The sequence below is a fragment of the Oryza glaberrima genome, chromosome 6, assembly GCF_000147395.1.
Source record: "Oryza glaberrima chromosome 6, OglaRS2, whole genome shotgun sequence".
Taxonomy (NCBI): Eukaryota; Viridiplantae; Streptophyta; class Magnoliopsida; order Poales; family Poaceae; genus Oryza; species Oryza glaberrima.
In genome coordinates, this window is record NC_068331.1 from 8,602,888 (window position 1) to 8,664,896 (window position 62,009).

The 62,009-nt window shown below is 43.2% G+C and overlaps 2 protein-coding genes and 1 long non-coding RNA gene across 3 annotated transcripts; 2 read left to right on the forward strand and 1 right to left on the reverse strand.

Moving 5' to 3' along the window:
* Positions 1-4,151: 4,151 nt before the first annotated feature.
* On the reverse strand, positions 4,152-5,999 carry LOC127777400 (3-ketoacyl-CoA synthase 5-like). Its single transcript, XM_052303984.1, has one exon. It carries the CDS (start codon positions 5,922-5,924, stop codon positions 4,407-4,409), a length of 1,518 nt encoding a protein of 505 aa, XP_052159944.1. The 5' UTR covers positions 5,925-5,999; the 3' UTR covers positions 4,152-4,406.
* A 39,656-nt stretch (positions 6,000-45,655) lies between these two features.
* LOC127776866 (uncharacterized) lies at positions 45,656-54,594 on the forward strand. Its single transcript, XR_008018236.1, has 3 exons — positions 45,656-45,792; positions 49,416-49,455; positions 51,689-54,594. It is a non-coding gene; the product is annotated as an uncharacterized LOC127776866 (long non-coding RNA).
* A 166-nt stretch (positions 54,595-54,760) lies between these two features.
* Positions 54,761-57,284, forward strand: LOC127776865 (zinc finger protein CONSTANS-LIKE 16). The gene is made up of 2 exons (XM_052303436.1): positions 54,761-56,487; positions 56,587-57,284. The coding sequence occupies exons 1-2, from the start codon at positions 55,393-55,395 to the stop codon at positions 56,845-56,847; spliced, it is 1,356 nt and encodes a 451-aa protein (XP_052159396.1). The 5' UTR covers positions 54,761-55,392; the 3' UTR covers positions 56,848-57,284.
* The last annotated feature ends 4,725 nt before the right edge of the window (positions 57,285-62,009 follow it).

The window sequence follows — 62,009 nt, forward strand, 5'->3', positions numbered from 1 at the left end:
TGTGTGAATGACTAATGGGTCTCACGCATATTTTTTTAATTCGAAATGCCACCTAAACGCCACGTGTAAAGGAGATCCGGTCAATACCGCTACGTAGGCACCACGTCAGCAAAACCGCCCTCCAAAACCGCCAAGAGGGTCAAATTGTACCGGTTTTAAGAGTTTGGGGGTCGAGATATCCAATTTTGTGGTTTAGGGTCACGGATTAGATTTCGATCACTTTTGAGGGTCACATAGTAAACTTATTCCCTGCTTTGCCCGACCTGTTGTTAGCTAGATAAGGCCCATAGACCAAGGCAGCCGAAGCAACATCAGACGGGAGCAATGAAGGGGCCCTTATGCCTGCTGTTTCTGGCCGATCAACCGGCCCATCTTCTCCGCCACGCGCCCACGCACGCACCAAGGGCGAGCGCTCCATCGGCCGCACACACGACACGAGCCGTACCTCGCAGAGGCCGCGTCGCCACGCGACGGGAGTCGCGCAGCTGCGTGCAAGATGCGCCGCACATCCGCCGCCTCCGACATCAGCGCGTCGCCACTGCTGCAACTGGAACTCGCGGAAAATCGCGCATGCCCACAACTGCCGCGGCGGAAAATCGCGGAAAATAGCTGGACGACATCTTCTTCCATAGAAGGGCTAGGGAGAAAAATATTATGGGAAGGGAGAGGTTAGACTAATTGATTTTCATTACCTAATCGATACCTCTGCCTCAGTTAATGTCTCTTCTCTTCCCATAAAAGCCTCCATCAAGATTAATTCATGGAGTAAGAGCAGACACATTTTCCTCTTCCTACCTAATCATATTAATCTCCTCCAGAACTCGGATGTCCAAGGGTTGCTGGTCATCGTGGAGGCCTTGTGTGCCTGTTGGCGGTTGCCGCTCTCTCGCCTGGATGACTAGACCAACGCTCTCACGATCGTGAGGTTTTCCTCTTGCTGCTACCACCGGCCGGTTGGGATCACCTCAACTTTGTTGTCCTGATCTCAGCGCTTATTATTTCCCCAATCTTCGAAGATGGTCAGATCACAAAAGTAATTTGCATATAAAAATAATTTACAAACATAAATATTTTTTTATCATAATATAATCATGTCAAATTTTATTTTAAAGATTTAATTGTAACAAACACAATAATATAATCGGATTGTAAATCGGGTACGTAATTTAAGAGAAAATTTTATAAGAAAAAAAGAAGGCATGCATGACCTAAAAGAAAAAAGACATGCATGTTTGTAGATGTGTAGTAGTACTTCTCTCACGTATGGCTGGTGTCAGACATTAAGCCAAAATCGAGAGACTTTTCGAAGTAGATTTTGTGTAATTTATAATATAAATATAACTTTTACTCGCTTGCCATTGTCAGATGTTGATTCCAAAACTATTCTGATAATTTTGTATCCAATATTTTGCAATATTTTAGTAGTACCGACATTGTTGTTATTGTATCCGGCTTTACAATCAATTTCAATTATATTTCCGAGAAAACAAATATGGTGATAAACCCAAAATTATTTGAACATTTTTTGGCCGTTTGCATCCTTAGTGGAAGCTGTCAAGGTTATGGATACCCTATATCTAATAGTAATCGATTAAGCTTGGTATGACCCACCATATGCCAAGTCTTATATGGAACCATAACTTGTATATAGGAGTTCCAGATAAGGAACGACGAGTAGAGTTCCATATGGAAACTATAAGGATTACTTGGGATTGTGTCTATATTGGTATCCATCGTTCTACTGGACAAGGAACATTTATGGGTATAAATACAAGACCCCCTAGGAGAAGAGGGAACACAACAGACTAACACACAAGCCTAGACAACCGAGACATTGATATCGGAGATGAGCTTAGATAGAACCAATCTGGTGCCTAGCGCCATATCTGATCTCGACGAGCTCATATTCGAGGAGGAAGACCACGTTGTCGACAACTACGTGTTGATTATCCATGCCGCCAAGTCGACGACAGCTAGATATGTTAAATTATTGTACTTATGTGATTCAGATAAATATAGAGCAACACCGGCTTCAGTCAACAGGAGTAGTGTTATTGCCTATCAAATAAGGGGCTCAAAACTATATAAAATCCTTGTCTCCATCTCTTTTACTTCAATCTCGCATATACCCTAGTACCGACGATCCCCATACCATGCAAATACCGAAGTCGTGACCTCAAACATCAATAGTGGAGTGCCAGGTAGGGGGATTTTGGTGCTTCAAGGTTTCGACGAGATGGGTTCAAGAGATGTATTTTGCAAAAACCTCTATAAGTGTTTGTATATGCAATATTTGTCCGTTGATCATCTTTTTTAAAATCGCCCTGTCTTAAAGTCGGTCCCATCGTTCCTTTACGCTATTCTAAATGTGTATTAACCAAGCTATGTAATCGGGAATTGGTGTTCCCAACTTCACGGCTGGGGGCTAGGATTTCATTAACTTCAGCTTGGTTTGTTATAAGATTTAATCTATCTTTGTGGAAAAACAATTTTTCCATAAAGACAGCTGGGGGCTAGGAAGAGTGCCAGACTCCGATTGCTGAGGGCAGTTTTAGCGAGAGTAATCTTTTATTGTCACATGCAAATTCAATTTATTTTCAATTTTTAAATTCATATTACATTGTGTTACCCTTGAGCGTTTGCTTGGGGGCTATTTGTATCTAACAATTTGTTCTGAGTATTGATTTCAGGAAAGTCATATTTTAAGGCTTTGTCGCAGATTCTACAACTACTCGATTACTCGAGAACAGTTGGACGACTACTCAATTACTCGAGAACGGTTGATGGAGTTCGACAAAGATTACGGAATGAAGCGATGGTATACCCGCCGAGATGAAATTTCTTGACTTCAATTCAAATACACTTGTGGACCGTTGATGTTCTTTGAATGATGTTGAGTACTCCATGTCCTGTCGATTGTTATCGAGAACGACCAAGTGTGCATGACAATGTAGACAAAGAAAACGCGGATGACAGCGTGAATTCATTTGAGTTGAAGTCGGTGGCTACTGTCATGGTTATGGATACCACATACCTAATAGTAATCGATTACCACCATATACCAAGTCTTATACGGATACCTCGTATATAGAAGGAGTTCCAAATAAGGAACGACAATTAGAGTTCTATATGGAAACTATAAAGACTACTCGAAATGTATCCATATTGGTCTACCTAGTCCTACTTGGACAAGGGACATCTATGGGTATAAATATAAGACCCCATAGAAGAAGTGGGAACACAACAGATAGACACACAAGCCAAGACAAGCCAGACATCGACATCGGAGATAGGGATGAAAACGGTCGGAAATGGTACATTATTTTATTTTTTTTTTGAAAACGAACGGAAACGGTCGGGAAATTTCCATATTTATGAATTCATCTATTTAGTGCCAACTTCAATGCCACACTAACAGAAATTAAAAAAACTAAAATTTGAAAACGGTAACATCGGTAAAAATATTATTATTATATTAGCGGAAACGGTATCAGTACGATCGAGAAATTTCCATACCGTTTTCACCCCTAATCGGTGATGAGCTTAGACAGACCCAATCTGGTGCCTATAGAGGCCGACAAGAGGGATCTAGCGCCATCTCTGATCTCGACGAGTTCATATTTGAGGAGGAAGACTACCCTGTCAACGACTACATGTTGGTTATCTATGCCGCCAAGTCGACGACAACTAGATAGGTTATCCCAATTATTGTACTTGTGTGATTCAGATAAATATAGAGCAACACCGGCTTCAGCCAACAGAAATATGGTTATTACCTGTCATACAAGGGGCCCGAACCTGTATAAAATCCTTGTCTCTATCTCTTTTACTTTAATTTCGCATATACCCTTATACCGACGATCCCCATACCATGCAAATACTATAGTCGTGACCTCAAACGTCGACAGAAGCCAATAACAAATTAAACCACAATTACAACGGGAGAGTGTTTTCATCCTTGAAGAGATATCCTCTCTTTTTTTCCAATTGTCACCTAAATAGTCATAAAAAATATTTGAAAAAAATCGACAAGATATATTAATATAAAATATATCACTCCGCAAACATACCAGTTCAAATTCCACTTCTACAAGTTGTAACAAATATAACTGTAAATATACGATAATTATTTTCAGTTTAGCCTTGCATGTTTACATAATGATATACTTTATATTAATATATGTTATTAATTTTTTAAACCTTTTAATAACTATTTAGATGACATGTAAGAAACAAGTGGTGCCCAGGAGGGATGAGAATCCATCTCATGCTCCAATTACAACAACTGTTTCATCTGGGCACCCGCTATAACGATCATCATATCCAAGTAATCGGCACGTACTGCAAGGTTCTTTGATGGAGTACACACGAATTCATTGACGTATCTCAACCCATTCCCATTTGCATCAGCACATTTTGGTGGTGGTGGTGGTGATGGCCACGGGATACTGATGGATGGAATCAGCCCACGGCCCGTCGGCGTCGCGCGCCGGCGGCGAGATGCACTCCCACGCCGCGCTGTTGCACTTGAACCCCGACCCGAAGCAGATCATCCACACGCGGTCGCCGCGGCGCATGCGTCCCTTGGCCTCGACGTACGCCAGCTCGTACCACACCGAGCTGCTCGACGTGTTGCCGAACCGGTGGAGCGCCATCCGCGACGCCTCCACGTCCTCGTCAGCGAGGCCGAGGCCGCTCTGCACGGCGTCGATCACCGACCGGCCGCCGGCGTGGATGCAGAAGTGCTCGAACGCCGTGCGGAAGTCGGGCACGTGGAGTTTGATCGCCTTCCGTCGTCGGCTGCCGGCCACTTTGCGCGCGAGGAGTGACAGCGCGTAGAGCAGCTTCTCCGACAACGGGAGCACGCGGGAGCCTACCGTCGCGATGTTGGCCTTGAGCGTCTCGCCGGCGACGGGGACGATGTCCTTGGACAGGTTCACCCCCAGGTTGCCGTCGCCGTCCTCCTCGTGGTACGCGCACCGGTACGCCCTGTCTTCCGCCGCGTTGAGCGTCCGGACGATGTGCGCCAGCCGGAACCGGGAGGTGGTGGTGGTGGCCGACGACCTCGACGTGGAGAGTAGCATGGCGACGCCGCCCATGCGGAACAGCGCGGTGGGCAGCAGCATCGATCGGCTCGTCCCGGCGTAGTGGGAGAACGACGTGGTCTCCGTCGACACCACCAGCGCGTGCGCGCCGCGGGGCGCCGCCGCCTGCAGGAGGTTGCGCGCGACCTCCACGGCGATCAGCCCCGCGCTGCACCCCATCCCGGAGAGGTGCACGGCGCGGACGTCCCCACGGAGCTTGAACCTGTTCACCACCATGTCCGCGAACGACGGCGTCGGGCTGAAGACGCTGCAGTTGGTGACGAGGACGTCGATCTCCTCGGGGCGGATGCGCGTCCTGGCGAGCAGGTCGCCGACCGCCGCGAAGACCACCATCTCCGCCTCGTCGCGGGCTTCTTCCATCCCCGTGCGCGGCGGAAGGTAGAGGTTGCCACGGGGCACGTACGTCCGTTCGCCGAGGCCCGACCGCTCCATCATGCGCGTCACGAAGCGGAAGCTGCCGTCGTCGATGTGCGGGCTGAGGCGGAAGTGCTCGGCGAAGGTGGCGAACGGGAGGCGGTTGCTCGGCTGAGGCCGGAAGCAGGCGTAGTCGACGAGGTAGACGCTACGTGGGCGGCGGACGAGGCGAAGAAGGGTGGCCACGGCGGACGGGACGACAACGAGCGCGGCAAGGAAGAGGTGGACGTGCCGCGCGGCGCCAAGCCGGCCAGCGAGGAGCTCGCCGGGGCCGAGCTGCGCCGCTCTGAGGAGGACGACGATGACGACGACGGCGGCTGCCACAACCGGCACGGCGATGGCGGCGAGCCGGTACGCCGACTTGAGGTGCTTGCTGGCGCGGGGCGGTGGCGAGCTCATGGTCATCGTGTCGAGGGGCGTGTAGAGGAGCACTGGACTTTGGGTGTACTACGGACGCGTCGGTGTGGGGGTGGGACTATGGGAAGGTGACGACAATTGGGGTTGGGGGACGAGGGAAACAGAGGCATTTTAAAGCTCGCAGCCGTCCACCTTGTCAAAGGAGTTTCTACTGGAGCCCTAGTTCAACTCCACGTCATGGAATTTCTCAAATGAAAATTTTAGATTCGTTAGAATCAGACAATGTCGTCATTCTGTCGGCGCGTCCTTCTTTGAAACTTCATTTTATGAGATTTTCTCTTGTTGGACGGTTGTACTTACTTCTTAGGTTCAGTCTGTCAATATCGGGTTTTTCGTCAATTTTCCATAAATTAACCGTGTCGTTGTAAGATTTTTGGATCCAGTTTTCCTTATAAATTGAATCAACTCTCTTCTTCTACAGAGAATTGCAGGAGCTCCCTGTCCATTCCCTCGAAATAAAAGCTCACAGCGGGGAAAATGTTTGGATTCCTCGAGGGCTCCTCTCGTTTATTTAAAAATCATCTAACATATAGATAGTTTTTTTTTCTCGACGTGTAGATCGAATTAAACTTCACTGATTTTTAAGTGATATTATTATACTCTAAATTATTGCTTTGTTTGTTTTTTTACATTTATTTGCATTGAATTTTTGAAAAAAGAAAGGTACAAAGGGACGCCCGAGGGATTAGAATCTGTTTTCTCTCGTAGTTGGCCATGCACATTATGTGCAATGGCGCTGTGTCCTTCTCACTGTGCACTTCAGCCATAGGATTGTGCAACGCAATTACAATACAACATCCTGATGAAAATGTGTCTGTACTTCCTCTGTCCTATAAGAACTTGATTTCAAATTCCCACTAAAACTATCCCCACCCAAATAAAATAGAAACAAAGCACCAGAGTGTCTTCTCTCTATGACTCTATGAGAGATGATACAACAAGGAGATATCCTCTAGAATGATGAAAAACCTTCCCTCACTCCTTTCCCATGTAAGGGCAGTGGCACTATTCGGACTGCAGTATGCAGCCGCTGCGTCACACAGTACTCACACAGCTGCTTCTTGACACGGCTATGGCGCAGCCGCAACCATCATCAGCTTCCTAGTTTCTAGTGCCGCCAAACAGCCCTAGCATTCTCACTGTCGTCGGCAGCACCAAGAACACTCCTCCATCCATGAGGGTAAATGCAAAATAAAGTGTATATAGACGCTTCTATAATTTAATTGCTTGTGCTACATTTATCTAACTTATGTGAATTGAAAATCCGTTTGAACAATTGGTTTGAAATTTCCGGTATAATTCCAAAAAATTGGTGACCCCAAAATATTGTTGCTCTTCAGTAATTTGAAGGTCCATTGGACAGTTTCCTTTTGTCCTATAAATACACCGATCTCGCTATCAGGGTATTCTAGCTTTTAATAATGTTATTTATGGATTGATGTTGAAAAGCACAATGGTTGTGTTGTATCAATCCTTTCACTTTGTGTGTATCAAGGATCAACACCAGCACCAATCATGTGGAGAAAACATGTGTTCGATGTCTAACTTGCATGCACGTGCAATGACATGCGTGCTCACATGTCACATGTCTCCATCGTGATTAGTGAATAAAAAATTGTACTTTTATCACTTAACTACAGAGATAAAAATATGAGACTTAGAGTGGTATGAGAGAAACGCAAGGATTTTTAATTTCATCATGTCGCCACAACGCCCACCACTATCATCACTATGTTAAAGGAGTGAAAGCAGGAGCGTCAAAGGTAAAGGAGTCTTCTGTTTCAGGGAACGTCACTTACTGCCGTTTGTTTTGCTGTATCAACAGGGCTTTGTAAATATTCCCCTTTTTTTTTTTCTAATGCTCTATTAATACAGGAGTACTACGCAAGCTTTTGTCCTTCTTTAGAAAAAGGTAAATTATAAAAACCATCCCATAAGTTATTTAAAATTTGACACTACATCTCATAACTCATGTTGTTACAAATATACACCCCTCTACTCAGTTTTGCATAAAAAGAAACACCCCGGTATGTACGTGCTTAACGCTAACGTAGAGTCACCACAGACTGTACCCAAATCAATCTTATACAAGTGTTTGCATTAGACTTATTATTTATGTTTCATTAGTACTTTTATATAGCAAAACTCAATGTGACAATGTTTAACCTCTCATCAGCAATTATATTTGTGGAATCTCTAAGAAATGTATCAAGACTATACTCCAAGAAGTATTTAATTATGGTAAAGACCATATTGACGGCTCATAATTTATGAAAACATGTTGATTTGATTAAGCACTTCTGTGTTAAGGTGGTTTTTAAATAAAACTAAGTAGGGGAAATATTTACAATAGAATAACTTATGGATGGAATGTTAAGTTTCAAGTGATTTATTGGGTGATTTTTACAAATTTCCCTCAAAAGAAATGAGACCATTAGTTGCTGGATTTTTCACAATTTGATCCTTTTGAAAAACTTATTTCGCAAATAGACCCTAAAAAACTTATCCTAGAAATGTTCCTTTTTGGAGTGCTAGAGTCGCTGGCGCGCCGTCCAATGGGACAGCGCCAGCCTCCTGCCACCGTGGCGAGGCGGCGCTGAGGTGGCAGGGGGAGCGCGCCAATGTGGCTCCCTCCCCCATATTTTAATTTTTTTTGATATTTTTTTCACGCTTAGGAGCACACAAGAACCAACTATAGAAAAAATAAATTCAAATGGACAAAATATGTGACCTGTAGAATTTTTCAAAGCTCTACTGAAAAGCTTCTGGCCTCAAAAACACAATCTTGCAAGCGGAATTTGGAGGTTCTAATTTCGCCGAACCCGACAAAGTGGGGAGAATCGCATGTAACTTTTTCTGTAGATGTCCGTGGATGTCGCGCCCAGGGATTCGACAGCCCGAATCACCAGCTATTTGTGCATTTAACCTCTAGACAGGTATCAACCAGAGTACACAGATGACAATTTGATACAGTTCCACGTCTTACAAAAATATAAAATAAATTCAGAAAAGCAGAGGAAAAACTAAAGACCATCTAAACTTTATCTTCTTAGCAAAGAGAAGCTTCCTCCATACTCCATAGGCAAAATCTTGACGGCTGGCGCAAGCCTAATCTTCATAGAACTCACCATCTGACGAATTCTCGGCTTCTGGGGGATTGGGAAAAATAAAGCAAGACTGAGTACAACCACCGTACTCAACAAGTCATACCAAGGGGAAGGTATGATGTAAGGGTAATTAAAGGATTGGCTCATAGGATATTTTGCAGTAAAAGTAGCATTTATAAATCATAAGTTGAAAGCAGTAAAACAGTAGATAATTAAGTAGTATTAACATCATCATTGTCCGACGCTAAACCACGTTGCGACAGGCCCAACCCAAAACCACCTGAACTACACCAGTTCATTAAGTCAAATTATTAAGGTGAGACTAATCACGGTGAGCTGGTTGACTGCCCAATAACCGTGGGCACGGCTATTCGAATAGTTTTACTCTGATCAGAGGTGTACAACATTACCCACAAGACACGATTCTGCACATGAAACCATGCCCCGAAGTACCGCCACGATACTACAAAGGGGGAAATCGTGAGAAAAACCTACATATAACCACCCCTAACCAGCACACACACCTCCGGTTTCACCCCCATCCATATAAGGCGATGGGAAGTCCCCGCTCGTGCCTAGGTAAATCCGGAAGCAGCATAGACCGCCTCCCGGTCCATCCATACTCCATCATGCCTACCCTTGCCAATGGTGTGTTAGCTAGAAAAGATTATACTTAAGATCTAGCCTGGAGCCCATCTGGCTTGTAGTTAGTACGAGTATATCTTTCAGGGATTCCCGAGAACCGGTCCTTATTATCATGGGCACGACCACCAAATAAATCATGCATATACCCACGATCCACCAAATAAGCATATTTTAATTAATTAACCATATGCCAAGATGGCACAGCATCATCATGAAAATTAAGGACTAAAATATAGTGAATCCCATTTTGAGCTAGTTGATCTAAGCATGGCTAAGCATACCTAAACCAATCATCTAGTCAAATTATTATCCCAGGCTATCAATGAATCAGGGTAAACAAAGGCTGAGTATGGGTAAATTCCATCCCACATGACATTATAAAATAATGCAATTTTAAGAGAAAAGCATGGTTTTTGCAAATAGGCTCAATACGATCAATGATATCTGTATGACTTGCCTTTCTCTTGAGCTGATGGGACCTCGACGACCACTTCAAAATAAACTAGAGCGTCGGAACTGCCGGAGTCTAAACGACAAACATGGCACACAATAAATACAAGCTAAAAAGCTAGTGAAGAAGCAAAAGAAACCAATTTTAATGGATTCTAGACATTTTAACGAATTTACTGCGATTTGAATGGGTTAAAACAGAGCTCGGATTATTTAGTTATGAACTTTACCAGATGCTTTACGTTATTACTAATAACAGAAAAACCTTAATCATTTGGCAGAGATTAATGCCCAAAAGGAAAAATAAGATCAAAGGATAGATTGACTAGCAAGCGAGCCTCACGAGATACCGACTCAACGAGTCAATTCTACGTGACAGGGGATCACCCAAATGATCAACCGAAACCGGCGAATGGAACCGGCGGCTTTGAATGGCTCAAAACTAAAGAACGACTCAGGACGGACAAACGAATGAACCACAGGGGAACACCTCGTTCGAACGAACGAGCGAACGACTCAACAACGGCTGCGGCAAAACCGGTGGGCTATTGTCAACAAAATGCCAATTGATAGATCTCCAGGGCCTGATGGATTCAATGGTTGCTTCATTAAAGCCTATTGGCCTATAATTAAACATGACTTTTATAATCTTTATGCTCAATTTTGTGAGGGTTCTCTTGCTTGAGAGTATTAATAGATCCTTTATAACTCTAGTCCCTAAGAAGTCTTCTCCTGAAAAGGTAAATGACTTCAGGCCAATTTCTTTACAGAGTGTGGCTCTAAAACTTCTTACTAAGGTGCTGGCTGATAGGCTACAATCTGTCATCATTGAATTGATCCACCAAAACCAATATGGTTTCATTAAGGCTAGAAATATTCAGGACTGTTTGGCTTGGTCTTTTGAATATCTGCATCAGTGCCAGCATTCTAAGAGGGAAATAGTTCTTTTAAAATTGGATTTTGAGAAAGCTTTGATACTATTGAACATTCAGTTATATTGGACATCATGAGGCAGAAAGGCTTTGATCCTAAATGGATAAGTTGGATTTCTCAGATTTTTTCTTCAGCCTCTTCTTCAATTATCCTAAATGGTGTTCCTGGCAAATCCTTCTATTGCAAAAGGGGTGTAAGACAGGGTGATCCACTTTCACCCTTATTATTTGTTCTTGGAGCTGACTTGTTACAATCTATAGTCAATAAAGCTTGTTCTCAAGGAGTTCTTACAATGCCAATCCCAACACCTGGTAATGAATTTCTGATTGTCCAGTATGCAGATGATACTCTACTTTTTTTGACTGCTTCCCAAAAAGAGCTTTTTTGTCTCAAGGCAATTTTGAACACTTTTGCCTCTTCAACTGGCCTTAGGATTAACTATAGTAAGTCATGCATGATTCCTCTGAATGTAGATTTGGAAAAGGTTGATCATCTCTCAAAATTGTTAGGTTGCTCTATTGGTAAGTTACCTTTTACTTATTTGGGTCTTCCTCTTGGAACCACAAGACCAAGAGTTATAGATTTTGCTCCTCTAGTTGGTAGAGTAGAGAGAAGACTCTCAGCAACCACTGCTTTTTTATCTTATGGGGACAGATTGACCATTGTGAATGCAGTTCTTTCCTCCCTTCCCACTTACTACATATGCTCTCTTTCACTTCCAAAGACAGTTATAGAAAGTATTGATAGAGCTAGGAGACATTGCCTGTGGAGGGGATCTGATATTAATTCTAGTAAGAAGTCTTTGGTTCTCTGGGAAAGAGTTTGTCAGCCGAAAGATAGAGGTGGTTTGGGTGTAATAGACCTTAGATTGCAAAATAATGCCCTTCTCTTGAAGAATCTGCATAAGTTCTATAATAGATATCCTGTTCCCTGGGTCAGATTGATTTGGAATACTTACCACACTGCAGAACCTTCTCATGCTGTTACTCCTAAAGGACCTTTTTGGTGGAGGGATGTTTTACAATTTGTGGATATTTTTAGAGGCATCTCAGCCTGTACTGTGCAAGATGGAAAATCTTGTTTGTTTTGGGAAGATTTGTGGAACAATAAAGTCAGGGCCTTGGTTTATCCCAGAATATATTCTTTTGCTAGGAATTCAAATCTCTCAGTTATGATGTTCTCTACTTCTGATCTACCTTAGCTCTTTGCCTTGCCACTTTCAGAGCAAGCTTTTCAGGAATATTTGGCAATGTCAGCTGCAGATACCTTGGAGCATCTTAATGATGAGAGTGATCGCTGGACATATGTTTGGGGCAACGGTATCTTTTCCTCACAGAAAATTTATGCCATGAATTTTTCTCATGTCCATGTGCCAGTTTATATTAAATGGATTTAGAAGAGCAGTTGTACTATGAAAGTCAAGGTGTTTGGTTGGCTACTCTTGATTGATCGGTTAAATACTTATGACATGTTAGACAGAAGGCATTGCTCCCCTCAAAATGCTTCCTTGCTCTGTGTACTTTGTTCAACAGGATCAAGGGAAACAACTCTCCACTTATTTTTCCAGTGTCCTTTTAGCACTCAATGTTGGGCGCAATTTGATGTGGTTTGGAATCTTTCTTTAAGCTTTGGTGAAATGTTGGTCACAGCCAGAAATTCATATAACTCTACCCATTTTGTTGAGAAGGTGCTTTATGCTGCTTGGAACATTTGGAAGCAGAGGAATAGTTTAATTTTTGAAAATATTGTTCCCTCTGTTCCCTCTTGGAGAGTTCTCTTTAGGAATGATCTCTCCCTTGTAGTTCATAGAGTCAAAAATTCTAAGAGAGATACATTGTTACAGTGGTTAAATTTGTTGTAATTTTTACTCCTTTATTAATATAAAATCTTAACGGTGGGGGCTTCCCCTACCGTGGTTCTTTCAAAAAAAAAAAACCGGCGGGCTAGACATGATTCACGGTAAAGCCCCGGTACGGCAAACGATAGGCCGGTAGGAAACTAGGGTTGCACCTACGGCTAGAAAACTCAATTACCAAGCAACAAGACAAAATAAAGGTTAGGATTAAGTAGCACACGGCTGCGACACGGCGGTGCTAAGGTGGCTCGGCTCAGGTAAGCAGCGGCGGCTCAGTGGCTACGACACACAGAGGCAGCGGCGCGTCGGCTAGGCGCGTGGCGGCTTGGCAGGCACGGCAGCGGCGGCAGCTAGGCGCGGCAACGGTGCGGCGGCTCGGCAGCAGCGGCACGATGGCAGTGTGTCACGCCCGGAATTTCTATCCAAAATTCCAAACGCTTACATGTGTGTTAAACCCTCGTCCAGGAATCAACCGAGGCACACAATAACAAATTGATAATAGAGTACAAATAAATAACTATTTAATATTCGCAAATAATAAATTATTACAGAGGTAGATAGTTCCTCTCAAAGAATAACCTTCTACGCAGCGGAAAAAATAAAACTATGACAAACTACGGGACAGCTATGGCGACTCCACTCCACAGGCATCTTAACCAGAACAAGCTCAATCCTTCGGATCATCACCTTCGCTGAAATACTCCTCTTCTGATGATTTAATATTGCAAGAATGAGCATATGACATACTCAACAAGCCACACAGCAAATATGCAAGTGCACAGGATAACAAAGGATGGCATAATATAGCTCATTTGCATAACAGCATTTAACAAATATTTAAGAGAATAGTAAAACAGTTGTATAATTAATCAATATTAAATAAACACCATACAACACACCCGTGTTGCATAGGCCCAACCTCATTTGAACAACCAACCCCAGTTGAACAAATTAAACCTCCAAACTAGGAATATACCATTCCAAACCAGGAGTTACATTAACTAACACCGTTACCATTTAATGTGTAATATGAGACTAATCACGAAAAACATCGCTCAACTCACCCATAACCGCGGGTACGGCTATTCGAATAGATTAAACTCTGATCAGAGGTGTACCACTGTACCCACAAGACACAATCCCACAACATGTTACCATGCGCCTTAGTACCACCACGGTACCTCGGAAAAGAACTGTGACAATACCCCTCGCACAACACAACTCACCACAGTGCACCGTTCCTGGATCATAATCTCCCCCTCAAAACCAGAGGCAATGGACTCCCCAGCGACCCCCACGGACTTCTCGCCGCTTCACAGTCTGGCACACTATAATGAATCATGCTACACAAAAGATAAAGCCGTTGCCCACGCTGGCTTGTGGTTGGCACGATAAATGTTTCACAACAGTAGCTCGGAACCGGTCCTTAATTGTCATGAGCACAACCATCAAAACCATATGCTCACAACCCACCTTAACCGGTTTTAATTAGCAATTATTTACCATCACACGATTAACCATCGTGAGCTACCATTGAATTTAACCATAATTAACAATAACAGTATAGTATAATTTATATTTAACCCCTTTAGTTAGCTAATGTTTCTAGGCATGGCTAAGCAAACATACATATAGCATTTAGCTGAACCAATCCAATATATAAGGTTCACGCTAATCAAATTATAACCCATAGGAAAATAAAGTCATCTTCGGCCAATAACTAACTGGGAAAGGTTCACCACCCGATGACATTCGAAAATAATGCATAGTTGAAATAAAATAATAGCTTTAAACGGGTTCAACATGCTCAAAGGGTTGTTTGGGATCTGTGTGACTTGCCTTGGGCTTCCGCAAACGCTTCGGAACCTTCCTCAACAGAAACGCTCTCCTCCGGAACGTCGGAAACTAAAGCAATTAAACAAAAATCAACAAAACAGTACAAAAACAAGCATTAACAGTACATGTGGATATTTTTAGCATGTGGATCTCAATTTTAGAAAAATTTAGCAACTTGAACCACCTGAAACGGATCTACGATTATTTAGTTATGATTTTCCGAAGATTTAATCTATTAGAAAAAGGGAAAAGGAAAAGATGATGATGTCATGATGACATCATCAATGGTGGCCGGCTCGGTTTGCACCCTTGCCGGAGCTAGGGTGGTCGGCTGCGAATTTGGAGGACATGTACACGTAGAGGACGACGAGACGAACGCAACGGTGCTCACCAACACGTCTAACGACGACCGATGACGGCCGGCGGCGAGCTTGTGCGGCGGCGGCGGTTCGGTCGACGGCGGCGACGGGTCTCCGGCGACCGGCGACAGCGGGGAGAGGGCGGCCGAGGTTCCTCACCTCCTTGCACACCTAACGGCGGCGAGGGGAAGCGGCGGCGACGACGGAAACGAAGGCGCGGCGCGGCTGAGCGTCGGCCGGCGACGGCGGCGGCTTTCTCGGCGTGGCGACGGCGCTACGGAGCACGAGAGAACTCGGGAGATGGGGCAAACAAAAGAGGAGGACTATGGGGTCCTATTTATAGCCTTGGATTGAAGAGATCGGACTCCTCCCGCAAGAAATCGATCCGGGAAATCAAAAACTCGGTTTTGGAGATAAACTCGAAACGAGTTCGATTCGGGCAAGATACTCAACCATTTGCTCCGATTCTTGAGGGGAAAGATAGAGGAGGATGTGGGGATAAAAACCCCCCTAACAATCGGACTCGGGATGGCCGGATTAGACGCGGATTTGAGGGAGAAAAGGGGCGGCTCGGGCGACTTGCTTGGCTCGGCCGGCCGGCTGCTAGAGGAGGAAGAAGGGCCTGACATGTGGGCCCCACATGTCAGTGCCTAGAGAGGAGGGGGCGGCGGCGACGGGCTGGGCCGGCTTTGCCGCGCGGGAGAGAGGGAGTGTTGGGCCAAAAACGGCCCAACAACTTAAGGAAGGGTTTTTGAACTTTTTAATTAAAATATTTTGTGAAATATTGTTCCAATTATTAAAAATACTTCCCTTGCTCAAATAATTCCCAGAAAATTCTAGAAAATAGAGGAACAAGCAAAGTATTTAATAAAATTTTATCTAGCTCCTTTTTATGTTGAAAATTTTCCTAGATTATTAGAGTTTAGCTTGTAGGCTTTTAATTTAATTTCTAAAGAATGATTTAAACAACGTATTTTTAAATTAGGCGATTTTTAGGGCGTGACACAGTGGCACGGTAGTGGCGGCACGGCGACATAGCACGGTGGCGGCAACACGACTAAGCTACTACACACGGGAACAAAACCCTAAAAACAGGAGGGGGTTCTCACCGGGGAGGAAAGCCGGTGAGGGAACACAACGACGGCGGCGGCGGTCCGGCGGCAAGCACGAGATCGACGACAACGGCGGCGCTAGAGAGGACACAACGGGCTAGGTTAGACGGGGAGACAATTGACATTGGGTTCATCCAATTCAATTAAGAGGGAAAACGGATTACTGGCGACGCGAAGGTGACGGCGGCGGCGCAGCTAGGGTGGCGGCACGATGCTAGGGCGGCAGCAGTGGCAAGCTAACAGGAAAAAGAAAAAAAACAAGGGAAGGATCACTTAAATAGGGGAGGACTAGATTAGGAAAGGAGGAGTCCAAGAGGGAGTAGGACTAGGACGAGGAGAGGGAGACCGACTCGGCTAGGGAAGGGGAGGGCGCGCGCATGGGAGGAGAGGGGGAGGGCGCGGCCAGCTGGGGGAGGGGGAGGAAAATGGAAACAAGGGAGACTAGGACTTTCCCAGAAAGGAAAAACCGATGCGGTGCTGTTTTATGAAAAAACGGAAACAGTCCTGCAAACTGAAATTGAAATGGTTCGTCATGCAAAACAAAACCGCGGGATAAGAGGGGAGTGAATTGGGCACAAATCACGACCAAAGGCAAAGGAAGAAATTATTATCTTGACACTTTTAACTTAGCAACACTACCTTCGGTGATCTGATATTTATTCTTTAAGTGCTGTTAGTGATTTACAGAGCAAAGAGAATTTGAAAAAAATTCTCCCTGACAATTCCGATTAGTAAATGTTTTGTTAACTGTAGCAAATTCTTAAAGCCATTTATTTATGATTTGGAACCTAAGGGAAGGAAAAACTCCGGGTGTGACAGTGGATATATTATTTGCCTAATTCCAAGTTCGTATGAGAAAGTTACGCCTGCTTCAAGAAATGGCACACGAATGTAACAAAGAAAAAAAGCACAAACCCTAACTTTTTTATAGGATGTAAAAGATGTAAAAAAAGGCTAGGAGTGTTCAAAATCTAATCTACTTTTTTCGGGGACTACAGAAAAATTGTCAGGGTTATGGATACCACATACCTAATAATAGTTGACTAAATCTCGGCACGACCCATCACATACCATGTCCTATATGGAAACAACCTGCGGATATAGGAGGAGTTCCGGACAAGGAAAGACAACCAGAGTTCTACATGAAAACGATAAGGACTACTCGGATTGTATCCATATTGGTTTCCCTAGTTCTACTTGGACAAGGGGACACCTATGGGTATAAATACAAGCCTCCTAGGAGGAGAGGGGGACGAGGAACACCCAACACAATCAACATAGAAGCCACAACATAAAAGCCTACATACGCCAAGACACGCCGCCGGATATCGACTTCAGGGATAAGCACGGCTAGTACCCTACGGTGTCTCCTGATACTGTCAGGAGAGACGAAAGCACTATTTCTGATCTCGCCGGGCACGGATTCGAGGAGAAAGGCTACCCTGTTGTCGACTACGAGTCATATTGTTAGACCGCCATGTCGACAATAGTTAAATAGGCTACCCCAAATATTGTACTGGTGTGATTATCATGAATAAGAGCAACACCGGCTTCGGCCAACAGGATGTAGGGTTATTACCTGACAATTGAAGGGCCCAAACCTGTATAAAAATCCCTGCCTCCATCTCTTTTACCTCAGTCTCGCGTATACCCTAGTACCAACGATCCCCATACCATGCAAATACCATAATTGCGACATCAAACGTCGACAAAAACCAAAACAACGAAGAGCAGGGAGAGCCGGGGGGTGCTTTTCGTTATAGCTTTGAAAAATTCTACAAGTCACATATTTCGTCTATTTAAGTTTAATTTTTTCTACGGTTGGTTCTTGTGTGCTTCTAAGTGTGAATAATAATAATAATAATAATAATAATAATATCTCTCTCCTCTACACTAGAGAGGGAAAAATGGGGGTGGGGGGCTGCGCCAGCTATATTGGCGTGCTCCCCCCCCCCCCCAACCTAGCGGCGCCGTCATATTGGACGACGATGCCAGCGGCTCTGGTGTCCAAAAAGAGCTATTTTCGGGATGAGTTTCTTTAAGATTCTATTTACGAAATAAGTTTTTCAAAAGGACCAAATTGTGAAAAAATCCCGCCATTAGTTGCTGTAGCTCCAACACTTTGGCTGACAGGTGATGGGCTGGTGGCAAATCAAGCTTGGCGAGGAGTTGTTCGTTGTTAGTGGGTGGAAATGTAGTTGGGACCGATGCATGGACTTTCACTGTCACAACATTTTTTTTTTTTTTTGGCGAGGAGCTAGCACACTAGTATAGGACATAATCCCGTTGCTCGGTCATGAAATGAACAGAGTCCTTTTCAAAATATTAGTAATACATCATGGGAAGAAGTACCGTACATCTGCTGGTGTCAGGAACGGTTCCTCACACAACCATACACTAGTAATTCGTCCGTACTAACGCTAGGTAAAGTTTAGGAGTAAAAATCAAACAACCGAAAGAATATATGTTTTGTAAGCATAGAATGGAATAAACAATAAAAAAAATTATAGTAACCATACAAGTGCAATGCACGTTATTTTTAATATGTATTAGAAAAATAATTACATCCAAGAATTCAGGAGGTAAAAAATAAGATGGCTAAGTTCTTAGTACAAAGGGAATAAAACTTGAATTATATTTCTGAGTTAATTTTCAAAAAATTGACCAATCTTAGAAACAATTCCTATTTATTCAACTCGAGGAAAACAAACTTCACAAAAAGGTTTACCATAATACATCTTTATTTGTCATGTAAATCATCAGTTTTTGCTACATCCACGCACATGTGACAAATTGCATGAAACTGATGTTTTCCTTGTCATGAAGCTTAGTGAAGCGCATAAGCACAATTAGATCACAGGGGCTACTTTACATAGCGGTTCAACATACAATAATAATATAACCAATCAAAGATAGCTTTGCCAGTGCTTCATCTCTTTGCTGTCCCATCTACCGTAGGAAGAAATGGGTAGATCTCATAGCCTCCTAGAAGTTCCACTTGAAGAAGCCTTGCTGCAGATAGGAGTCAATGTTCAAAACTTCAGTTTATACTTCACTACTTTCCACCTTTTATTTTTCCATCTAATCATGGTTAGCCAGAACCCACACAGGGGAATATGAAATTAATTTTCTTGAACAAGCACTTTCCCGTGTACTTGGTGCCTATACACAGTACACAATTCTTGAACCAGCAGTTTCTTGAAACGTCAATTCAAAATTTTCTCAATCTTCTCAACATGTACAAAACAAGGCCAAGATGGCTAACAAATACAGAGTCGGTAACCTTGCACAATAGAGGTTCCCTTTGTCTGTCCCAGCCTACAACAATATGATACAAGCTTAATTTTGTAGTACTACACATAACAAATGACAAGCCTGAACCAATATTTGAGCTCAAACTTTGATGACGTGTTTCCACCTCTCTATTATCTGAACCTAAAACTAAACTAATCTATCTAGTAACATACTCGTGCTAATGCTACGGTGGCATTTGGTAATACAAATGTTGTATATCCACGTCACTGAAAAAATGCTTTTCATTGTTTGCGTAATATAAAATGTTGTACATAAAAAACTCGGAGTCCATTTACAAATAGAATGAATCACTGAAAACAGGAGCACTTTTACCAAACATTAGCTAAGCATCACAATATAAAAACCAAGGTAATGCTGATTTTCATCTAACTTTATTCTTTTTGTTTGAATATACAACTCAATAATAGATCAGTCTCTTTTTACTATGAGGTGGTTTGGTCCTCCATGCACCAAGAAATAAGTACATATGGTTCAAAAGTTAAACATGGACAATTTCTTCTTGTGATGTTATGAAGCAATCTGATATATACAGTGCCCTTCCTCCAACCATAGCACATGCTCATGTTTTGTTCTTGTTTCAAGATCAGAGTAGAAATTACCTCTAGTTATTAGGTCCCCCCTAATTTCACCTTTATTTGGCTTCCACTTATTGGAAGATATACCCTGAAGATCACTCAGCAATTTCTGAATCGGAAAGGGTGTGAAAAATAAACCTTTTAATCATTGAAAAGGCAAAAGAGTATGGAGCAAAATACACTATCTGTATTAAATTTGGGCATAGTAAATAATTAAGGGCTTTCTCAATTTAAAACTCCCTCATAGTAAAAAGAGGCTAATCTGAATTGTGGGCATAGTAAAGAATTAAGGGCTATCTGAATTAAGGGCATAGTAAAGAAGCAACGATATGCAATTTCGTAAAGAAAACATACTTAGCTTAGCATCTTTATGGAGATCTTTTAACGTATCAAAGCTTGAAAGAGAAAAAAAAGCATTACTGGGAATGTTTAGTTCCAAAAATACCCTGCATTAAAAAAAGTTCCATAAGCATCTGACTGCAGATTCTTAACGTGATTTAAACTGTGTGCAAAGGAGAATCGTATTAAAATTGGCAGCAACACAAATTAATACACTTCGCTAAAAACAGTAGGAACTTTTTTTGTTGTTATGGGAATATTATTTGTGGTCATGGGAATAATATTTGTGATCCCTCTGAACAATTAATATACATATTGGGAGTAATCATCACCTAGATGGCTGCACCAAATTGTTTTAAACATATGCATAAGAATATATAATTTACAAATATGATAAACTCAATATATAGATCTCCAAACTTTGGACATAACTCTTCCTGAAACTAAACCACAATTCATGGATCAAACATACCTAATAAATATATCATTTCGGTATGCCACCCTACTCCATTTATAGTTAACAGATATTATGTCATAATTCACTATGTATAGATATAACATGTGCCAAATACTGAAAATAGGGTGAGAAACACATATATGTCAAATATGAATTGATTTAAAATAATAATGGGGACTTCACCTCGCGGGGACATCTCTAAATATCGCACAAATTGATTTCAATTTTTTTTTCAGGCAAGCATGCTCAGAAATCAGGGCGATGATTAAGCTACAAGGAGCCCATGGCAATACCGAACTCAATCAACAAAACGAACATGCTACCTTGAAAAAGAAATAAGGAAGCTTACAGAACCAGTAACCATGAAGCGTGGAGACCCTAATTACCCTCGATCACCATGAAAAAAATATTCTAACACAAAGTTAGTTTCGACACAGAAGTACCAATCCACTGAGATTAATCCAAGGTGATCGTAGGTGTGGCAAGAGGCTATGGATGCATGCCTTTGTAGCCTCAAGTGAATTTTTGCATCAAAAATACTAAATACTCACACACATCTTAGGATGCACCAATCAACTACATTTTAGCCGATTCCACTTCTGTGGAAAATAGGTACTCATCATTTATACTGTACTATTGAATTTCTTCCAACAATTAAAAGAAATAGAAATAAATACCTTTTGAGTTGCATAGGCTATACTCTAATCGACTCTTTCTTTACCTCAGAACTGACAATAATCGAATCCAGTATCCACTAAGCAGCATAGGGTGGGTGAAGCCGTGAAGGAAAATAATTCCTTCCACCTACATCAATTCAACACTCACGTAAAGTTTGAAAGTGCAGTGTGACAGTGAAATTCTTCTGTTTGACCTTTTTGCATGGCATAGTTTCAACATATTTGGTTATTTTTAAGGGAACAACATTTGTCAGGATACTCTCTTTTCCAATTAGCATTATGCCATATACTCATGCATCTGAAATTTTAGTATGAACTGTTAAATATGTGATCCGAATTTTAGGCCGACAGTATATTCGGATTAGTTATCTAATAGGACTCTACTTTATAGGATTAGTTTCCTATTAGGACTCCTAGATTTCTCCTATATATATCCCTTGTAAGCCGCACTGGGAGGGTGCGACAGCCCAATGTATCCCCTGCGTTTGTATCCAATACCTGCAACCTCGCATGGTGTATCATCACCCATCATGGTGTATCATCACCCATCAAAACAGTACCACCTTGGACAGCTTCATAGGTGGCAAGCAATTCTGCATCAGACTTCTCATCAGTAACAACTGCGGCTTTATCTTCCTCTTCTTTCTTACCTTTTGGTATATACTTTCCGGTTCTCTTGTCTTTGTCCTGTAGCTTCCAACACTCAGAGATATCATGTCCATCTCTCTTGCAGTATTTGCATGACTTATACCTGCCTCTGGACTTTGATCTCACACGGTAGCTACTTGAGCTTTTATCTCTTGATTGGTTCTTTGTGTTCTTCTCCTGTTGCCTGCCCCGAACAACCAAGCCTTCTGCTTGTGAATTTGAACCTTCAGAGGGTACCATCTTCTTCATCTTTTCTTTGGCATGCAAAGCATCATAAACTTCTTTCAAAGTTAGAGTATCACGGCTATAAAGAACAGTATCCCTGAAGTTTGCATATGAGCTAGGCAATGAACACAATAGAATAAGGCCTAAATCCTCTTCATCCTACTTTACCTCCATAGACTCAAGGTCAGCAACAATTTCCTTGAAAGTGGAGAGATGGTCCATCACAGACGCATCATCTTGCAACTTGTGCAAAAATAACTTTTGCTTCAGGTGCTTCTTACTGGTCAGATCCTTGGTCATGCATATCTGTTCCAGCTTCAACCACAGCCCAGCGACTGTCTCCTCCTTAAGCACCTTCTCCAAAATATTGTTAGATAGATGAAAATGAATATATGACATAGCCTTAAGATCCCTTTTCTTCTCATCACCGGACCAATCCTGTGTCCTCTTGTCAAATCCAGAAAGCGCATCATCGAGGTCTTGCTGTGCAAGAACGGCTCGCAAGGGTTTTCCACATAAAATTGGTGTCTCCGTTGTACATCTATTTTCATAACATGAACAGTTCAACCAAATACACTATCCATCAATTTTTCTACCCTACTGCATCAACGAAGACCTGGCAGAAGAGGAGGAACTGAAAGAGCCACTCACGGTTCAGATCATCAGATGGCGATTGTCTGGTGGTACAGAGCCGTGTGTGGTTGGGGATCAGCGGCGACGTAGTCGTGGATGACGAGCGGTGACTCGTAGAGGCGGCGATGGAGGATCGGCAGGCAGAGTGGTCATGGTCGATGGGGATCGGCGGTGGCGTGGCCATGGAAGACGGGCAGTGACTCTTGGAGGCGCCATGGGCAACGGTCGACGGGGAGAACCGGCGACGTCCAACGTTGAACCGGCGACGGAGATCGGCGGCTGTGCGGCGGATGGCATGGGGTGCGGTGGAGGACGGGGGACTAGAAGGAGCTAGGATTTGCAATAGTAAAAGAGAGAGGAGGGGAGAGGGATCGGAGCCAGGATGGGGCGGTAGGATGACGGATTGGGGTGGCGGAGGGAGGGAGCCGGCGGTGGGAGGGCAGTCTAGGGCGGCGACGGGAGGGGGAGGGAGGCGATAACGGCGAGAGAGGGGAGGTGCGGGAGAAGCGGATCTCGGAGACTCGGAGAGAGGTGCGGGAGAGAGGGAGGCGCGAGAGAAGCGGATGCGGTGCGAGGCGCGGGAGGGAGAGGAGCGGATGCCGTCCGATGCAAATCACCATACTTCTTTCGATCGTCGGATGTGTCACACGATGAATGATGAATGAGTAAAACCATTTGTTGAACTATAGGGTAGATAGATAAGATTTTTGCTTTTAGAGGAAACCGTACATGAGATTTTCTTCTTCGTCATTCAATTCCTTTTTTAAAAATCAAAGTCGGCAAAAGACTTACCGAATATATTAGGAGAAGAGTAAGAAAACAAGATTGTTCAGGTTACATGCCTTGTTAACAATAAAACAGCGGATTGAGGGGCAAACCTTGCTAAACAGATACCAGGCTCCTAGGATCTTTTTCCTCCTAGTGATGTGCACTAGGGTTCCCGATTAAACAACGATTTGGGCGAAGTCGCGACACAAGTCGATCCGGCTTCTTAAACGCGCATGCTCTTGAGCCCCGCAATCGCAGCACAACGTCTCCTCTAGTTATCACCCGTGTCGAAACGCGAATGACCTCGCCGAAAAGACTAATCCCTGTTTGCCAATCGAAGAACATAAACAAGAACGAGATAGAATACAACCAAAATTGCAGATGAATGATTAAGCTCACAAGTTGGGGTCTTGCAAACCGATCTAGCGGTGAAACTGTTCTCGACAGAATAATCTAAGCAAAATCTCACTCTAAACGATGATGGCTACTGAATTAATATGCGCACACCCCCTCAAAATCAGATTGGGACTGGATGAGGTACGTGGCTTGTTTTACAGATTCCCGGCAGCTCGGTAGGAATTTTGATGTTGAACGAAAACCATCTGAAAGTAGACTCCATAAGCTTTCCAACAAGTACTAATGGGCCCCGAAATTCATTCTAGATCAGCGCCTAGGTCCATTTGAAGTTGATGCTATCAGGAGGCTCGAATCCGAATCCGAATCCAAAACGTGTAGAACTTTATCTATTGTCTTCTATGGACCAAAAGTGACATGGTGAGGTAGAAGTAGGCTTGGATAAGGTCTTGGTTTGGTCTCCAATCAACTTCTTTGATTATCCATGCATTAGTTACGCTTGGTCTCTTTTCTTTCGCCCAAGCAAGTACCTCTACAAACGAAAACACACAAAACTCATTGTGTAGCAACGTTTGTTCAAATATATAACAAGTAAATCTAATATAGAACGTATGCACCTTTATTTGATTAATACATAAGATAGTCATGGTTATATCCGAGCTAGTTGTGTTCTCATGACCTAGAGATTGGCGAAATGTTGCATAGCATATCACACCAATATGCAATTGTTGTGGCCGAATGCTGCTGGAGGATCAAATTGTGTCCCTGGCGAAGACAAATTTGGTTCCACACTGCATTTGTGAATGTACACTCTTTTGCGAGGTACTTAATATTTTCAAAAGCGCTTGTTCAAAGGCTACAAATCCAATCGCAAGGCCATTGTGTCTTTAGTAGATTTTCGGCAGTTAGATCTTATGGTGAAGGAGAAGCCAGCCGAAGAAATGGTGCTTTGGCTTAGAGTGTGTTGTCCAAAGAGGTGTGAAGTTTGCATGAGTGCTCCTCCTTGGAATTGGGCTAAATAGGCACTCTAGGCTGAATAGTGCCCATTCTCACTTCATTTCCAAGAGATACCATTTGCCCTTCCATTTAGTGTAACATCCTATAATTTACTTCCAAGTTGCACCAGCACATGCATCAATCTCCGCCACAAAAGTAATCGGATTTAGCATTGCCAGTCAGTGGTTATTCTTGAGTTCCATCTTCAGGCAATTTGATTGTCTTTTCGCCGTTCTAAAAATCAATGGTGCTAAATCTTTGGGGTCTTCCATCCAACCAATTATCGACCCAAAACTTTATATTTTTTCCATTTTGTCGTACAATTCATTATAAGGGTTTATTTTTCTGGCTTGAGAGTTTCCACCCTTCGTCTATTTTCTATTGTAATGGATCATTTTCAACATTGTTAAATTTTGAATTGCTTTTCTGGTAAAGGGTGATCACGCAATAAAATTAAGGGCTTTAAATCACTCAACACACTGCACGTAAGTAGGGCACTAGTATTTCTAAACCGGTAAATGCGGCCGTTACATTTGAACGCATATCCTCTACCATAAACGACAGATGATCCTCAGCCATTGCACTCGTATTTAGGTATGCAGCAAGTGGACGGATAAGCTAGCGGAGGTGTTCTTTTTCCCTGTTATCACAATTGTACTTTATTTTTTAGAACCACGGTACAAACGCACGCAGACTCATCTCTATAAACGTATTCAAATACGTACACCTTATCATTATTTGTACCTTCAAAAGACTATGCCAGCATATTTTGAGAATGATGAAGTCACCATGGATCAGGCTGAGGTGGTTTTTGGATCCAGGGACTAAATTTTAGTTCATGTCACATCAGATGTTTGACACTAATTATAAGTATTAAACGTAGACTAATAATAAAACTAATTGCATAAATGAGAGCTAATCCGCGAGACAGACTTTTTAAGCCTAATTAATCAATAATTAGCACATGTTTACTGTAGCATCACACGGGCTAATCATGAATTAATTAGGCTTAATAGATTCGTCTCGCGAATTAGTCCAAAGTTATGGAACGGGTTTTGTCATTAATCTACGTTTAATACTTCAAATTACTGTTCAAACATCCGATGTGACAAGTACTAAAAAATTAGTCCCTAGATCTAAACAGGGTCTGAGTTAGTTTCTTACCATTCCCAACTCCTCTCCCTCGTTTTCTACGTGCGTGATTTTCAAACTACTAAACTGTGTGTATTTATTTTACGGAACATTTCTATAGTAAAGTTGTTTTAATAAATCATATTAATTTATTTTTTAAGTTTTTTTCATCCAATACTTAATTAATCGCGCGCTAATGAACTGTTCCGTTTTCCATGCCGGAAGGGACGTTCCCAACCATGACAACGGGACAGTAAACTTGCATCATGATCTATCTATGTTTTCTATAAAGTTACAACCCACTGACTCTAAAGCTTAGCATGCAACCATGCCACATCATCACCCAGCAATAATTACATATTCAATCTTATACAAACATGTAACATCATCTACAATATATTTAACTCAACAAATCAATATGAAAATATATCCAATCATCACCCCTCTCATCATTTCCATAATACTTTTACAAATCTATCTATCATTTTTATAATATTTTAACATAAACTTATCAATATGTTTCACATTAAAGTGCGGGTTTCATTTGTTTGTTTCATGATAAATACTAATAAGCCCTGATATTTCATTTGTTTTCTTTTTACGAAAAATATATATTGAAAATTATTTAATAATTTCCGCAGCAAAGCGTGGGGAATCACGTTATCATGATGAACTAAACCTATATCTCGAGAAGCGAGCACGTACAAGATAATTTCGTGCTCAGCCATGACATGAACAGAGTCCTTTTCAACTACTCATGGGGCGATGGCTGGAACACGTTCAGGATAAGGACTATTCCTTGACATCCTGCACTTCATCTATCTTCTAATCTGGACCATTTTCGACATTCTGAAATTCTGAATTGATCTTTTGATAAGAGGACTAGCGTGCAGTCTGTACATTCAAGGGGATCAAATTGCACGCACTGTACAGCAGTAGGTTCCCAAACTGGTATATGCAGGTGCAGCCATTGCATTCATATTCTTGAAACTATTCCATATGTTTTTTTTTTTAAAAAAATCCATATGAAATTCAAATGTTCGAAACAGTGCTTCTTGGAGGCCATGATTTGAAATTTGTCAAACAAAGCTTATTGTTCTTAGTATGACACTATGTGGGCCTAATTAACCATACTGACGTGTACAGATTTGGGGGAATAAGTTCACTTCGTGACCCTCAACTGTGATCGAAATCTAATCCACGACCCTAAACTACAAAACCGGATATCTCGACCCCCAAACTCCTAAAACCGGTGCAATTTGACTCCCTCGACGATTTTGGAGGGCGGTTTTGCTGACGTGGCACCACGTGGCGCTTACGTGGCGATATTGACCGAGTCTTTGTTCCACGTGACGTTGACGTGGCACTTAGGTGTGGGGCTCACATGTCAGTCCTCTTCCTTCTTCCTCCTCCCTCTCTCCCTTCTCTCTCTTTCTCTCCCCTTCTTCCCTTCAGCCGGCGGCGAGCGGCAAGAACGAGCCCGCGTCGTCGGTGGATGGGCGCCGTGGAGCCGCTCGAGGGGCCGCCTAGTGGCATACCGCCGCATCAGCTCGGCGAGCTCGAGCTCCCACAGCATGCAGGCCGCCGACGAGCTCCACGTGCTGCCCCAGCCGCCGGCACGCGTCCCAGCGGTGCACCACCAGCGCCGCCTGCACGACCATGGAGACCAGCCCCAGCGCGTCCACGCCGACCAGCTGCACCACCCTCAACGCCTGCCCAAGCGCGCCCCACAGGCCGTTCGCCATGGCCAATCCCGCCCGGGAGCTGCTCAAGAAGGACAACACCTACGTCTACATGTGCGGTCTCAAGGGCATGGAGAAGGGCATCGGCGATATCATGATCGACCTCGCTGCAAAAGACGATACTACTACTTTTTTTGTTCTTCGCTAATAATCTCTATCTCTATTCGTTCGATTCCTAACTTCTTTCGTTCTTTCTTGCATTATATATATATATTATATTGTGTTCAACCATGTAGGCATCGACTGGCTGGACTACAAGAAGCAGCGCATCCGCTCGCCCAGTCGCCCACCGGGAAAGTTGCTTCGCCCATTCGCTCCTCCGGCCAGGACAGCTCGGCCGTCGCTGGAGCGGCAACAACGGCGAGCCGCGGAGACGCGGCCGTGGCAGGGAGCGAAGATGGCGGCCGTCGTCACAATCGCAATTCCTAGCCGGACGCCGCCCGCCCTTGGAGCAGTAGAACCGGGACAATGGCCATCGCCGCCCATCGCCGAACAGCAGAGGAGGCGGCCTCCGCGCCACCGTGCTCCCACCAGCCACTCCGAGCCCCACAACAAGCACTCCTCCGGCCGCAAGCGTGTGCAGGAGGCTGTGCAACCGCATCGCTGCAAGCCGCGTCGTCGGTGGATGGGAGCCGCGAGCGCTGGCGGGGAGAGGTGTCAGGGTGGCGGCAGCTGCGAGGCCTCGAAAGGAGGAGTACGGCGGCGGCAGCGGCTGCACGGCTCGCCGCTCCTGCCCTCGCCCGTCCTGTCGTCGCCACTCTTTCTCGCCGTCCGCTGCCGGCCGAAGGGGAAGAAGGGGAGAGAAAGAGAGAGAAGGGAGAGAGGGAGGAGGAAGAAGGAAGAGGACTGACATGTGGGCCCCACTTGTTAGTGGGCCCACATTTCTTTTTGTGTGAATGACTAATGGGTCCCACACATTTTTTAATTCTAATTCCACCTAAGTGCCACGTCAATGCCACGTGGAATGAAGATTCGGTCAATATCGCTACGTAGGCGCCACGTCTGCAGAACTGCCCTCCAAAACCGCTGAGGGAGTTAAATTGCACCGGTTTTAGGAGTTTGGAGGTCGAGATATCCAGTTTTATGGTTTAGGGCCATGGATTAGGGTCACGAAGTGAACTTATTCCTATATTTGGGTGTAAGCCCATTAAGCCCAATAGAGCTAAGCTGAAACGCAGCCCAAGAAAACCAGGTTTTGCCTTTGATCGGTTTTGTTTTCCGGGGGCTTAATCTTTTTGATCGCATTTATACTTCTCTGAGTTATCTCAATTCCCCTCTCATGGACAAGAAATCCCAAGAACTGGCCAGCCGATACACCAAAAGCACACTTTATCGGATTCATCTTCAAGCCATATTTCCTGGTCCTCTCGAAAACTTTTCTTAAATCGGCTTTGTGGTCTTTTATTTCCTTAGATTTAACAACCACATCATCAATATAGACCTCAACCAGCCAGCCGATTAGATCATGATAAATATAATTCATGGCCCGTTGATATGTAGCTCCAGCGCTCTTCAAGCCGAAAGTCATAACAACCCATTCAAATAAGCCGATTGCACCAGGACATCTAAAAGCTGTCTTATGGATATCTTCTTCAGCCATAAAAATTTGATTATACCTAGCATTTCCATCCATAAAACTCAAAATTTTGTTCCCTAACGTAGCATCAACCAGCTGATCGGCTACTGGCATTGGATATTCATCTTTCGGTGTAGCTTTATTCAGATCTCTAAAATCAATGCATACCCTCACCTTGCCGTTCTTCTTGATGACAGGAACTATGCTAGAAACCCACTCAGCATATCGGCAAGGACGAATAAAACCAGCATCATATAAACGCTTAATCTCAGCTTTGACAGGTTCAAGCATATCAGCTTTGCATCTCCTCGGAGGCTGCTGGTGCGGCCTAACCCCTGGCTTAATAGGTAGCCGATGTTCTACAATTGATCAGCTGAGTCCAGGCATCTCATAATACTCCCAAGCGAAGCAATCTCTAAACTCTTTTAAGAGCTCTATTAGCTTGGTTCTAAATCCTGGAGACAAATTCTTACTAATAAATGTCAGCCTTGGCCGATCGCCTGGACCTATATCTATTTCTTCCAAATCATCGGCCAACATAAAACCTTGACCTTGCTTGTCATCGAGATCATCTACCATATCCTTAGTGTAGACACTTGAACCCTCCACAACGCCCTCAAAATAATAGCTTGGGTTCTCCATCTTCAACTGGCTGTATATCAGAATCGGACACTTTTAGAAAATCTCCATTCCAAACTTTTCCAGATAAACAATAAAGGCCATCCATCTCCCAAAGAGCTAAATCGGCACTGGCAACATTAACTGACCTGTCGGCTGGTACGATCTCTATTTTGTCGCCTTGCCACTAAATCAAGCATTGATGCATAGTTGAAGGAATACAACAATTGGCGTGAATCCAATCCCTTCCAAGCAACAAGCTGTAAGAACCCTTCCCATCGATGACAAAAAAACAAGGTAGGAGTAATCTTACTGTCGACTGTCAGCTCCACATTTAGAACACCTTTGGTTTCCGATGGATTGCCACCAAAGTCCTTGAGCACCATATTTGTCTTGATGAGATCCTCGGCATTTCTACCCAACTTTTTGAACGTAGCATAAGGCATCAAACTCACCGCGGCCCCACTATCAACCATCATTTTAGACATCGGCTTCACATTGACATAGCCATTTATATACAATGGTTTAAGATGTCGATTCTCTGTCCCCTCAGGCTTCTCGAACATCGCCTGTTCTAGTGATAGAACCAACCTAGCTGATTCCTCTTCCACCTCGTCGACATCGGCTTGATCGATCCCGAATTCGGCTGGTAAGGTAAAAACCATGTTAACTGGTGCCGTCACAACACTCTTTCCTTTTGCCAACCTCCTTGCCTCATCAGCTGCAACATCGTCGGCTACAGGAGCCTGATTCTTAGCACGCCACTCTTGCCTCGGTTTTGCTTTCTTCAACCGATGATTAATTTCTTGCTCGACTTCCTGGAAGCGTTCACTACTTCTCAATCTTTGAACCCTTCTTTTCTGATTCTTCGTAAAAATACCAGGAGGACACCATTGAGTCTTCTTATTCTCATCATATTCCGAATCACCACGTTGGTTTACTGGACCCAATCTCTAATGAACAGGCACTCTTGTCTGTTTTGGCCAATTGCCTCCATCGTACAATCGGCTTGAACCCCTTGCAACATCACTGCATCCAGGACAATTCTCGATAGATGATAACCTCATACCTTCATTCCAACAGAACCTGAAGAACTCATAGCCCCAATGAGGATCAAAGCCACCATTATCTTCTTCATGATGCCTTTCCTGTTGCTTGTCATATTTCCTTTGATATTTGTTTATAATTCTAGCCGAACTTACTTGATAACCCCTCATGCGCCCCGTATTAGCTGTTCGGCCAGCTGTGTGTACCATGTTAACGGGAAATGGATTACCATCGACCCTCATCGGCTTTTTGGAATCATCAAACTTAATCTTGCCTCCCTCAATGGCCACCTGAAATTGTTGTCTAAACACCTTGCAATCGTTAGTAGAATGGGACCCAGAATTATGCCATTTGCAATATCTCTTTTTGCCTAATTCCTCAGCCGACGGAATCATATGACCAGTAGGGAGTTGAATTTGCTTCTCTCGGAGTAGCAGATCAAAAATCTTGTCAGTTTTAGTAATATCAAAATCATACTTTTCTTCCTTTCCAGAACTCTTTACCCATTGGCACTGTATAACTTTTTTACTCCTCACCCATTTGGCTGCAGCTATCTCAGAGTCATCCTCATCGTCATCCGACCCATACATGTAAGGACAAACATGATTAACCTTCTTAGAGCTTTTCCTAGCATCCGCAGACCTATGCTCATGCAAGGTTACCTTTTGTATCAGATGTGACAAGCTATCAAAGTCTTCAGACGAGAATTTCTCCCTAATCGGAGCAACCATACCCTGAAAGGCCAGATCGGCTAACTGAGCGTCAGTTAAACTCAAGCTGAAGCACTTGTTCCTCATCTCCCTGAATCTCTGAATATACTCGTGCACAGGTTCATCATGTCGCTGCTTAATCGCCGTTAAGTCAGATAACTTCGTCTCATGAACCCCACTGTAGAAATAGTTGTGGAATTGCTTCTCCAAATCGGCCCAACTATTGATCGACCCATACGACAAAGAAGAAAACCAAGTAAAAGCCGATCCAGACAAAGATAACCGGAACAACCTAACCCTCAGAGCGTCCACAGCCGATGCTTCACCACACTGAGCTAAAAATCGGCTAATGTGCTCATAAGTTGATACACCATCTTGTCCCGAAAATTTGGAGAAGTCCGGAATTTTGAACCGATTGGGGAGAGGAACTCTCTCAAACCACTCAGGGTAAGGCTGCCGATACAAGCTTCCAGTCTCTTTTGTTTTAAGCCCAAACTGTTCCCTCATTACATCTGCAATCACATCGGCCCACGATCGTTGCTGAGCTGCTCCCTGTGACTGTTGTTGCATGGGCTCGAACTGACCGTACTGAGACGCAAACTGAGGTTGAGCCAGTCCCCCTGGCTGATATTGGGCTTGCAGAGAAGGAGGCTGATATTGATAACTCAAGTTGCCCCCCTGGTAATTATGAAGGTTCGGCTGAATATTACGTGCCAAATGCTCGGGAACAACTTGAGGCATTACTGTGCCATCCGGCTGTACGTGGTGAACCAAGTGTTCTGGGACGACTTGATTTAAAAATCGTTGCACAGGCTGTCCACCAGGCGCCACAAACCCGGCCGATGCGCTCATTGAGCCTTGATGCTGAATCGGCTGAACGATTTGCTGTCTTAACGGCGTTTATTGAATCGGTCGCGGAGATTGTTGCCTTGGTGGCGTTTGTTGGACTGGTTGCACAACTTGTTGCTGGATTGGTTGTACAACCTGCTGAATCGGGAGTGTCTGTTGAATCGGCTACTGCTGTATTGGTTCAACAGCAGGTTGAGGCGGCAGAAACATGGCGGCAACCTGATCTTGCGTCGGCCGATTCACAACCTGCTCACTATGCTGTGGCTGCTCTCTCATCAACAATTGAGGGTTCACGAGCTGGCCTGGTGCCAATGCTGACGAAGTAGGTAAGGGAGTCGATGCCGGCGCCGTCGGCTGAGCTGATGGTGCGACGGGGAAAGCTGCCTAAGTAGATGGCTAGGCATCAGTGATCAAAGGCCGATAATTTGGAAAGACACCTCCTTGCAAATAAACTGGGTCTGCAGCCTGATGCTCAGCTATTGATCCATCGGCTATTGACTTCATCATGTTTGATAAGGTATTGACTAACACCCCAGACTGATTGATCAAAGCATGGTGCACAGCATAGTCGATCCGGTCTTGGAAATTATTGAAAAAATCTTGTGCCGCATCACTATTCTGATTAAGATTTCCCCCTTGCAACCCCTGAGCACCATCACCTTGAACTCCATGCACTCCATCGCCTTGAACTCCATGGATCCCTTGAGAGTTGTCACCTTGACTTCCTAGAGAACCGTCGGTAGCACCTTTGTCACTCAGTTGAGCCGAGACATCTGGAGCTTGTTTGCCGTCTTCACCTTTGGAAGAACTGGTCCCAGGATCATCGGCAACTACCTTTACTTTATACTTCTGAACCAGTCTTCCCTTGCGGGTCTGCATGAATGAGTTCAAGAACTGATCCCGGGCTTGCTGCAACATTGCTTCAAAATCCTTCTTCTGCTCAGGTGTGAATTTCTCTGGATCGATGGGCACGACGTTTCCTTCATTGACGTCAGTCAACCCCAACTTCTGGATCTTTTTTTTAACAGTGCTTGGGCTAGCCGAGGATGGCGACAGCGGTGGCTTCTCGGCCATGAGGAAGAATTGCTTGCTGACTTCTAATCGGTCCCACTAGGCGTGCCAAAAGCATGTTGATAGAAAACACGAGGCCAGGGAGATCTGCTTAACTCCAGTGCAGGTCCAAAGCTCGCCTTCGAATGTATGAGCGTGCCAGTTGATTTGATCCTGTAATCAACAAGAAATAGAGACAAAGAATTCGTGGTTAAATCTATAAATGATAGACGATCGGCTAGGTGCCGATGACATATCATTTATCTTTGAACCGATGTAATATATGAATCGATCGGCGGTTATAAATAGATAGTAAGGAACTAAATCTATTCGATCGGCTGTAGATATTAACGATATATAATTCTTATATTAATATATACTTAAATCAAGTGATTGGGATAGATTGGTCACCAAGCCGAGATAGTATAAATCACTTATATCGACATATATATTAATAACAGGATTATATATGTTTATAGCATAGCCGATCAGATAGATCTAGCGTCTATCGGCTAATACTCCGATACTACTCTATATCAAGATATTAAAACATGTATAATGTATTAAACAAAAGCTTAATATATTTAGATTGCGACGATATCTTGACACAAAGGGCGGATTTAACATGTCATTGAAGCATATAGATCGAATATGGTTAAATCAGATAAGATCGGCTGAAACTCCGATACTACCCTAATCGGCAACTAGAGGACAGGCTAGAGATTGATATTCTAAGCACGACTTAATAGATCAAACTCAACTGATCTAACATTAAGTATGAAAAGAAGAACAATATCTAGACAATCAAGCCGCTGGGTGTTTCATAAAGTGGTAGATATCTCATATAATCTAGGACAACGTCACTATTTAACCTAATCGGCTGCCTTCTATTAACGGATGTTAGCCGATTGTAGGTTAGATGACGATATTGCCAAAGATTATGTAAAATATATGATAACTTGACGAATTATATAGACAAGATTAGAGTGTCATAAAGATGGAAGCACTAATCCCGAGAACACAGGCCGTCATAACAAGTTTTACCTCTTGTTGAAGATCGAAACCGATGCAGCTCAACCCGGTTGAAAGCAAGAACTCGTCGAAACAAAACTAAAGCAAAAAGGTGGCGATGCGCCGAGATTCTATTGAACGTGTGTGTTAAAAATTACATAGGGCTCAGGGTCTATTTATACCCGAGAATTACAAGATATGTCCATACCGGACACGACCACTATCTCTAACAAACTCTAAGATACCATAAGTCTTTGCGGCAGACTTTTGCCCAAACATATTTCTAAGGAAGTTACACAAAACATCCTAATTAATAGATACAATTGCCTTCTCAGGACTCTATCCATGTGCGGCAATCATCTTGAAGCACCTCAATTCAATCCAATGTCATACACCAAATTATACTGTCAGAATCGGCTGCATCGGCTCACCTAGTCCGACTCAGACCCAGCCGATCCTAATCGTAGTCGATCTGGACTTCAGCCGATTCTTGCTCTGTTCTCGGATCAATCTCCGCCTTTGACTCCACCTTGACCTAATCTCCTTTTCCGATGCTAATATTTCCAAATTTGGTCGTTAACATATACATAGCCTTTTGATCAAAGCACTTTGGGCATTTGAGACCAGGTCGTCCAACTGCGTTGCTAACCTCATCGCGAGAACCTTTGATATGAGCTTTGCCATCGAGTGAATTAAGCTTATTGGTCTGAAATCGTGCACCACTTGTGGTGAATCTTTTTTTGTCAGCGGACAACTTAGCACATGACGACATTTAGGTTTTACTTACCTATTAGATGCTGCAATTGGCACATTACCCGGCCGTTGAGGAAGTGAAGAATGATGTGCATCATTCTCATTTGTACTACCATCCTCCATCAGAACGATGCAACCCTCAGTCTATAATCAATCTGTTTTCTTGTAAGTATGGCACTCTTGCCAGTGGGTTAATGGTAACGAAGATGGAGGGATTATTTTGGTGCCAACAGAGGAGTAAACAGAAATTATCTCCCGCCCTCACCACCAGTAATTACGGGGCTATTTAACTAATAATCTGTTGATTAATTCACAGCCGTTGCTTTAGAACGGAAAGAGTGGAAGGAAGGAATGTCACAGCGTGACATTACCCTGTAATCTAATGTCAGAGGATACGATTCCAGTGATATTACCCTGTAGTGAGTGATGAGTGTGTTAGTGTGAACACAAATGTGATCTTGCGGCTAAATCAAAGTCGGCAAGAAAGATTTTTTGGGCAATCGCTACAGTGATCGCCCCTTCAAGAACATCTCTGATCGGGGGATTTACGGCCTCCAACAGTGTCGGTTCCCCTGTGTGCAGTGGCTATAAATAGAGATCAATACCTAAGTGTTAAACCCTAAGATTTCTCTTGCTACCCGATCAAACAAAACTCACTGAGAACATAGGGAAGAACCGAAACACATCTCTCACTGTGCTTCCAAACAAGAGAGAAAGAGAGAAGAACCAAGACAGAGAAATGGGAACCCCTGGAGATCAAGGTATGACTCAATCCCATTTCAATTTGTAGTTCCACTTTGTGCCAAACCGATCCAAAGCAATCCAACAATGGTATCAGAGCACCGGGTTGGCCTCAAATTGGAACTCAATAAGTGTTTATGTTCAAATTGTTCTTCGTGTTCATGCCCAAATCCCTCTATTAAAGTTGAATTGAGCCCAAATCGTGCAATCCCGAAGTATAAGAAATGGAATTAGGCCTTCTAGGGTTTCGGCTTGAAGAAATTAGACGAAGGGGAAGGAAAATTTTATGCAAATCTCAGACAAATCCCCAAGAACTGAAACCCTAGCTACAGTAAGACCCCAAAATTTCCTCAAATCATGGAACCCTAACCCTAAAATCATGGGGAAAGGAAGCGCGGCGGGCTTACCTAAGGGCCATGGTGGCCGGCGGTGACCACCGCGTTGCCACCGACGCTGTAAGAGGCGAGCGCGCGCCCGAGGACTTGGTCCCCGAGCGGCCTCGCGACCCGCCATGCTGCCCCGGCTCCTCCTCCTCGCGTGCTCGTCGCTGAGGTTGTCATTGCCGGACTCGTCTCGCCGTCGCCGCCCGTCTCGCCGTCGCCGTCATGGATCCTCCTTGCGCGGGCGACCGGCGGGTACTTAGGGCACCGTCGAGCAACGCTCGACGGGGATGCGCGCCGGATATGGCGGCACACAGCCCCGGCGAGCAAGGCTCGGCGGCGCCATCTCCGACCCGTCGTGCGCCGCTTCGCCGTTGCCGTCGCCGTGGGTGTGAGAGAAAGAGGGTAGGAAAGAATGGGGCTAGGGTTTTCGCGGGGGCGGCCGCCGCGCCAGTTTTTGTCCCACGCGGGAGCGATCCTGGCCGTCCGATGAGATGGACGGCTCGGATCGGCTCGCTCCCGACGTGGGCTGACGAGGCCGTGCGGGAGGCGGCAAACGCCGGCCCAGGCCCGGTTGATGGGCCTGGAGCCTAGGCGGAAGGCGGCGCGGCAATAACGGGCCAGGCCGAATGCGGACTGGCTCGAGAAAGCGGCCCACTTCAAGTTTTAAAAAAAAAGGGGATATGTGGGCTGCATAGTAATGGGCCTAATTAAAAGGATTGGGCTGAGATAATATTACAATTAAATTTTTCCTTTTTGAAGAATTATGATTATGATCATTGTGCTTAAACATTAAAGATATTTTATTATAATTAATGATAATAATAATAATAAGTGACTTTATTATGTGATAAAATTTTCTTTTATTTATATATTTTATGATCATTACATTATGTTTGTTACTTAAAGTTATTATTATGCATTATGAGTTTATTTCCGCTGCAAATAAATATTGTAATTAAGTGTGACAAATAATTGTCATTCTGGCCAAAGCTGATTGACTTTTATTTGATCACAAAATTTTATTAATTCAATTCAAATCTGGCCAAAGCTGTTTTGATTGAATTAATAAAAGAAGTTTTAAACAAATTGATAAAGTGTGGTTTGTATTTATTATTCTGGCCAAAGCTGATTAATAAATACTTATTCACAAAATTTTATTGTTCATTTCCTTCTCTGGCCAAAGCCGTTTTGGATTTGATCAATAAAAGAAGGTACTTATTTAGCTGTTGATTCTCTCTTATGCAGCATCTTATGCCTCACAAATTGCCGGAATAATGGGCAATATTGAACAACTTAATGGAAGTAATTATGCTTCATGGAAGGAGAAGCTAGAAATTACTCTAGCTCTATTGGATATTGATTATGCCCTCCATAATGATCCTCCGGTTGAGCCTAGACCGGAAAATGAGAATTATGAGACCCTAAAAAGGAGATATGATGAAGTAAAGGCAAAATGGGATATTTCAAACCATAAATGCCTTATGATTATCAAGAGCTCCATTATTGACGCAATAAGAGGAGCAGCCCCAGATACTCAGACAGCCAGAGAATATCTTGCTAAAGTTGAAGAACAATTTAAAGGCTCTTCTAAGGTTTATGACACCACTCTTATTAAAAGATTGGTCAATGAAAGATATGATTTTACTGGAAATCTGAGGGAACATATTATGAAGAAATGTCACATGGCTTCTAAGCTAAAATCAATGGAAATGGAAATCTCTGAAGGTTTTCTTGTCCATTTCATTATGTCATCTTTGCCCCAGGAGTTTTCTCCATTTACAATCAATTATAATGCAATGAAAATCAAGTGGGGCATTGATGAATTAATAGCCATGTGTGTACAAGAAGAGGAAAGGCTTAAGGCAGAAAGAGTTGACCATGCAAATCTATTTAAACACTCCGAGAAGAAAAAGTATAAGAAATTTAAGAAGGAGTATTTGAAGCCTAAGCCTATTCAATTTAAAGAAAAAGGGCAATCTTCGAATCAATCCCAGCAGAATAAATCTGGAGGAAATCACTATACAGAAGAAAAGGGAAAAGAAAAGGATGGGTGCTACTTTTGTGGAAAGAGTGGACACCGCCAAAAGGACTGTATTGGGTTTATGAGATGCCTCAGTAAGAAAGGTACTGATGTTATTTCTTTTGTTGATGAATCCCTGAATATTGATTATGCCACCAATTCTTGGTGGATTGACTCAGGAGCGACAATTCATGTTGCAAATTCCATACAGGGATTCGCTATGAGGAGGACCCTAAGAAGAGGGGAAAGAAGAATTAGAGTTGCTAATGGAGTTGAAACTGAAGTTAAGGCCATTGGAGACTTCACTCCCACACTTCATACTGGCTTTAAACTTCAACTGCATGACGTCCTTTATGTACCCTCTATGAAAAGGAACTTAGTTTCAGTTTCACGTTTAGATAACGGTGGTTACTATTGTACTTTTGGAAACAATAGATGTATAATTATGCATGATAATAATGAGGTTAGTCTCGCCATTGGACGGGAACAACTTTATCAAATCTCTGTGTGCAATGCCACCTATAATGTTGACTCCTCCTCAAATGCAAATGTCAGTACCAAACGAAAACATAACGATAATGAGACTTCTTCAAAATTATGGCACTATCGTTTAGGCCATATTTCGAGGGGGAGAATTGAGCGTCTCATTAAAGAAAACATCCTCTATCCTTTGGACTTCTCAGATGCAGATGTTGATCACTGCATTGATTGCATCAAAGGAAAATATTCCAAGCAAATCAAGAAAGGTGCAAATCGAAGTATGGGAGTTTTGGAAATCATCCACACAGACATCTGTGGTCCATTTAATGTAAAGTCAATGGATGGATTTGATTTATTCATAACATTTACCGACGACTACTCTCGTTATGGATATATCTATCCAATCAAAGAAAGATCTGAGGCATTAGACAAATTTAAAATTTTCAAAGCAGAAGTTGAGAATCAACATGATCGAAAGATCAAAATTGTAAGGTCTGACTGTGGTGTTGAATACTATGGTAGACGTACTACTTATGGTCAAATTCCTGGACCCTTTGCGAGGTTCTTACAGGAAAGTGGCATTAAGGCCCAGTACTCAGCACTGGGCGAACCCCAGCAAAATGGAGTAGTTGAAAGGCGAAATCACACTCTTATGGATATGGTACGAAGTATGTTAAGTCACTCTACTCTGCCGGTAAAGTTATGGATGGAAGCTCTTAAGACAGCTGTACACATTCTTAACAGGGTTCCCAGTAAATCAGTTCCTAAGACACCTTTTGAGTTATGGACTGGGAAGAAACCAACCCTGAATTATTTTCATGTGGGGGGTTGTCCTGCTGAAGCACTAGTTTTTAATCCAAACATGGGAAAATAGACCTCAAAACAATCAGTTGTCATTTTATCGGTTATCCTAATAAGTCAAAGGCATATAGATTCTACTGCCCAAATCAATTTACAAAGTTTATTGAGACAAGACACGCTGTGTTCTTGGAAAATGACATAATCAAGGGGAGTATGACACCCAGAGAAGTTGTTCTGGAAGAGAAACGGAATTATGTTCCAATGCCTATAATTGAAGAACCCGTTTTCTCAACACATACTCAGGTTGCACCTTCAATAGAAAGAAATAATGATGCAACACCTGCTGAAGCTCCCACAACTACTTCTAGTAGTATATCAAATGATGAGAATAATGAGGATGCTCAGCAACCCCAGATTGTGATAGATGAGCAAAATAACGAACCCGTCAGAAGATCACAACGAGTTAGAAAGTCAGCGATTCCAAGTGACTATGTCACTTACATGAATGAAGAGGTAAATGAACCTATGAGTGAAGAGGTGAATGAGCCTATACTAGATAATGATCCCATCTCATTTAAAGAAGCAATAAAGAGTGAACATTCGTCTGAATGGCTGAAAGCTATGAAAGACGAAATGAAATCCATGAGTACTAATAAGGTCTGGGACTTAGTAGAAATTCCCGAAGGAGCCAAAACAGTTGGCTGCAAATGGGTCTATAAGACTAAACGTGACCCCAAGGGAAATATCGAAAGGTTCAAAGCAAGGCTTGTAGCAAAAGGATTTACGCAAAGAGAAGGGATTGATTATAATGAAACATTTTCTCCAGTGTCTACTAAGGATTCATTCAGAATTATTATGGCACTAGTTGCTCATTATGATTTGGAACTACACCAAATGGATGTTAAGACGGCATTCCTGAACGGTGATTTTTATGAAGATGTATACATGGCACAACCAGAAAGTTTTGTTATGAAAGGAAAAGAACATATGGGATGTCATCTAAAGAAATCGATTTATGGACTAAAGCAAGCATCAAGGCAGTGGTATCTAAAGTTTGACCAAATCATAAGATAATTTAGTTTTAAAGAAAATAAAAAGGATGACTGTATATACACTAAGTTTAAGGAGGGTAAGTTCATCTTCCTAATATTATATGTCGATGACATACTCTTAGCTAGTAATGACAAAAATATCGATGACAAAGAAATTTCTGGCCTCTAAGTTTGAAATGAAAGATCTCGGTGAAGCCACTTATGTGTTGGGTATAGAGATTTACCGAGACAGATCAAATGGTGTTTTGGGGCTATCTCAGAAAGCATATATAGAAAAGGTACTGAAGAAGTATAATATGCATAATTGTTCAGCCTCGCCTGCTCCTATAATGAAGGGTGATAAGTATGGAAAATTCCAGTGTTCTAAGAATGAGTATGAAGCTGCGTAGATGAAGTCAATACCATATGCTTCAGCTGTCGGAAGCATAATGTATGCACAAGTATGCACTCGCCCTGATTTAGCTTTTGTTACCGGGATGCTTGGCAGATATCAATCTAATCTAGGTCTAGAACACTGGAAATTAGCTAAGAAGACCTTGCGTTATCTACAAGGCACTAATGACCTCATGTTCACATATAGAAAGTCTGAAAACCTTGAAGTTGTTGGTTATTCGGACTCTGATCTTGCAGGGTGTGTTGATAATAAGAAATCCACGTCAGGTTATATTTTCACCCTTGCAAGGGGAGCTGTATCGTGGAAAAGCTCCAAACAAAGAGTTACTGCATCGTCGACAATGCAGGCTGAGTATGTGGCATGTTATGAAGCTACTGGACAGGCAATATGGCTGAAAAACTTTATCCCGGGATTGAGAGTGGTCGACAGTATGTCAAAACCACTCAAATTATACTGTGATAACAAACCAGCAGTATACTATTCGAGTAGCAACAAATCAAGTGCTTCTGCCAAGTACATTCATGTCAAGTACCATGTTGTGAAAGAAATGATCCAGGATTAGACAATAAGCGTTGAGTATATGAACACTAAGTTGATGTTAGCGGATCCACTCACAAAAGGCCTACCACTTGTTGTATTTAATGAACATGTTGCCGGCATGGGTTTGGTAGAAAAGCCTTCGATCGTGGAATAAGAAGGAACCTATATGGCACTGACTCCCCATAAAACTAAGGCGGACTCATTTTGAAATTAAATAGGAACCATAGTCACTTGGTTCAGTGGTGCTTAATTGACTACTGTAATCTAGTGTCTTGATGTACTGTTTTGTTGAAAAGTGAGTCCATAAGTTTGTATAAGCCTAATGTAATAAGTTCAAAGAGCTCGTAAGATTAAAGAAGTTTATTTTAAAATATAATGGTATGCTATAGTCACTAGATTCTGTGATGCTTTATATTGGTCACTGTAATCTTTTGTCTTGGTATACTATTTTATAGAGAAATGGACTTATAAGTTTAGCCTCACGATTGTCACACCCTAAAAATCCTAAATATATAAATTGTTGTTTAATTGGAATTATTAGAAATGATTTTAAAAGCCTACAAGAGAAGATCTAATTTTAAATAATAAATTCCAATATAAAATGGGGCCAGATAAAATTTCATTAAATACTTTGCTTAATTCTATAATTCCTAGATTTTTCTGGGATTTATTTGAGCTAAGGAAGTATTTTTAATAAATGGAATTGCATTTCATGAATAATTTAAATGGAAAAAGGTTTTTAAAAGTCTCTTTTGGCTTTGGGCCGAAAGTCGGCCCAAAACCCTCTCTCTCTGTGGCCCAAGCCGGCCCAGTCCGCAGCCGCAGCCGTCGCACGCGCGCGTCCGCCCGCTGACAGGTGGGGCCCACCTGTCAGACTCGTCGTCTTCCTCGCGCCGCCGCCGCACGAAACCCTAGCGCCGCGCCGCCGTCGTCTCCTTCCAAATCCAGCCGCCCCTTTCCGTTTCCGGTGAAATCAATAGAGGGGAAATGATCTTCGGGACCTCCTCTACCTTTTCCCTTTTGGAACTTCGGCTAAAATCGTTTGGAAAGTGGAGGATTCGATCTCGAATCGGATTCGTCTCTCTCTCCCGAACCCTAACCTTTCCTTCGCGTCGCTGGTCGCCGTGGGCCTTCGCCGCCGCCTCCTTGCCCCTTTAAAAGGATCCCCGGTGTCTCCGCTACCCGTCGCCACCCTCGCCTTCGCCTCTCGTCGCCGGTAGAGCTCTAGCACCGTGTAGCTTAGCGCCGCCGTCGCCGCCGTCGCTCCAGCCATGCGCCGCCGTCGCTCCGGTCGTCACCGTCGCTCGGGAAGGCCGCCGTCGTGGTCGCCGTCGCGTCGCCGTCCTCGTCCACCCCTCCACCGTCGCTGTCGACCGCCGGAACATCGTCGCCGTCGTCAAGCCGGAGGTCGCCGCCGCTTCTTTTTCACCGCTGACGCCATCGGTGCCGACCGCCGTGGTCTGGCTGTGGACCGATCGATCCCGGCCGTTCGTTTTGGATGGATCGATCTCAGCCGTCCGTTCCTGTGAACCGTCGCCGTGCACCCGGTCCACCGCAAACCCTAGCCGCTGACGCAATAAATCCTCTTTTCCTTTTCAAAAATAATTCATTATTGCGTCATAATTCAATTAAAATCCATATAAGTGTTTTAATCCGATTTAATCTTTAAAAACTCATAACTAATTCATCTTAGCTCGGATTTAGTTGGTTCAAGTCTCTAATTTTTTCTAAAATTGAGATCTACATGTTAAAAATATCCACATGTACTGTTCATGCTTGTTTATGTGCTGTTTTGGTGTTTTGCTCTTTTCTGTTTAGATTCCGACGTTTCCGGAGAGTCCGTTTTCGCAGGAGAAGAATTTGAAGAGTTCCAAGGCCAGCAAGGCAAGTCACACAGATCCCAAATAACCCTTTGAACATGTTGATCCCGTTTAAAGCTATTGTTTCTATTCAACTATTGCATTTATTTTCGAATGTCATTGGGTGGAATTAACCTATTGTTTGTTATAGCCCTTTTGTTCTTGATTACTTTATTCCTTGATACCTTGGGTTAGTACAACTTGACTAGTTGAGCTTTATATATCGGTTCAGCTAGATATTAGATGTGATTGCTTAGCCATGCTTACAAACATTAGCACACTATTGAGATAACTTATGACTCACTATTATTTAATGATGGCTTATTGATAACTCATGATGGTTAATCATGATTGGTTAATTAATTAATTTGCCAACTAAAACCTGTTAATGGTGGGTTGTGAGCACATGGTTTTGATGGTCATGCTCATGACAATTAAGGACCGGTTCACGAGTTTCGGTTGTGAAACATTAACCGTGCCAACCACAAGCCAGCGTGGGCAACGGCTTTACCTTTTGTATAGCATGGTTCATTGCGGGGCACCAGACTGAGAAGTGGCGGAGATAAGCCCACGGGGGTCGCTGGGGAGTCCATGCCTTGTTTATAAGGGGGTGATTATGATCCAGGAACGGTGCGCTGTGGTGGATTGTGTTGTGCGAGGGGTACTGTCACAGCTCCTTTCCGAGGTACCGTGGTGGTATCGAGGCGCATGGTGACATGTCGTGGGGCTGTGTCTTGTGGGTACAGTGGTACACCTCTGGTCAGAGTAAAACTATTCGAATAGCCGTGCCCGCGGTGATGGGCGGGTCTAACAATGTCTTTCGTGATTAGTCTCACACCTCTCATCATAATAAAAGATACTATGACTGGTAATAATTTGATTAGCTCCTGGTTTGGAATGGTATATTCCTGGTTTGGAGATAGAACTGTGCAGCCGGGGTTGGTTGTTCAGAATGGTTGGGCCTATGCAACAGGGTATGTTGTATAGCGTTGGATTAATATTGTTTAATTATTACTCAACTGTTTTATTAAATTCTGAAATGTTTATTAAATGTTGTTTATGCAAATGAAACCCTACTATGCCATCCTTTGTTATCCTGTGCACTTGCATATTTGCTGCGTGGCTTGCTGAGTACGTCATATACTCACCTTGCAATCATTCATCAGAAGAGGAGTTCTACAGTGATGCTGATGGTGTGGAGGATTAGGTGTAGCCCTGGTCAAGCTGCCTGTGGAGTGGAGTCGTCTGCGCCGTTTATATTTTTTTTCCGCTGCTTAGATCTTTATTGGTTGAGAAGGACTATCTACCTCTGTAATGACATTTTATTCGCTTATTAATTAGAGTAATAATTGTACTCTATTATCAATTTGTTATTGTGTGCCTCGGCTGATTCCTGGACGAGGGTTCACACACATGTAAGCGTTTGGAATTTTGGATAGAAATTCCGGGCGTGACAACGATCAAAGGGGAGAATGTTAGTGTGAACACAAATGTGATCTTGCGGCTAAATCAAAGTCGGCAAGAAAGATTTTTTGGGCAATCGCTACAGTGATCGCCCCTTCAAGAACATCTCTGATCGGGGGATTTACGGCCTCCAACAGTGTCGGTTCACCCTGTGTGCAGTGGCTATAAATAGAGATCAATACCTAAGTGTTAAACCCTAAGATTTCTCTTGCTACCCGATCAAGCAAAACTCACGGAGAACATAGGGAAGAACCGAAACACATCTCTCTCACACATCTCTCTCTGTGCTTCCAAACAAGAGAGAAAGAGAGAAGAACCAAGACAGAGAAATGGGAACCCCTGGAGATCAAGGTATGACTCAATCCCATTTCAATTTGTAGTTCCACTTTGTGCCAAACCGATCCAAAGCAATCCAACAGAGTGTTCATTTTGCTCTATTGTATCCATCCCATAAGCCTTGGATCAGTAAATCGGTTGGGAAATGGGTGCATGCGTAGATTTGCTCTGAAGTTGGTTGGCTTTGTAATTTTATCCCATAGTTCAGTGCCAGCAACCTTCTCTTTTGCCACCCTAACATACGAAATACCAAATTTACCCTTGTCTTTCTCCTAAATCATCTTCTTCCCTGATTCATCTCCAAGCTCCGTCCATACCGAGCTCCGACTGTCATGCATCAACTCCGGCTGCTATTCCTGTGCATGAGCTCCACTGCCGGCCCCTGTGCCTGAGCTCCGGTGCCCTCACGGTTGAGACTGGTCATGGAAGAATTCAGTGGCGGTGGGGAACGGGTAGTGGATCTTGGTTAGGGGTCTAGGTGAGCTCATTCGGGAGGCAGAGCTCAAGCTGGCAGATATAGTCGATGCAGCTGCACGGGTGGAGACCGAGGTGCATGCATGCATGTGCAATTGGTTTGCCGCGTGCGCGCGAGATAAGCATCTGTCGCGTCTGCGCGAATTAGCATTTGCGGTCGATGCATGCCAACAGTTGGAGCTCGTTGGTTGACGGAGCTCAGGTAATGAACGAGGGAAGAATAAAAGAAGGGAGGAAGATGAGGGCAAGTTTTTTGATTACCTTCTGTAATCTTTCTTTCTCCCAAAAGAAAAGGTACCACAATCTATCCTTTTAAAAGCAGAAATTGATGGCGGTAGAGACTTGTCATTGAAGAATATAGTTGATGCAACGGTAATATTTCTATCCTTTTGTTATCCCATTAAAAAGATGGGGTAAATTTCATATTGGAGATTACAAGCATGTTATGAATTCTTTTGTAGACTGAAGACTATTCCAATGCCAAATTATACAGAGCTAGTGACCTATTTTGTCCAATTGTCTCCAATCTTTCTGTCCCTTTCAAATAGTTCTCAAAAGAAAGAGTCGGCTGTTTGGCTGCCTCTTCTGGAAAACATTCAATACCCTATTTCTCCTGCAAATTTATTTTATCTACAAAGTACTTCATCCGTTTTACAATATAAGTCATTCTAATATTTCCTACATTTATATTTATATTGATGTTAATAAATCTAGACATATATATCTATCTAGATTCATTCATGTCTAGATTAACATCAGATAGATATATATGTCTAGATTCATTAACATCAATATAAATATGGGAAATACTAGAATGACTTATATTGTGAAACGGATGAAGTATAATATAAAGTGAGGGTTAATAGGAGCCATCGATATCGTCGTGAAGGTATAAAATCACCATGTTAATAAAAAAAGAGAGAAAAAAATCATATGCCATCATGGTGAGGCTGACATATTATAGCGGTGTAAACTACCCAAACAATTCAACTAATTTTCGCAAATTGAGACTAATATTATAGCGGTGTAGATTAATGCACAAACAATTAATTCAACTAGTTTCCATAAAGCGATAGATTGAGATTATAGCGGTGTAGATTAATACCTGAAAAATTGAACTAGCTTTCACAAAATTTGTAGTGCTCTGTACAGACGCATTAGCTGTCACCAGAAACGGCATATTCTTCGTGAAATCCAGGCAGGAACCGCTCCTGGAAAGCTGGACAACGGAGTGAGATTTGGAGGCGAGTGTGTGCTTCGCCAGGGCATCAACATCAAGCCCATCCCTGCGGTCCAGTTGGAGAAGATGGGTACACCCCCATTTGTTTGATGAATCGTGATCCAAAGCATGCTAATTTTTGCCAATTGCACGCCCAGATCTTGGTCCTATGTGACTCGTGTCCACATCACTGACGCCGACACATCCCTTCCGATAGATGATGGAATTTTTACTAGGAACAGAGATAAATGCATAGCCTTTTTGTTACTTTTTTACTTGCAACTTACTCAGGAGTATATAACTTCAGGAGCAATTTTCTAGCATGTGCGTTTCTTGATAATTAATTTAAACCCATGTGGATTTGCTCTCATGGAGTCATGGTATACAATTATGAACTGAACTTATTTACAATATTAATTATCTGAGAATGCTGGAGAAAGATAAAATTCTTGCGTAATTGATATTCTGAAGTTGTATAGACTGTAGCTGTAACTTGTTTTTTTTTTTTTACATTTATAAAGATTGAGTAGAACAGTTTGGAATGACCCTATGAGAGCGTATGAAATCAAGTTTCTCTTTGGCAGCTGGTGGGCATCGTGTTTATCCACTTGATTCATGTCTTTGTCTATGTGTACTATGGTATACGGTCTTTGTCTTCGTACATACCACATTTCACTTTCAAAGCAAAACTACGAACAAGAATACAAAACACAAGAAAGAAATTCAGCCACTTTATTTTGAAATGTTTAAGTGCAAGGGAAAAACACGTGTTGACGTGTAACAGGTGCAGACACCAAATCTTTAGTGCATCATCATTAAAGAAATGAAAATACACAAGAGTAGTTGCATACTTGCATGCATATGTTTCGATCCTAAAGTGTGATGACATGAATCATATCCTTAGCCCGATGAACTTGTTTTTCTAAAAAAAATGAGTCAAATGATTAGTATATTGTTTTTTTAATAATGGAAATGGTTTGTATTCGGACTCTACCGATATATATATTGCTATATATATTAGTAAAGAAGGGGATATAAACAGTACACTACTAAGGTTATGTATGGCAGTGCATGCAGCTATGTTACATGTAAGAGAAGAATCTATGTCCCCTTGGTGCTGATTTTCGGCCACTACAAGGTCATGGGTGTGACAGTGTGACAGATATATACTACCTCCATTTTTTAATAGATGACGCTGTTGACTTTTTCTCACATGTTTGAACACTCGTCTTATTCAAAAATTTTATGCAAATGCATATGATATAAATCACACTTAAAGTACTATGAGTGATAAAACAACTCATAACAAAATAAATTATAATTACGTAAATTTTTTGAATAAGACGAGTGGTCAAACATATGAGAAAAAGTCAACGGCGTCATCTATTAAAAAACGGAGGGAGTATGTTGTAAGGAATACCATTTCGCTTCAATAGACCGTAACAATTTCTTGGGTTTCATCACTCGTCTGCACGAACTTAGTGCTACCGGTCATGCTTTTTCCTTTAAAAAGTTAAGTATGATACTCAACTGAAAAGCCATTTGAAACGCAGAAATTATACAAGAATTATTCAATTCAAGTTCTGAAAGTGTGTGCTTTCTGGGGCCAAACCACCATCTGAGGGCATATTTTATAACAAAGTAGAAGTGGATGAATTTTGTAGGACTGAAATCCCTTGGAAAACATTTTATCCTTTTGAATACTGGAATGAATCCTATAGAATCCTTTGACCTTTGAATGAAATAGCTCATTTCACACAAACTTTAGAGGAAATTTAATATAAGGGCTAGACCCCTTGTTTTCTCTTCATTCGCGACTCAAAATTCTTATACTTTTCCTATGATACTACCAACAAAATGATTTGCAAAATTCTGTGCCTTAATTTCCTCTACGATTTGTTGTGGCATGATACCTTATTGTTTTTTCCTATTCTTGTATTTTCAGAATCTTACATTCCATAAGAGCTCTGAAGTATTAAAATAAGGTAAAATTTCTGTTCTATTCATCTTTTCTTTTCTCCTAAGTTGCAACCACTCCAATCCATCCCATACCTTAGCATGTTATGCATATCTTGCAAGTTAATAAGACTTGATGAGCCTTTTTAGTTGCATAATAAAAAATGTGAAAAATTGAAAAAGAAACACATACGAATTTTAGTATAGGATTGCATTTGCAAACAAATGGTTGAGAAAAAAGTTGTAAAATGTATGAGATGAATTGTTTGGAATACACAAGAAAAAGGTAAACACATAATCAGGCTAAATAAGCATAAGGTACAATGCTACTCCTCAACATATGCTCAAAGTATGGTCATTTACATTTGTACACTCCACTTTTCCTATGCCCCATTATTATGATCCATTAATTTGAACAGGATAAATAGTGCCGAATCCTCCAAACCAATCAAAGAACAGCTTGAATCAATGCCACTTTGGATGGTAGTAGTAGGGGTATATTTCCCAACGGGCAAACCAGCTATTTTCTCCCTTGTAACTATCAAATCACTAGGTGATACTATATACAAGCATCAGTGCATCACCGAATACATAATTAAAAACACTAGGTTTTGGAAAATTGACAGACCTATATATCTCTAATAACGCTTTGAGTTTTTGACTCTTGAGTGACGTGGAGGTTTTACTATCCATACTCTTTTTGGGATTTTGATCTTAATTTTGTCCCAAAAAATTTAGGGTGGAAATAGAAGTGAAAGAGACTGGAGTACTAGCAAAAGCGACTCCGGAGACTTCATATCTATCGGTATACAGAGCATAACTATTTGAACATATGTAGGTGGATATGACATTGTTATTCCCCAATTTCTCCACGGAACTGCCACTCTCTAACTTCCAACTTTTCCATCACATCAAATGTTTATACACATGCATGGAGCATTAAATGTGGATAAAAAAACAATTACACAGTTTTTTTAGGGAAGGCACTGTAGGGGAAGCCCCCACAGTTAAATAGCTTTATTATAGAAAAAAATTACAAAAGATATAACCAATTCAAAAGGGACTGTCTCTCGGAAACATTTAATCTAAAAACTAAAAGAGAAAGATCACTCTTAAAGAGAGCTTTCCAAGAAGAAATTAAGGGTGCTAAATTCTAGAAAATCAGGGAGTTCCTCTGTTTCCAAATATTCCAGGCTGCATAAAGAATTTTCTCCACAAAGTGCGTAGACCTATAAGAATTCATTGCCTGATGCAGCATATCTATGAAGGCAAGAGAAATATCCCAGACAATTCCAAACTGTGCCCAACAATCAGCACTAAAAGGACATTGAAAAAATAGATGAAAGGTGGTTTCTCTTGCACAGGTTGAGCAAAGGACACAAGTTAGATCTGAATTATTGGGAGGGCAATGCCTTCTGTCAAGCATGTCATAAGTATTGAGTCGATCAATTAACAGGAGCCATCCAAAAACTTTAACCTTCATAGCGCACTTACTCTTCCAGATCCAAGCTAGATAACTAGGCGCATGTATATGCATGAAATTAATGTCATATATTTTCTTGGAAGAGAACAAACCATTTCCCCAAACATAAGACCAGACATCATTCTCATCAGATAATTGATTTAAAGGATCAGCTGCAGATGTTATATCATACTCATGGAAGGCTTGCTCAGACAGAGGGAGATTAAAACGCTGCGAAATACTCTTGGAATAGGTTAAACTCACTGAATCCTTCAAAGAAACAGCATAAGAGTGAATCCTTGGGTACATCACTGACCTGACTTTATTATTCCAGAAATCATCCCAAAACAGACAAGTCTTTCCACCCCCAACCTTACAGGTGGACAGTCCCCTGAAAATGTCTGCAAATTGTAGAACATCTTTCCACCAAAAAGACCCTCTAGGGCGATCAGCATGAGGAACTTTGTTAATATAATAAGTGGACCAGATCAAGCTAACCCAAGGTATTGAGAGCCTATTAACAATTACACAGTTTGCATGTAAATCGCGAGACGAATCTTTTGAGCCTGATTACGCCATGATTTGATAATGTGGTGCTACAGTAAACATTTGCTAATGATGAATTAATTAGGCTTAATAGATTCATCTCGCAGTTTACAGGTGGAATATGTAATTTGTTTTGTTATTAGTCTACGATTAATACTTCAAATGTGTGTCCATATACGTCAAAAAAATTTTAGTACATGAACTAAACACAGCATCTGTTACTCCCTCTTTTCCCATTTCCATTTCTTTTTCAGATACGCTGAATTGACGCTTGAGATCCATTGAGAGATGCATGGTGTGCTAGGGACTAGGGAGTCTAGTGTTGACCCAGCTGGGCTCATTCTGGCAGTGGCAGGTCGGCTTGTGTGTTCTGAGCTGTGACTTCTCCAATATTGGCACTATGGAAGCAGGATTGTCTGAGAAGGCATTGACAGAAATCTAGGCTATTCATCAAATTAAAACAAAAATAGCCCAGGAATCTTTGGAGCTGTCACGGTGATTGTCTGGTTGAAGTCGCCGGTGAGGAGAACCCGTCTGATTAGGGTTACCTACTGATTAAGTTTTTATGAAAAAAAATATTTTGATGTAATTATATTTTCTTTTAATATGATTAAAACAAAATCAAGTATTTGCTTTGGAGTTAGAGGTTGTGTCGGTGTCCTAAACAATAAGTAAAAAAGAAAAGGAAAGATAGAACCCGAACTAGTCATTTCAAATGGATGGTGCATTTTATTGTCTTTTGCGAGAGCTGGAGATTCTAATAACCAGCTGATGAGAATTTGGGGGAGTTGAGGTTACCTAGCTTTTGGTGACTAGGACTATAACTGAGTTTCAAATTTTGAGTGAGAATCTAGATATTTTGGAGAAGCTAGAGATTATGAAAGTAATTGCAGCTCTCCTAACAAGGCGTATAGCTAATGTCACATTTGCACTAGCAGATCTTAATAGAAAATTCAGAGCTGATCCAAATCCAATTCAACACCCAATAATTTTTTAGAGCTGAGCTATATTTTTTTTTTTAAAAAAATCCATTTGTGCCACCAGTTCCTTGCTATAATGCCAATGTGAAATTTATGCTAGAGTAGTTAAAATTGCTGCAAAAAACATTGGATGCTAACCCATGGGCCTTGATGCTAATTCACCTTGGAAAACTCTTTAATTAGTCTCCTAAAAATTTTCTACAGATTTCCTCCACGAATCCTTTGTTCCGAAGGAGACCTTACTTGTAACAATCTTTTTTTTTTTTTTGTTAAACACACTTCCAGATCCACGGTGAATTAGGAGACCAGATCTCTGAAAGGAAATACTAGGGCGGACCTCTACCAAATTTTCAGTGTAGAAAATAGAGCAGAGCTCTACCAAATTACCATCAATTATATTGTTTAAGATAATAGAATAAATTTACTTCGACCTCTGCATAAGGCATGCACTCAACTATTTATTATTACTAAGTATTGGACCATTGGTCCTAGTCTAAAATAAACAACTAACAAAATACTTCATTCGTTCATTCATATATGACATTTTAACACCAATTTTAGTTTTAGAAAACGTAGTACATGATCGGAGGGGGTGGTACTTGATCCTAAAATACAGTGGTTTTTGATGGGATCCTAAAATACAATGTTGAGTGAAAACACTTAAGCATAAAGCTTATGAATATCCACCCAGGTCCACTGTTGTGTACAGCTTTTGGAAAATGCTATTTCTAGCTTTTGGAAATTAGCAGCAATGATATTTCTGAACAACGCAAGGCCACGTGCTAGTTGGCAAGTAACATCCATACAATATTTTGTGTACATCTCTAAAAATTTGTATATTCTTATATACTTCCAAATAAACTTGCATACATGTCCATGCATAGAAACAAATTTATTCATTTTTTTTTCAAAAAAAGAGAATTAGTGCTAATTCCCTATGCAAAAGGAATTAAAAAAAAGGTAATAATGGACGCCAACTTTTCTCAAATAATTCCCTTTTCTTCTTGGATACTAACCACATAAGAAAATATTTAGAATGCATTATCTATTTTAATTTTTGAACATACTTAATTACATGGCATTATGTTAAGTGGATAAGGCCTGTACAATTTTAGTGTATCACATCAGCATCACCATGAGTCCGAGTGTTTTGTAAGCCCATGCTGACCTCCCTGCAAAGTTCCAAATTGCTCATCAACCGCTATGTTCCACAACATCAACTTTTCAAGGAGGGTATACAAATCACAGGCCTGGGGACCCCAGGCAATATTTTCTTCGGATTTGGGTGTGAGAGAGGTTCCTTGTTTGGTTGCATATCCAGGCATGGCTAATAGCACAACAACTTTCTTCCGGGACCATATACCAGGACGCGGCGAAAACTATGTATATATGCTGATTTTACTTCACTTATATATCGTGAAATTTTACGCCGAATAAGTGCCAATAATTGAATAGTGACCCAATCGTTATCACTTGGATGTACTAACATTTCATAAATACAATGTAGATCTTCTTGTCTTTTCTTCAAAAATAAATAAATAAATACAATGTAGATCCAAAACACCGATTGTATGCGAATCTAGCGAACACACATATATACTTATCTGACTATCTAAAAATGAAGTCTATTTGCAAAGTAGTATTTGACCAAAGCTTACAAACATATTTTAAAAGTAAAGCTCAGATAAAGAAAACCTAGTTTTCAAGGCAATGGTAACATAGAACCCTAGTTATGCTTTCTTTGTCGAAAAAGAAAAAGTAACATATAACCCTATATGGTAAGATTCTTCTTCCTTCCTTTTTCTTTACCACCATAGCTCCCTAAGAAGGGCACTTGCAAACCACACACGAGGAAGCGGATTTGCCTGATGGATGACTACTGAATGCATGGAGCATGGTTGCCGTTGTGTCCCCAAAAGATGTTCTTACATTCTACCATATAACGTTATGTAAAAGAGTTGTTGCCGATGAATCGCCATTACCAGTGCACCTTCCACCTAAAATGAAGAGATGATTGTGCAAGCTTGTGGATGGGCCCTTTGGATGCATTGTGATAGGTACAAAAGAATAGCATCGCACAACATATTTTCATCATGCATCGACTTTACCTTATATCCTTCAGTAAACAAAATAAATAAATAAATGGCAACCCAAGTTGTGAACATGTTTTATAAACAAGAATGCAAAACCTATTTTTATTAGTAGTGTCTCAAAGTAGTTTTTTAAAACAAAATATTTTCATTATTACTACTACATATTATATATATATATATATATATATATATATATATATATATACTCCTATATCTGAAAAGAAACTGGGCTTGCTTGGGGGAGCTTCTAGCTGCTGCGGCTTCTCCCAGAATCAGAAGCTCTCCCAAACAGTTCAGCTTTTGATCCAGATTCTGAGAAGCTGTAATTGTAAAATCCTAAAAATGAACTAGAAGCCAAAAGCTGGAAAACTCGACTTTTCCGGATTTTCAGAAGCGCTACCAGTCTTTCTCAGAACAACTCCCCCAGATAGGCCCTATGTACTCCTAGAAAGACTTTTCAGCGGCAGGCCTAGGATGGGCCCACTGCCAGCGGCGTTGCGAGCCGCATCAACCGCGAGGGCGATGGTGGACAGGACTCCGGGCGTCCCGTAGCAAAACGCCGTGGCCCCACCAAAAATCCGGCTCCGCCCAATCCCAGGCCTTCCTGCCGGATGGGGTATTCCCCGTCAACCAATCACGTCGCAGATAAGGCCTGACAGGTGTGCCCCACCAGCCACCCCCAAAGTGCAAAGTACACCCATCGTGGGTCCCACAAAAAGCGCACCACACGGGCCCCACCCCTGGCTAGTGCTACCTGCTACGTAGGGTATAAACGTAAACCCGCGATATTTTCGCCACAAATATTTGTAAGCCTCGTAGGTGTTCGTCCAGCCGCGACACGACACGACACGGGGACTGAAGGAGGAAGAAGAAGAGGAGTGGTAGATGAGCAGCACGGCGAAGGCGGCGGCCGCCGGGGCGGTGGGTGCCAAGTCGGCGCGGGCGTGCGACGGCTGCCTGCGCCGGCGGGCGAGGTGGTACTGCGCGGCGGACGACGCGTTCCTGTGCCAGGGGTGCGACACGTCGGTGCACTCCGCGAACCCGCTCGCGCGGCGCCACGAGCGGCTGCGGCTGCGGCCGTCGTCGCCGCCGCCGCTAGTGCCGCCGTCGGGGTCGGGGCGGCGCGACGAGGCCGTCCCCGCGGCGTGGTTCAAGCGCAAGGCGCGGACCCCGCGGTCGCACGCCGCCAAGAGCGCCGCCGCCGTCGGGCAGCTGCTGTCGAGGCGGCTCGTCGTCGTTCCCGAGGCGGCGGCTGGTAGTGGAGGGGACTCGCCGGAGGAGCGGAAGGACGAGGGGGAGATCGTGGAGGAGCAGGAGCAGCTGCTGTACCGCGTCCCCATCTTTGACCCGGCCCTCTCGGAGTTCTGCTCGCCGCCTCCCCTCGAGGACGCGGCGGCCGCCGTGTCCTGCTGCAATGAGGACGGCGCCGTCGAGAACCCGACGAAGCCGTCCATGACGACGACGACGGCTACAACGCCACCGCTCCAGTTCTTCCCCGACGGCCAAGCCAATTTCGGGCCGACCGACGCCGAGCTGAGGGAGTTCGCCGCCGACATGGAGGCCCTCCTCGGGCGTGGCCTGGACGACGGCAACGACGAGGACTCCTTCTGCATGGAGACGCTGGGGCTCATCGAGCCGGTGGACGACGACGCCGGGCGGGTCAAGGTGGAGGCCGACGGCGACGCCGGGATGACCCTAGCGTGGTGCCACGAGCTGGACACGGAGACATCGTCCGGCGAGATGCTGGACATCGACTTCGACTGCGGCTCACCTCAGGCGGCGACGACACCCGACGAGAAGGTCAGGAGCAGCGGGCCCGCCGCCGCCGCCGCCGACGACGACGACGCGCAGCTCCAGCAGAGCAACCTCGCCCTCAGCCTCAACTACGAGGCCATCATCGAGAGCTGGGGGACCTCGCCGTGGACCGACGGCGAGCGGCCGCACGTCAAGCTCGACGACTCCTGGCCCCGCGATTACTCGGTACGTGCCACGCCATGCACACCGTACGCCTCGTCTCACCGTATACTCCACAATTTAGCTTGTACTGATGACTTGCTCCGGCGACGTGCGGCGGTGCAGGGGGTGTGGATGGCGGCGGCAGGGGTGTTCGGGCACGGCGGCGAGGAGCAGGCGCTGACGCCGAGGCTGGGGATGGACGGCGGCAGGGAGGCGCGGGTGTCGAGGTACAGGGAGAAGCGGCGGACGCGGCTCTTCTCCAAGAAGATCCGGTACGAGGTGCGCAAGCTCAACGCCGAGAAGCGGCCGCGGATGAAGGGCCGCTTCGTCAAGCGCGCCGCCGCCGCCGCCACCGCCGCCGTCGCCACGGCGTGCGTCGCGTAGCGCTGCATGGATCTGCCGGCCGCGCGCTCGCCATGAAATCACACAAGAACAAAACAACTCGTCGAAACTGCATTAGTTTTAGCTGGTTTCTTTTACGGTCACACATGCGTCTTCTTTTTCCATCAGTTCACCATTGATGGTTGCTAAGGATCCAAGGACTTTTAATAATAATTATTACTATAATAATAATGATAATACTAAAAAGTGAATTGTACTATTTGTTGAGAGGTATACAGTACCCCTGCGCTCAATTGCTGAAAGTTTTGAAAGTTTTTTTCCTCCCTTCAGATTCAGGGGGTTGGTTGACAGTAGTAGCCTGTAGCTGTGCTATATGTATGCATATATGTCCATTGGTTGTCCTGCACGGGTACAGTTCGAGGCCAGGAGATATACATGTAAATCAATCAATCAATATATACAACTAATTGATTCAGTGATGACCTCGTATGTTTGTTGAGTTGAATAGAAGTTCTTTCACTTTCTCCCAACTTTAAATTTTGAAAGGGGGATAAATTATTGTATGTATTCAGGATTGCAAAATACAAACTTTATTGGTAATCAGTTTTTGCTGAGGTATTTGTTCGAATAAAGTTATGGAATTGAATTCCTCCTTAACTTTCTGTTTAAAAATAATCTTTAGTCCCGATTGGTGTTACCAGCCGGGACTAAAGATCATAAAGTACCGTTAGGCTTTTAAACTGGAGCTAAAGATTTCTTATTTAGTCCCGGTTCCTTTTCGAACCGGGACAAATGTGATTTTTGTCATCCGAGTAAAGATCAGTTCTCCAGTAGTGGTTAGTTCATAAATAGTCTCCAAAAGCTTAACAATGGACTCAAGAAGTATGTTGTTAAGTTAATTTATTTCTAGAAATACAGTATGTGAATCACTGCTCCAACTTGAGAATAATGAGACAAGGGACATAGGGCTTGGGACTAAAGCCCGACTTGATTAGATTTTCCCCCTGATAAGTTCAATGGGCACTGGTGGAGAAAGCGTTTGTAGTCCCGGTTCGTAACCCCCCTTTAGTCCCGGGTGAAATAACCGGGACTAAAGATCGAGCTGACCTTTTTTTTTATTTGCATGGCCCTGTTGCTACATGGTTTATATATATATATATATATGTGTGTGTGTGTGTGTGTGTGTGTGTTTCAATACATATACATGCATAATATATATGTATTTATACATATATATGTTATGCAAATGCATATGTATGTATGTATGTATGTATGTATGTATGTATGTATGTATGTGTATATATATATGTATGTGTGTGTGTGTGTGTGTGTGTGTGTGTGTGTGTGTGTGTGTGTGAAAGCACTTAACATTTTATGTGCATATATATATGACCAAAATATATATTTACATTAAAGAAATGTGTACATGCATATAGAAAAATAGACATGTATTAATTACAATCCATTATGATGTCCTAGCTAGCTACGATTTCGACGTAGTAGTAGTCGTTATCTCAGAAGCTAAGAACATATGAATTGTATTTCTGTCGTAGTAGAATTCACCCTTGGGATCAAGGATTTGTTCATTGATGAATCCCATGAGTTGTTCTTGAACCGCCGCGATAAATTCCTTGTGTGTGAGGTTATCCCTTATGCGAATAAACTATATGAATGTATGAAATTAATTAGTAAACAACAAATCGATACATACGCAATGAAATTTTGAATTTATTTGTACGTACATCGAGCTCTCTTGTGGTGATGATTTGGTCTGCAAGGCAGTGGCAATACTCGCACACGTAGTAGCCGCACAAGTTATTTCCCTAGGCTTGCTTTGCGTACTATATATAAATGACAAATGGTGAGAGATCTAATTAATATACACTTGTATGTATTTGAATTAGAGATTCAATATAAATGTAGAGCATGTGTACTCACAGGAAAATTAAACTTCCGCCTAAGTCTTTCTCTCCAATTGCCGCGGACCAAATGACGGAACCGATACCAAGCCCTACATGGAGTTTAAAGCTATGATCCGTAGTAGCAATTAATTATAACAAGATTCTTAATTAACATAGGAACTTATGACAGTACCTGTCTATAAGTTCAAAAACCTTGTCAAACGTAGACTCTTTTTTATCCATTGAGTCATATACGTTGACGGTGCAGGCCTCCAAGTCGAAGAGTAAAAGGACCCAGTGGAATTTGCAATGTGCATCGGATGCATTACATATGAAACACTTAGCATGTTCATACGGGAATGAAATTTGGTATAGGAAGACAGTAAAAACTAACTCGGTGTTGTACGGCAATAGTATGAACGTCTTGTAATGCTGCGCCTTCAGGAGATGGACGAGATTGTCCTCTGTGGCTTGCGGATACTGGTCGAGCATTGCGACGTTTACTTTTCGAGGGTCGATGAATCCAGTATCGAAAACCCTCCGCCGTCGGGCCCTTTGAATCTCCATTCTACAACGATAAAAGGGAGTATTTTATTTTATATAGTTTACTTATATACAAGGACCTAATTAATTAAAGGAGACGTAGTAATTAAGAAATATAACAGAACGATATACTTACAAAATCCAGCAACTCATAATAGAGACATCGAGGGCGTATAGTTCGTAGATACCCTTAAAATTGATCCAGAGAATATCTTCTCCTCGCAAGAAGTCCGTGTCCCTGATCCTCGCTCCGATTATCTCTCTACCGGTGGCGCTCATCTCCATGTACAGTTGATGGAATTTGTACATTTGTGTGGATAGGGACTGCAGCTGCTCAGGCTTGACAAGCGGTTTACCGAGTTCGTACATGTATTTCACTTCCGCCTTTTCGATTGGTGCGCCTCGTAGCAATTGATCCGTAGTTAGCCCGGTGTCATTAATAAATTCTTGTATTCCAAAATCTTCACTGGTCACCAACGGCTCGATCTCCTGGTTTGGTTGCTCTCCAAGCTGAGGGACTGGTTTGGACTTTCCAGAAGATGCTTTCTTAAGTGTTCGCTCATAGTCTGATAGCTTTATGGCCTCCTTGGCAGGTGCAGACATACCCCTGAAGAAGTTCCTAGCACTCGGGTCTATAGGAATCTTCTTTTCTGGACTTCGAGGCTTCAATTGTCTCCTGACTTCTGATGCCACATAAGCGTCAAGCTCCTCTTGCGTGCAATCGTACCCCGGGTCCTTGTTTTTTGCAGCGTCAACTTTCGCCTTCTTCGTTGCCCTTGTGGGGGCAGGCGGTGGAGCTTGGGAGGCCCTTGACTTGGAAGGTGCTGGACGAGGAGCTTGCGGAGGAGTTGGTGTAGGAGCCTGAGGAGGAGTCGGTGCAGGAGCCTGAGGAGGAGTCGGTGCAGAAGCCTGAGGTGGAGACGGTGCTGGAGCATGAGGAGGAGACGGTGCAGGAGCCTGAGGAGGAGATGGCGAAGCCGGAGGAGATGGTGCACGAGACGCCGCTTGTCGCCCAGGGGGGATGATGTATCGCTTGCGCCATAGTATAATGGCGTGGCTTGTGTCTCATAGATGCGTCTCACTGTCTCCTCCAGGGTAGTCCAACTCGAGGTCCTCGTACGCACCTTCCACCAACTCAACTTCGACCTTGGAGTATCCTGCTGGAATCGGCCTACAGTGGTAAGTCCCTGAAGGTTCCGTTGGGATGGCCATGCCCGACGCCACCTTCACGTGGTGAGAGGTTATTTATTAGTAATCAACATATATAAGCAGCAACTTGCGGAATGGACAAGTCTAAAATCTATAAACTACGAGCTTACCTTTATTGATAAGTTCTTGAAGGGAATATGCAGCTCACATGGTGTCCGTTGAGTGATATCATCAACGGGGCAGGTGGTTTCGTCCTGGGTTTGCATGGCGTCCATGCTCTATGATCCTACCTACCCCGTTGAGGCGCAGCTGCTACGATTGCCTGAAGGGCTCACCATTGCAGGAGGAATGTACGGCTAGGGATCATGGGACCGATGTGCGACCATGCGTTCATCAACCTTCCTTGCCACCTCCTCTTGCATGCTGAGCTCGTAGCTCGATACCCTGTACTCAAGATCTGCAATCTTCGCCTCGGTATCTCTCTTGCTCCTCATCCGACTCCTGTACGTGTGGATGTCCTCCTTGAATCCAATCTTCCAAGGAATCACCCCTTTCCCTCGTGTTCGTCCTGGATGCTCGGGAGTCTGCAGGGCGAGTGACAGCTCGTCCTTCTCTCTGTCGGGTCGGAACGTGCCTTGAGAAGAGGCTTCCACTGCGTCCGTTAGTCGACGCGCAGCCTCGTGTATCTGATCGCTGAAGACCAGGGAGCCATCAACTGGGTTGAGCATTCCACCGTGAGCATAGTACCAGAACTTCGATCGATCCGGCCATTTAGCGGTGGCCGGTTCGATACCCCTCGCAAGCAAGCTTGCCTCCATCTCCTCCCACTTCGGCATCGCGACGCTATAGCCGCCTGACCCCAAGTGGTGATGGTACTTCTTCTTGGCGGCATTTTCTTTGTTTCTTTCCATCATCGCCTGCCCTTGTTGACCTGTCTTATATGCAACGAACTCGTCCTAGTGATCCCTTAGCTTCGAGAATGTGTCGAAGTTCGGTGCCTGCCCCTTTAGGATGTATTTCTGGTATAGATCTCCCTTGAAGCTCTGAAACTGTTCTGCCATTTTCTTTAGAGTCCACCTTTTCACTTTGTTCTCTGTACCCGCGGGAAGGGTGAATGTCTCGAGCATTGTGGTCCACAACATCTCTTTCTCCGAATCTGGGACAAAGCTCTCATGATCTCCGCGTGCCCTTGTTCTACGCCAGTACACCGTACTGACAGGCACGTTATCCCGCACAAACCAACCGCTGTGTTGTACGTATTTCTTGGCTGCTTCTGCCGAGGCACTAGGTCGGCCGTCTTCGTCCACTTCCGTTATGATGTGCCGACCCTCTAGCTTCTTCGCGGCACCTCGTTGTCCGCGTGCCCTCTTCTGTCTAGCGGAGGGTTGACTTCCACTAGCCTCCTCCTCCTCGTTCCCCTCTGCATCCCTCTCCACGTTCCCCTCCTGGTTCCCCTCCGCATCCCTCTCCACGTTCCCTTCCTCGTTCAAGTACTGGTTTGGATCCTCGTTCCCCTCTTCTTCGTTCTAGTACTGGCTGCTTCCCTCCGCAATTGTATCGTACAGTATCTGTTCCTCATCGCGATCAGCCATCTGTTCATACAAGAAATAT

What these genes read in the sequence shown, in the direction of transcription:
- LOC127777400 (XM_052303984.1), bottom strand. Translation starts at nt 5,924, where the DNA reads ATGACCATGAGCTCGCCACCGCCCCGCGCCAGCAAGCACCTCAAGTCG.
- LOC127776865 (XM_052303436.1), top strand. Translation starts at nt 55,393, where the DNA reads ATGAGCAGCACGGCGAAGGCGGCGGCCGCCGGGGCGGTGGGTGCCAAG. An exon ending in CCTGGCCCCGCGATTACTCG is followed by an intron (nt 56,488 to 56,586) that starts GTACGTGCCACG and finishes GCGGCGGTGCAG; the next exon opens with GGGGTGTGGATGGCGGCGGC.